The sequence below is a fragment of the Vanellus vanellus genome (genome assembly GCF_965231255.1).
Source record: "Vanellus vanellus genome assembly, chromosome: 1".
Lineage (NCBI taxonomy): Eukaryota > Metazoa > Chordata > Aves > Charadriiformes > Charadriidae > Vanellus > Vanellus vanellus.
Window position 1 is genome coordinate 144,193,192 of NC_138905.1, and position 72,089 is coordinate 144,265,280.

General features: G+C 37.1%; 1 protein-coding gene across 1 annotated transcript; it reads left to right on the top strand.

Moving 5' to 3' along the window:
• Nucleotides 1-1,970: 1,970 nt before the first annotated feature.
• Nucleotides 1,971-57,214, top strand: PRKX (protein kinase cAMP-dependent X-linked catalytic subunit; the record flags this gene model as incomplete). The annotated part of the gene is made up of 8 exons (XM_082495034.1): nucleotides 1,971-2,193; nucleotides 30,895-31,063; nucleotides 36,103-36,366; nucleotides 43,060-43,179; nucleotides 48,958-49,053; nucleotides 53,060-53,117; nucleotides 55,698-55,775; nucleotides 57,089-57,214. The coding sequence occupies exons 1-8, from the start codon at nucleotides 1,989-1,991 to the stop codon at nucleotides 57,212-57,214; spliced, it is 1,116 nt and encodes a 371-aa protein (XP_082351160.1). The 5' UTR covers nucleotides 1,971-1,988.
• Between the last annotated feature and the right edge of the window lie 14,875 nt (nucleotides 57,215-72,089).

Sequence of the window (72,089 nt, forward strand, 5' to 3'; positions counted from 1 at the left end):
AGTTAGCTCGTACCTTTTCCTAAAAATCATCTTCATTTGCAATTATTTGTCTAAAAAAACAAAGCTACATTTTTATAGACACTGAGATTTCATCAATGTATGGATGTTTATTTTTCAAACTGTTATTTTTAACAAAACTCGCTGTCATTGTTGAGAAGTTTGTTGGCTTGCTCATCTTTTGACCAAAGAGAAGCTAAATTTACAGCTTACCAGAACATTTACAATTTGCAATTTAAGGAATCTTTAAAATATTCCATTCAAGGCATGAATCGTGATTAATTTCTGCATACAATGTACAAAACATAATACAAAAGCAAATAAAGTAGAGTAGTAAAGCAAAATAGAAGTGCAAAACTTGCATTCCAAAAAGTACACAAATGAAATCTGAAATTTTGTAGCAAAAGTGACGTCATCCTCCTGGGCTGGTGATTCTTTCCCCAGGCTGACAGGAAGCAGAGATGACCTAGCATTTTTCCGAATTAGTCATAACCCTTCATGTCAACAAGCTAAAAGATAAAAATACACCTTATACCCTCCGAGTATTGCGACTATAGACGAGACTGTAAGGATCTCTTAAAATTCAGGAAATATATTAATAAATTTGTAATTCTTATATATAATTTTTATATATATACACTTTACAATTACTCATTTTTGTACATACAAAAAATTATTTCTCATTATTATTGAACCTACTCCACAGAGAAACCTAGTAGGCAGAAACTACCTATGCCACACAGAAACCAGTATTCCCACGTTTTCCACATTTAATAAAAAAGGAGATGCAAAGTGCCACCTGTGTGACTCGATGTGCCCATCAGCTTTCCAGACGCTGCCCTGCCTACCGGAGCACAGCCAACGGCGTGAAACCGGGCCAGAAGAAGGGGTGGGGGTGGGGGGTGGAATAAATAAATAAATACATAATCCGTGTCTCCTTCCCAATTTTGACACGAGCGTTTCCCGGGGACTCGGCTCACGCGCCAGTTCCCCCCCCCCGTCTTTCGGCGGAACCGCCGACAGCCTCTCGGCGGCCGCCGCAGGAGCTACACAGAGAGCTCCGCCGCCGCAGCCCGGCGCGGCCCCCCGCCCACCCCCCCCCCTCCCCAACCGGCCACCTCGCGGTTTCGCAGGCCCGGGCGGGGAACGCGGAGGGGCCGCGGCGGTACCCAAACACCGGCGTGACAACAGGGAGTAAACCAACGCGGGGGAAACCCGTGAAACGCGCGGATTGGGGAGGGGGGCGGGGGAGGAGCGGACACGGGCGAAGCCTGCAGCAGGCAGAGTTCCTCCAACACGCGTGGGCAACGACGGACTCTTCCCAGAACTGTCGCTGCGAAAGCAGGTGGGCCACGCAGCCGGCCCCATCAATCGTTTTTAACTTTTCGTGGGGGAGCGGACGGGACCTCCCCACCGTCCCCCAGTGGCCGCAGCACCCCCCCCTCTTCCCCCTCATCCAGCAGCAGAGCCGCGCTGCCTCTCAGGCGGGACACGGGGAAGGACGAGCAAAGGGCACCGGCGTTACCAGACACCCCCGGGCTGTGCCCGCGGTGGCGGGGCGGGAAGGGGAAACCACGACGACGGCGAGCTCCGCGCTCCCCCCTCACCCTCTCCCCGCCCCGCCAGTTCTCTGCGGGACCGTGCCGCAGCGGCAGCCAGGCAAACCCCGCCCCTCCGCCCCGCCTGTGGCGCGGCGCGGCACAGCACAGCGCGGCTCGGCTCGGCCCGCCCGGGCTCACCCTCGCCATTGTCTGTCTGCGCGGCGGTCCCTGCTGCGAGTGGCGGGCGGGCGGGCGCGGCGCTTGGCCGCGATGCTGAAGGGCTCCGCGACCCTTCAGAGGCGGCAGCGGGAACGGGCTCCAGCCCCGCGGAGCAGCCACCCCTCCTGCTGAAGACTGAAACTTTGCGTCCCCGCCGATCCCTCTCCTCCTCCTCCTCCTTCCCCTCGCCGGCCCGGCTCGCCCTTCTCCATGCGCTGAGCCGGCGGCTCCATGGACGCCTTCAGCGCCGCCAAGGCCAAAATGGGGGCGAAGAGCGGCGGCGAGGCGGCGGCGGCGGCAGTGGCGGCAGCAGCAGCAGGGCTAGCCGCGCCTCAGCTCGCCGCGCCGGCCCCCAGCCCCGTCGGTCCCGGCTCCCCCGCCGCTCCCGAGCCCGCCGCCTACAAGCTGGAGGACCTGGAGACCCTGGCCACCGTGGGTGAGTGCGGGAAGGGGCGAGGCGGCGGGACCGGGTAGGAACAAAGGAGCTGCCCAGGTGCCTGCCTGCGGCCGTGCCCGGCGGGAGGAGGGCGGGCAGCGCCTAGCGCTGCCCGCCCTCCTCCCGCTGTGCCCGGCCCCCGGAGATACCCCAACGGGCGGCTACCCCCTTCCCTTCCCGGGCGCCCTCCTTTTTTTGCCCCCTCCCCCCCTCCAGTTCCTCCGCTCCTTTCTTTCCTCCGGAGCCGCGGCCGCTGGGCGTTGTGGGCCCGTTCTGAGGCGCGGGGCGGGGGTCGGTTGGACCGTCGGCCGTTGAACGGCCGGCAGGTGCCGTTGGGGGCGATCCCACCCCCCTTTTCCCCGACACAGACACCCGTGTCATCGTCTCTGGCTGCGGGATCGTGGTTTTTATCTGCAGCTTGAACGAGCCCGTAAGCGGGTTTGGCCTGTGTGAGACGGGGACCGCCGCTGCGGAAGCCGACAAGACCCGTTGGTGCCGAACCTGCGTTATCTGGTTTAACTTCATCTGCCTGCACCGTGATACAAAAAAATTCATGATTTAAATGTAGTTGCCGGGCCAGTGGAGAGATCAAACAGGGTAACTGAATATAGCCAAGTATATTTCAAAACCCTAACGCGCTGTTGCCTTTAGTGTTGATGCAAAAGGTGCTTTGCGTGTGTAGCATTTTGGTAGAAGGCAGGGGTGCATCTCCCATCCATACGCTTACTAAAAGCTGCCTGTAATCAGCAGCATTGCAGAGTAAGTGCATTTATTTAGTAAATGGGCGTTTCAGACATCAGTGTTCATATCCACCGTATCTGTCAGTGCCTTGTGTTTGAATGTGTGTACGTGTAGTTACATACATTTTTGCACCTGGTTTGCGGGCTTGTATGTTCAACTATATGGAAGTTTTAATCTTTTCTTCTTTATAGGACTGTGAAATCATTTTGGATAGTTTTATTCCAGTAAATGCTGTAAATCTTAATGTCCCCTAAGCTCTCTTCAGCCAAAAAAGTGTGATGTAAACCCTTTCTTAGTGAGGTTGTTGGTTTTAACAGATCTTTAAAAATGAAGTTGGAAAAGCCTGAGAATATTGTCATCAGTGAGGGCTCTGTTATCATCTCTTGAAGTGCGTTGTTTCTTGAGATGTTTTTTCCCATTTGAAATGTGAACCGGCATTTTATTGAGAAATTAATTGAGATTATTAAGAGACTGCTTGAAAGGTTTGTGATGCTTTTTTTTTTTTTTTTTCCCCAGAAGTTGTTGATCTTGTTTGTTACATCATGACTTGTTTGTTACATCATGACTAGCTGCTGTGGATACAATTGTCATCACAGAGGATTATGACTTCAAGTGAAGTCTGCAAAAAACCAGTAATTTTTAAAGAAGGCATAATAGTTGTGGAGATGTTCCTCAGGCAAATAAAGAAATGTGGAAATAATCTTGTCAATTTTAAACAGCATATCTTTTCAGAACATTCTTTAAGGTGCTCATTGGAGGTTAATGAAGAGGAAAGTTGTCATTCCACAAGGTATAAAGGGAGACTTAAAAAAAGTGAGCCTGCTTGCTATGAAGACACAGAGAAGGGAATAAAATATAAAAGGAGCAGATAGCTGCCTATCAGGGCACTGACAGAATACTTAAAGAACAGTCTCCCTACCTTCTCTGTCTTCCTCAGTTTCTTCTTTTTTTTTTCTTTTCTTCTTTTCTCAAATAGCTCTGTCTGAGAAGATGACCGTTCTTTGCATCTCTTGTGAACCATGACATTGGTGGTTTTGTAGGGAGAAGGAAGACAAAATGCAAAACTTGAAGAGTATAAAAACATGCACCGATAAATGCATAAGGCCGTACTTTATCAAAGAAGCTGAGCTGGCTTACTGTAGGTTGGTTTTTAAATGAATTTATGACATGCCTATGTGCCTCAATAGAAGGCTGTGAGGAGTGAGGGGATCTAGCTCTTGACCAGGAAGCAATACAGCAGCCTCAAAGTGATACTGAAACTGAACACATTTATACCTGCCTCTGAGTGTCAGAGTTTATAAAAGATGCATTGCCCTGCTAATGTCTCTGTAGTGCATCTGAGATCTGAACCAGTAACTTTGCGTGAGGTTGGGCTGCTCTGTACACGACTCCCAACATGCTACGTTGCATTCCTCAGTTAAATGGGCTGCAAGTTAAATCAGTGCAGAATACTAACGAATAATATGTGGATGTGCAGTTTAGTTTGAAAAACTCATTTTTGCTTGGCTTAAACCTTTTTTAATTTAGTTAGTTAAGTACAGTTAAGGTTTATATCCCATGTACTGAGAGAATATATCTACAATTTTCTTTTAACAGTGGTTTAAGTCAATATTGCCCTATCCTCTGTTTTGATCTTCCTGCACAAATAGATGAGACTAACGTATGTCATTAGTTTCAACACGGCAATTTAGAGTCATCTACAGTTTGATTGCTGTGGTAAGAATAGCCATTTTCTTTCTGCTGATGTTCTCAGAAGCTACGTTCTCTATCTGAGATATTTGGAGATGTTTGTGGAGGGGAGGGGGATACCCAGAAGTTACAAGACAGGAAGTTCTGGTGTCTTCTCTACTAGAATCGTTGTTGCTTATAGATATACCCAGACTTAGAAACAGTATGGCCTTGGAAACTATCAATTTGAGAAAGTGGCAAAATAGGGAACTGAGCTCCATGCTCTTACAGATGTTCATGAATAATATTTAAGGTGACAAAATGGCATTGGTGCCTGTGAGATTGTAGTCATCCCTGGCTTTAGACGCCTTCTCTTGGAGGATGGAATAAAGTTCCTGTAAAAACAGTACTAAAAAAAAAAAAGGAAGCAGTACCTGGTTTGAATATAATAGCTACTGTTTTAAATATCCTTCATAGTCTAAGAGGATTAAAATCTCTGTCAACGTGACTACCATGATGCAGGCTGGATTGCACATGTTCTCTGTGATTTCTGTTGGATGCTGTGCCTGGTTTAGCAAAGAACTGACTGTGAGGGAAGAAGGACCAAAAGGGGAGAACAGTTTAGTGTAATGATTGGGTGGGCATTTATCCCCCCCCAAAGATCCCAGGACACGACCTTTGTTTTGTGTTTGTAGGCCCTTTGGTAAAAGGCATTGGGAGCAGAGACTAGAGTACAGGTATGCTTTTGGGAGAAGTATCCTAATATTTAGACGATAAAGTGAAGTTATGGGTTTGGGGAGGGCACAGGAGTGGGTTGCATACTGGTTTCTGGCACTAAGAGAGGTTGAACAGGAAGAATATATCTTTGAGGGTACTTCCTGAGAGTTTGAAGAGGTGGCATTGAACCTTTGAGGTGTATGCGGTTTTTTTAACTAGTCTTCTTATATAAAAGTTGAGCACTCCTGCTCTGGAGTTATTGAAGGTGCCTGGTTGTCTGCTTCTGTTTTTGAATTAGTTTTCCTTTCAAAGGAGGTTGAAATGCAAGTGTTTGCTCAGCATGCTCAGAAACAGCTGCTCAGACCAGGCTGAAATACTCTGTGAATCTCAGTTGAATTTACATACTCAGCTGTGCCAAGACTGAGGTAGTTCTGTGCTGCACAGAAGCAAAAATGTATATGCTATGACCACCATGGTCATTGAACTTTAGCTGCTGAAAGTTCACGGCTCACTCATGCTTATCTGAACCCATTTCAAACTTTCTGTATGTCTGTTCGGTGGAAGAGAGACTGTGAACACTGGTGGCATAGTTTCTGAGCCATCCTTGGCTTTGATGAGCATTTAACAAGAGCAACCTTCCTTTTCCAGTAGCTAGAGTGGCTGCAGTCAGACACCTGACGTATATCCTGAAATGGAGATACTAAATTTTTAATTATGCCATAATGAAGAAGTGATTCAGGTAAACTAGAATAATAAGTACAAGAAAACCAGAAGATATTTCTTCACTTTTGGGTAGGTGAAGTTAGAAGAATAAATGTTATGTTCCTAAATGAAATGTATGGTAATAGGGAAGTGGGAAGGCAGAGAACTCTAGGAGGAGAAAGATGACAAACTTATTCTTGCCCTCTCTCCTGTGAGATCTGTTTCTTGCCCATTTCTCAAAGTGCAATGAATTCCATAGCATGCTTTATAAATGTAAATTGGGTTTTGTAAATCTATTCAATTGATTGAAATATTTTAATAGTAGTATTTTCTTGTGAAAAGTTTCTTTTAAACAACTGTTCCCATGAAGTGCTTTACACTTAACAAATGCAGAATAAAAAATTGGGCAAACCAGTATTTTAATTTTTATGAGCATGGGAAAATTTTAAGAAGTACATGGGAAAACTGAGGCGCAACACATTTTTAAATACTTAATTTCACTGTTTACACACACAAAATATGCTAGCCAAATATATTTCAAATGGCATGATATCAGCAGGACAGTAGGTACAGAGCTGTAGTCTAATGCTGTAGGCAGGAATCTGCTCCTGTGTATAGGACATTACAGTTGTATTTTCCCTGTGTATAGTCTAAGTAAAAAATTCTGCACCAGAATAGCTGAGTTCATCTTTACTAGCAAAGAACGGTAGTGGCTTTTTTTTTTTTTTTTTTTTTTTCTTTTAAGGGGCTCAAATTCGTTCTGTTTCTTACCAAGTGTTATTTTTGGTTTCACTACCAAGGTCCTCACCTATTTAAAATATTATATTCTGAGGGATGTGTGAGCATTTTTTTCCTGTTTTGTCACCTTTTCTTGATACTGAAATGATAAATAATAATCCATGATTTTACTTGGCAATGTCCTTAAATACCACAAGTTTTGAAAGAAAACATGGTCTGAATGTTGTGACTGTAATAGTGACCTGAATTCACCATTACATTTGTACATCTTTGAGACTTTAGTCATAAAGCTAAATGACTTGGATTTTGTTTTCACTCTCTGTCTGTGGAATGTCTCTCTTGCTTCATTTTTCCCTCCCACAAGATCATACTTGTCCCAAAATAAATCCTTAGTATTGTTATAGCTGATGTTCTAGAGAGAAAATGACCAGGTGTGACTCAGCTTTCTTCTCTTGCTTTTCCTGTTATCCACTGCTGAGGTGAATTTCAGTAGCATAATGTTTATTGTGGAGTAGGCAGCAACAGGTCCTTTCCCATAAGGTGGTTCTTGTCATTAGGCTGGAAAAAATACATTGAAATACATACTCTGTTTTGCCTTTCAGAAGGGTCGGAAAAGTGAGAGTATATGGAAGAAGTCTGAACATGTGAAACTGAAAGTTCACATTTCTGCTTTTCTGTCTACAGTGTTTAAAATCAGTGTTGAGGTAAATGGCTAGTATTTGCCTGTCACCTGTTTCTTTTGCCTTAATCTTATTTAGATATTTAACTGGTTGCAGAAAGAAATTCAGTATTCTTTCTCTGATGTTGTGAACTTGAGGGTATGTTATAGAATGGGCTTTGACACTCAAATATACTTCTTGAAGATGAATAATTTAGGTCCTATAAATAGCCCAGAGATGCCCAGAAGTGCTGTTGCAATGCAAATAATCAAATAATCTGAAACCCAACTACTGCTAGTATTTCAGAAATAAGAAGTATGCAAAGCTCCTCTCCCACAAAATCAAAAGCACCTAAGACCACGCCTTCCCCCTGCCAAGTTTCTGCTTAAATAAAACTAATGTTCCAGGTGAAGACACTGTTAAAATTTCTTCCATCGAGTGTTGTGTCAGCCCAAACTGAGAAAGGTAGAAAACTTGAAGAGAAATAGAGATTTGAATAATACTTTTTTTTTTTTTTCTTTTACCTTCTTCAAAGGGAGTGAATAAGAACTTAAATTACTGGTGGTTGACAGCATGTTGGCTCTTAGGGCTTGACTCACCTTTTCTATGTTTAGGTTCCTGAGTTTGCATGTCTGGACTGTTTGTAGTGGACAGGGAGAGAAGCCTTTTGGAGATGGATGTCTTGATATTTTGGCTTTTACGTCATGAAAACGTAGGGGGAAAAAAAAGTGCATTTAATCCTGGTTTGGTCCACTTTAAGGGTGATATGCCATAAACAAATATTCGAAGAAAGAAAAACTTGGTGGCGTTTATGTACTGCTTTTCTGTGTTATGAGAGGCTTAGACATGTATACAGCAACGAATAGTGAATTTTTGTGAAGTAAAAGATGAGAACTTTGTGTTTACCTTGCAAGGGCTTGTCTGGGCATAAACTGTTCTTAACCAAATTAGTTTAGGTTAAACAATACAATTCCCTTAGGTTGATACTTATCAGTGTAGAACATCTTCAGCATTAGCTTGTGCTACTCGGCAGCATCCTCCTATTTCTACACAGTTTTAGAGGAGTGTTAGTAGTTTCAAAGATGTTGGTAAGTAAAATTTTGCTGAGTACTGTGTGTTAGTGTGCACCTGGGATATTCAGGTGACAGGGAAAAGCAATTCTCAAAATTAGACTGTATTTCTCTTTTACCACAGGAAGACTATCTTTCAAATGAATGAACAAATAAATGTGTCCTTTTTTTTTAAAAGGGGGAAGGTATACAATACCAGATTTTTTTAACCACTGTTTACACTTCAGGTTAGAGCAGTGGTTTAGTTTTTATTTGAAATACGTATTGCTTTATTGTTATTATTCTTTTTAAATACTGAAGGTGGATCAGAGATTTTCCCTTAGTACAGCCTCCTCTTTACTACAGAGACAGTAAATTTAGAGTGCTAAGGAAATTCACCTGGGAGACAGGTAACTTGTGAAAGTAGTTAACAAAACACATTATATTTGGAAAGTCTCATTAGTGTATTTCTGTGGATAATGGTAATCTTGCTTTGTTAATTTTGGTAGAAGAAATTTTCAAATTGTTGCCCTTTGTGTTATGTTTACCATTTTATTTTGGGTAAATAATATATTTCAAGGGTATTGAAATAATTTCAATTTTGATGGGTAAGGCTGTAAGTTGTCAAATTAGACTTCTTTCTTGAGGGATTTCAGGGGGTGGTTGAAAAGATGTTACCTCTGAAGCAGTGAGCAATGTTTCTTTTCTTCTAAACGTTTAGGGTGACAGGGTGTAAAAATAGATACAGTGTTTCTGTGAGCAGTTTTGCCGTGAACCCATTGATGATCAAAAAAAACCCAAAACCAAACCTGAGAATAATACAGTTTTATCACTTTGGAAAGCTTCTTTGAACTTGAAAAAAAAAATCTTGTTCTACTCTGAAGAGCATTCTGAGAATATTAAAATAGCAATCTCGTTATGAGGATTAACTTAAGCTTTTTTTTTTTTCCATGGTTTAAGGGACACAGTATTATTGAACTCTAAATTTTGTGTTTTTACAATGCATTTTAAGCAACTTAACTGTTCTATGTAAATACCTAAGCTCTTTCACTGAATGGACAAAGATGTCTGGAGAAGGGAAAATAGTGTTGAAACTGTAAGTCCTAGCATACTAGAAGTACTCAGAATGTGCTCTTTGGGGCATACCTACATTGCAGAATATACAATTACAATTCTCCTTTTTAGACATACCTAAACCAGATTTAAACTATTTTCATTCCATTTCAATACAACTGCTAGTTGTATTGCTAAAGTGCTTGTGCTTTTGGGGTAGTAAAATAAGCTTGGCTGAACTGCTCTGTAATGCTCGTGCTGAAGGATTTTTATTAATATTTCTACCTGTTTTAAAGTAGTTTGAGGATATTTGCATTGCAGAGTTGCTTTTTTAACTGTCTGAATGCTCAGATTTTCTTTTGGTGTATTCTGACAGCAGCCCTATCTGGTCTTAAATTGTGGTGATCTGTGGCATTTGTTCATGAAAACTTTCCACTCGGCTGCCCTCTTCTGTCCTCTTTTTTCACTCCTGTCACAGCTTGGAGCAGTTGATAGCTGGTCTATTAATTGATTGACAGTAACTTTTGTGTAAATGTGTTGTCATTTTTCTCCAGGGAATCAATTGGTTTGCTTTGATACGCTTCACTTCAGACAAATTGCTAGTGTGTGTATTTATTTATTTATTTATAACTGAAACACATTAAAATTAATGAAGAAAGCATTGTTTCCATGTGACTAAACTGCACAGTATCCCATATTCTTGTATAATACTGATGGCGATGGAATGTTAGACTTGTCTGTTAGGTTGATCTGGTCAGTGGAACCATTCTCGAAGTCTTGCTTTGACCTTCAACTTTCTTAGTCTATTGAGAGAGTTTGAATATCACCTACAGCTTTCTCTATTGGATTCTAAATCATATATATGTATATATATTTAAATTTGTATAAACTTATAAAAACGTAAGCTACAATTCTACAGCTTGCTGTAGGAAGAGTGAAAATATGGCAGAACCTTCTGCTCATTTTCTGTCAGCATATATAGGACTTCTTAATTTGCTATCTATTACACTTAGCAGTTCTTTGTTTCTACATACTATTCGTACAGTATCTACAGCATGTAGCATGTTTTTTTTTTTTTTAAACTAGGATATTTTTTTACTTCCTTAAAGAATTGATTCTGAGCTAACTTTTCATGAAAGGTTACTTACATTATATTTGATTATTTGATTCTACCATGCAATTCGCAAGAATTCAGGTGTAATGATTTGTATTTTGTATTTATTGGAGTACTTGGGATAGGCAACTCAAGGCAAAAGAGCTATATAATACAAGTTATTATTAGCAGTTGTAACCTGTAAACCTGTAACCTTAAACACACATTTATTTTTTCTTGTATACACTTGGCATTGTCTTACACATACTTTTAAAAAGCACTAAACCTGTCAACGCAATACAGTATTTTGCCTGGAAAAAGCAACTATGTAATCTCTTACATTGTCTAATACAAGAGGAAAGCATGTGGAGCTGCCCAGGTATGGGTGGGTGTGTTTGTGGGTTTTTTACATGGTCCTTGCATAGGAGGTAATGGTTTGTTACCAAAAATCATATAAAGTGACTGTTTAGGGTGCCCACTATGCAGTATTTGAATGTTGGTATGGTTCTAAATTAAAATATAGCTTTTTACACAGCATTTGTGGCATTTGCTTGAGTGGTGTTCACTTTGTATTGCGGAATGTGAGGACTCTGAGCAACCTGAAATATTTATGGTAATGACACTGGCATTATTGTTGAAGGTGCAGGGGTCTATCTGGATTAAAGCAAAATGTATAGTCAGTACTGCTTTTTATGCCTCTCTGGTAATGCTCTAGTCAGTAAATTAAATGTTCCGGAATTATTTAGGTAGATGTTAAGAGAGCTATTCCTCCATAGACTACAAAAACAGGCTAAACTGGGTGTAAGATTTTTACTTTGCTGATCTACTAATTAGGATGTAATAGTTGTATGGGTGGCAAATATAAAAAATAAGAGGCTGAGAGCTGACTGTGTTTATGTAAAACTTCTGGGTGCTTTAATAGCAGACTCCTCTAGCCGCTTGCCCCAAAACTGATGAAAGACTTCTAGCCTCAGACCTCTTCCCCCCAGCTTCTTATTGGCTTTTTACAGCCCCTCGGGTACAGGAGATGATAGCCTGTACAGTTTTAATTTGCATGGCTGCCAAAAATAACTTCAGAGTATGCATTGTAAAATTTTAGTTTGTTTTCAGGAAGATTAGTGGGTAACTCCTTGTCTGTCCCTGGAGAACGAACAATAAGGACAGCTGCTGGTCAGTCTGTTTCTAAACTGGGATTCCTGTCCCCTCTTTCATCAAGATGTTTCAGGTTGCATGTCAGTCTGCTGAATTTGTGCTCTGAGGCCACTAAAGTCTCCCTGACTTTGGTGACTTTCAAAGGCCTATGAAGACTTCTGCAGCATGTCTTTATTTAACCCACCCAGTCGTCACACTCAGAAGTGGTGGATATAGAAGTTATATTGAATCAACAACATTGTTTTTCTTCCTTTTTTAGTGACTGACATAGTTTAATCCGCTTAAAATAAATTCACGTTAGCAACCATATATGTAGAAATTGCTCATTCATTAATATCTTTGGAAATAATGTAATTTGTGATATAATAAACTTAAAAATATTTCTAAAAGTTTCCCAGTATTGCAACTTTATTCAAGTTATTTTGTATAAAAGCTTTCTGCATCTCTTCTAGTAATTTCACAGTGAGTAGCAGTGATTCCTTGGATCCATTAGTGGAAAATTTTCCTTGATTAAAGTTGGTTTTGTTACGTTTTTTCTGCTAGAAAAGGCAGCTGCGAAGAAGCTGTGAGAAAGACACTGTGTCCTACAAGACAGAATCGTTAGAAGGAAAAGTAACTGGGAAGAGATTTGGAAATCTGAAAAAAAGAGCTAACACCACAGTTAATGAAAAACATTTTAAAACACATGGAAATATATTTCTTCTGGAGAAAAAAAAGGTGTTTTTTTAAGTTAATTTTTTAAATTTCAGTTTTATATGTTTCATCCTTCCTCAGTTGAAAAGTAGAAGCAAATTGGGTCACATCCATTCCTGATGCAGTAAAGCCTACAAAAGCTATCCCTTTTAAGTGTTTAATGAAATAAACTGTATCCTTTGTTCTAAATGTCTTAAGTGAAGAGAGTTTCTAGAATTATCTCAACTCTTTATCTTCAAGACTTGACTTATTGTAAGCCAAAAGATTTATTTTGGTGGCGATGGAGATGATTTTTTGCTGCCTTTGTTGTTAGGTAGGCTTAAATTTTTCAATGCTCCTGCTGCATTGTAGGAATTGTAACCACAGCTGTCAGTTGTGGGTTAGGCAGAGTACAGCCTTGTTGGCTTGATTTGGGATAGTTCTGGGAAAACAATGCTCTGGAAATCTGTGATAGGACAATTTGAGTAGGTCATGTGCATTTTGTGTAATAGCAGTATTTGACGTTGAAATCTAAAGGATATTTTGGAATAATGCCTTTTCCTCCCCACCTCTCACCCTCCCACTCCCCCAACCCCCCCGAAAAAAAAAAACGTAACACAATTTAATTTTTGTGAGCAGAAGATGTGCCTAGGGTGTAATTCCATAAATATTCAACCTGACTGGACATCAGAGGCAGATGAAGAAACAGAATCTCAAAATGCCATTTAGCAAGGATTTTAAATATCTTTTTAACATGAAATATGTATGAATTGTACTATACTACAGGTGATGTTACTCTCAGTGAATTATCTGTTGAGAAGAGCTTGCAATACATGCTAATAGTAAATAGAGAAGCAACATTGTGAAATGGGAAACGTGGAAGACAACTGGCTTTGGGACTAATTAGCCAGTCCCTCAGCAATATTTATTTTTTTTCTGGTAGGTCTGCAGGTAAACCCATCTAACTTAAAACTAAAGCAGGAGTTGGTTGCATAGCTATTGATTTCATAGCTTAGAGTATGCTTGTTTCATGTTGCTTTTAAGAGTTTCATAGGAGTGTACCTTGGTGATAAAAGCCTGTGATATAAATAAGTTTGTCTTTGAATCTTGGTCTGAAATGTTTAATTGCAAGTGAAATGCTTTGACACTATGTATTTGGAGATGACGGTTCACACCTCTGTGTTAATTTTAGATATTCTTTGTGAAGTTTTCTGACTTTTTTGCATGGTTGCTATTTGTATTTTAATAAAGAGGGTTCCTAGTGAAATGGGTACTACCAAACTGGATGAATAGTCAGAGAAAGCTGGCAGGCAGTAAGGCAGGTGAATGCATAGGTGAGGTTGTACCTTTGGTTCAGAATGTTGGAATTCCTACTTAAAAAATTACGTTGGAAAAAGAGTAGAATAAGGGGACTTAATGCTCATTTGAGACACTCTTTGATTTTGTTTAGGTAGGTTTGTGCTTCCCCCATATTGTTTCTTTTCAGAGCAAAACAGGTACAACAGAGTGAAGTCTGGCTAGGAGCACAATTGGGTATTCTAAATGATTGTATGTGAAGAAACAAATGTTACTAGTGCTTGATTTGGTAGGTATATCTGAACTTGTGGTTGTTGCTTGTTAATACTGAGTATGCCATGTCAGCAACTTTATGTGGAAATAAGCCAGCTATGGATTCACTGGTATCCTAAAGTTGGGCGTTCTTTCATGAAATATTGCCAGTTTATCTCTTGTAATAAAATGTGTTGATAAACCTCTCTCTAATCTTCACATGTTTTGGCATTTAAAATATCTGCAGGAGGAAGAAATTCTCCTGCTGGCAGTTGGATGTCACAGCTATGGAGAGATTCAGAATTCCAGATATTCCCAGACTAGTTGTGATTTTTGGCCTAATTTGCTTTCATTTTTGATAGAGATGTTAGGAGCTGCATTGTTTGAGAACAAACACAACTTTGTTGCTTGGCCTCCTTTGGTTCCCTGAAATATGATTCTTGAAATAAAATTGAACAATGATTGTAGTAATGGGGGGGGGGAAAAAACAACAACAACCCAACCTAGAAATGCTAGGACACTTGGGGGAGGGGGAGCGTGGAAAGAAGGAAAAAAATCCATACTGTTTGATCACTTTGCTTTAGAGATCCTTCCATAGCACAGTTGGTTTAGTTTTATAAGCCAGACAAATCCTTTTATTTTGGTGCAAACTATTGAATAATTTACCATAAAGTACAGACATCTCTAAAGAGTTTTGCATGTCATGCACAGACCTCATTTTAAAGACTGAGGAACTCGGTAAACTTGACTTGACTAAAAAGGGCAGTACAGTGGAAACAGGTGCTTAGGGACTCTCTGAACATTGATGGTACTTAACTTGTATGCTGCCAAATCCTATTAACAGTAACATTTAATTTTTATGTCAAGAAGGAAGACATTTATATTGGTCATTGGCACAGCTTTCTTCTGGTACCCCCTGAGGAGGTAGATTTTGGATAGTGCAATGCTAGTTTCCTCTTCCATCAGTGATGTAGGAGGACCTCTTGTATATGAAAGAATAATTTCATCAGTCTCTGTCCTGTCTTCTGAGACTATTACTTGTTCCTAGGAAACGTGCAAGCATCTGAAACAAACTGCAGTGCACTTAATAGAACAGTAAATATCTAATATGCCTAATTTTTTCTTGCTTGGCATATTTCATCTCTCTTCAGGGCAGAAGTATACCATTTATCTCTGCTGCTGAAAACTTAACGTGCTTCAGTTTCTGTTAAAACTGTTAAGGGATGATAAACTAATAACCATCAGATACCAGTAACTTTCAGTTACAACTGATTTGGGTTATATATGAATCAGTGACCCAGCCCAGATAGATTGGTTTTGTGTTCATTTCTGATATTTATATCTGGCCCTGCCTTCTAATTTTAGTATGTTTGTGCTTATGCACTATTTCTTTAAGAGTAAGTCCTGAATTATAAATTATGTTGAAATGCTTATTCTTTAAAATGAATAATTTAAAATATATTTCTGTTGAAAGGAGTGTTATGTCAACTATAGTAGCGAGTGAACCTCTTAGTAAGCAATGAAGCTACGATTTTGGAGAAAGAGTCTGCAAGGGCATGTGAAGTACTCTTGGCATGTGAACTACACCTCATGAATTCAATTAGCTGTAATTTAATCTATTTTATCAAGGTGGAGTTGGATTTGCTATTCATTGCTTTCCTTTCTGCAGACTGTGATCTTGTTTTTAAATATATCAGACTACGTTCAGATAACTAATTCTGAGACTATATGGGATGAGAGAGTGGGAGAGTAGAAGTGAGAAGCAACTACGGCAGTAAACAATGAAATAAATTAACCTGTGGTTGGGTAAACGGGTGCATGTGTATATATATATTACATACCATATATCTACATGTAAGGGTATATGTTGCTAAAAAATTTGATGTATGATGAAGACATATATAGGATAGCAGAGTGAAATAACTGAAAATCTAAAAGAAAATAGAGATTCTTCTGAAAAAAAGAGCTTGGTTTTGTTTTCAAGATTTGAGTGTTAATGACTAAGTGCTTTCAATGACTGGAAAGTGAGAACACCGGTGGTGTAGAAAGGGCTCTGTATGGCTGACTATCTCACAACTGCAACTGTTATATGATGGGCTGAAAATTGTGTTTTATTAGTAACGTCTATCTAGTAGTCTTCACTGTTATTACAACTATATAATATACTTGTTACTCTGACCGTACAGAGCATTATGAGTTCAGATCTGAGAAGTAACTTCTCATGGCCTGCAGAACAGAGCAGTTTATAAATCTTTAATGCTGACAGTTAGTTTCCTAGCAGTATTCTAAATACACCCGATGTTAAAGTTGTCTAGAGTAGAGGTTTGTGAGGAGTGTAACCGGCTAAGCTAGTCATGGACTGATCTGTTTTAGATCTCAAGGTTCTGATCTACTGATGCTTTTGACTGTCACAGATAATGGAGAGGGGTTTTTTTTTGTTTGTTTTTTTATTTTGTTTTCTTTTTAAAGCTTTGTTTTCCATTTAAGGCATTCTTTACATTAGCCAGTCCTGTTAGGATGGAGAGCTGTTCATGTGTATTGACTCAGTGTATTGTCCAAGCAGTTGTCCTGAAATGCAGTTTTTAACATCTCAATTGACTTTTCTTGTGTACAAACAGTAAGTGATTTGCCACTGTACTACTTTCAACTTAGTGGCCATCAGGTTAGTGGGTGAATCCAGTGAATTGTTAGGCTGAGACTGCAATTTGAGGTGTCTTGAACACTGGGTCATTAGTAAGGATGAGATTTTTGTCAGCCCAAATCCATACATGCAAAGAGTTATGTGATCTTTTCTTCCAAATGCGTTTGAAAACTGAACTAAATTTGTTTGACAGTGTTTGAAGTGCTCTCAGATTTTATGGCAAATTTTCAGGTTTTATGGAAAGATTTGTGTAGTATACCTGCTCAGGTATGTGTCTACTGTTTTCCTTCCGGATTTATGAGGATTTTTGTCTGTGGTATTGCTCAAATTCTACAATATGAAGATGAGGAGGATGAGGTGACTTTTTTTTATTTTAATGGAGCTAGTCTTTGGATTGACAGTATTTAAGAAAGGCTTACTCAAACAATTTAGAAATCATAAATTTGAACACAGTTGCTATCAGAATTTATATTTGAGATATGTATTTTGAAAGATTATATTCAATTTAAAGAAGGATATATGGGACTTAGTATTCTGCAATACAGGTTTTGATTTTCTTAGATTTAAGCCTTCTCACAGTACACATACTGTTTTATGTTGGGTAAGTTGGTCATTCTATAAAACTGGCTATCAAGTAGCTGTCTGAAATTACTTAGTTGCATTTTGATATAAATATTGCAAGAAGTAATGAGCTTAGCTCTTCTCCAGTGCTTATATTAGCTTGGAAATAAGGAGTGAATACTCTTGGTAAGCATAGATCAAGGTAAGCGAAGTTGTGCTCAACTGTCCAAAGCAAGCATCCTTTCGAGAATCTTAAAAGCCTTTGCCTATGTGTGATTGAAGCATATGTACTGTAGGATATTTTCCTTCCCTATGTCATTGGTGTTTAATTTTGAACCTTATCCTTCTTTTTGTTCTTCATGTGACTCTATAAAGAGTTCTGTTTCATATTGTGACTCATGAGTAATTTCAAATCTTATAAATGCTTTATTATACACATATATTTAGTCTTTAAATATTTTTGTTCAGGAGCAGCTAATAGTCATTGCAAATGAGATTTTTTTTCCATAACCTTGTATGTCAATCTTGCTTTTGCATGGGGAAAAATTTATTGTTAGGGAATACACGGATATCTTTGCCTGTTTGTGACATACTGCATCTTCCCACCTATGTTTTCAGACATATGAAATTAGCAAACTGTATCTAATGCAAATGGTGTTAAAATAAATATTGTACCTTAGGTGATTTTATGCTTAAAAAAAAAAAAAAAAATTGTACAGAAAGTGTCTTGCACAAAAATGACATCTGGTAAGGATAGACATAAGTCTATCCTTACTGTTGCAAAGTTAATCATATTGTTATGATATATGCCATAGCCTCTGAAACTTACTTTAGTATTGACTGTAGTGACCCATTCACCTCTTGATTTCCGTTTTCTTTTACAATTTGTTTCTTGAGAGTCACTTTAAAAATCAAGGATTTTTATGAAAGGAATTTACTTGTGGGTTGTTTGGGTATACTCTCATAAATTCTCCAGTATTCTCATCCTGGTTCATCTTTGTCCATTTAAATGTAAATGATGTACAACCTTCTATTTAAAGTCTTATTTGTTGGCTTGGATGGATTTCTTGGGTATGATATTTAGAGGTGTAATATTGAAGAGAGACTGGATCCCCGTTTAGAGATGGGAGGGAAAGAAAAGAGTGTGTATGAAACTAACATGGGCAGTTGGCTTCTAACTATGGAAACTTGGTAGAGTGGCTTTTCTTTCCTATTAAGAAGCTGCAAAGTAAAAATAGAAAAAAAACTTAAGTATCTATTCTGTGTTTCAGTTGCATAGTAGGCTGAAGTTCGAAAACATCAGAATTTTAATTGAGTTTAGACTTATTTTTCTGCATTATAGAGGAAAAAAACTGTAGTGGTCCGCACAATCCTGAAGAGCATGAACAATTTAAAGACCACAGTGAAAATTCTAAAGTCCTTTTCTGCTAGAGTATTTAAGTGTTTACATGAGACATAACTGTTAAATTAACATTGGCATATCTTTAGTAACATTATGTATTAATACAAAGAATATTTTTAGTATTTACTTCTATCAGTAATGTAATTCCTGGGCATTATAGAGATTTTCTTCTGAAATGTTTAATTGATATTTGAGAATAAAATTTTGAGACTGGGAATTTGAAACTTAATATTTGTGTTAGTATATTTGTTCCAGTTCCATATCGGATATAACTTTATTTGGATATTCGAGACTTACTTCCTCTTTCTCGCATAGTAGCTCTTTGTGTGGAGGTTATTATTATGTCCCTTCTAGTGCCAAATAACAGTGATTTCATCACCTTACCTTGGACAATGTTACGCTATTTTTTGTATGGTATAGTATGAGAGATTTTGGAAAGGTAATGAACACATGAAGTAATTTCTAGATACATTATGCATCTTACTCTGTAGTCTCTCAGGAATATCAGTTGATACTGCCTTATGAATGTAAACAAAGCCTTCCCTTTAAGGAATACTTTGTTCTACTCATGAATTCTCAGTGTATTTAACCCTTAATCAAAAAGAAATCCATTTGCAGTGCTTGTTCCAGATTGAAACAGTGTTTTAGGAGAAGATTCTTACTGGCTTGTAGCTTGATTTTGTTTTGTAGAACTTAAAGTTGTGGAAGATAGAATGCAGTGCCTCAGTGGTAATAATCTTCTGTTGTTGAAAGAAGAAAGAACTCCAGTTTGTCATTTTTCAAAAATATCAGTCTTAAGGTTTGAAGGTAGAATGTGAAGAACAAACTTTCTGATGTTTCGAGGTCTTTAACTGCTACTCAGTCAAAGGGCTTTGACTTCAATGTGAATGTCCAGAGGTGTGTGGGTTTTTTTTTTTTTTCTTTTGTTATCCCAAGTTAGCTCTACGTCAGTGAAATTTTAAAAATGAAAGTAAAAAGTCAGAGTGAAAAAAGCATAAACTTTATAAAAACTGGAAGAGTAGGTATTGGTTGCCACTGAACTTTAATTTCACTGCTAATTTGACAGAATTTCCTTTCTGAATATTAGCATATCTCAATTTCAACCTGGCCTTTCTAGCTAAATCTCAATTTTGATGTTATACATATGCGTAAATACATATGCAGGTGGGTTTCTAGGCTTGGGCCTTCTGTGCCTAATTCTGTAGTAACACACAAAATAGCAGGGAATAGGTAATCTTGAAGAGTTTTCTATTAGTTACCTATTTAGTTGTTTCCTAGAGAGAGAGAGAGAGCAGCCCTGAGGAGAAGGACCTGGGTGTGCTGATTGACGAGAAGCTCAACATGAGCCAGCAACATGCGATCGCAGCCCAGAAGGCCAACCGTATCCTGGGCTGCATCAGAAGCATGGCCAGCAGGTCAAAGGAGGTGATTCTGCCCCTCTACTCCACTCTCGTGACACCCTACCTGGAGTACTGCATTCAGCTCTGGAGACCCCAACATAAGAAGGACACGGACTTGCTGGAGTGTGTCTGGAGGAGAGCCATGAGGATGATCTGAGGACTGGGGCACCTCTCCTATGAGGAGAAGCTGAAAGAGTTGGGGCTGTTCAGCCTGGAGAAGAGAAGGCTCTGGGGAGATCTTATTGCGGCCTTCCAGTACCTAAAGGGGGCCTACAGGAGAGCTGGGGAAGGACCTTTTACTAGGGCACGTAGCAATAGGACGAGGGGGAATGGCTTTAAACTGGAAGAGGACAGGTTCAGATTGAACATTAGGAAGAAGTTTTTCACTTTGAGGGTGGTAAGGCACTGGAACAGGTTGCCCAGAGAGGCTGTTGAGTTCCCATCCCTGAAGGTGTTTAAGGCGGGCTGGATGTGGCCTTGGGCAACCTGGTCTAGTGGGAGGTGTCCCTGCATATGGCAGGGGGGTTGGAACTTGATGATCTTCAAGGTCCTTTCCAATCTAAACCATTCTATGATTCCTGAAAAATATAAGAGAACTAAAACGTGCTCAGTGCATTTAAATAAAGTCAGTCTTTGATCTGTCTTCATCCAGGAGCTCTTCAACATAATTTACTCTTCACTCTCACACTTTAAAAACATTGTGGAAATACCACATTAAGTAGTGAATAGATAATCTGTTTCAAAAGTATTTAAAAATACAGGTTTTGGGCACTACATGCAATGTCCCCATCAATTTGTTTCTCCTTTGGCACTGCTTTAGGTGAAGATGGAAGTGAAATGTTATTGAAAGGAATGTATTATAAGAGGTACCTGTCCCTCAAAGGCTTCTGTCCAGCACTGGTGAAGGAGGAAATCGGTCAAGTACAAACAATGTGCCTTTTATTACATTCATTCAGCAATAATAAACCTTTGTACTTTAACAAGATTTTTTTGTTTGCTTTTTAAAAGGACACAGTCAAGGATATTAAGCATGATACTTTCTTTGCATTAATATGGGACCGACTTGCATCGAGTAGTACTTTTGGAGAAAACACAGGAAAAAATCTTCCAAAGCTGAGTTTCAGGACAAATAAAGATATGCTGATTGTGTAAAAATCCTAGCAGTGTGTAGAGACACATGTTTCTGGATTGAAAAGAAAAGTGGCTAATTGGGTGTTAGGTACTTACTAAGTACCCCTATTTAGCCTCCCATAGTTCAGAGGGGGCTGCTGTTAAAATTTCAGCTCATGCTGCTGCGTGTATCTCTGACCTTTATCACAGACTCCATGTAACTTTAACTTCTGTGGACCAAAGTGACTCTTTAAATCCTTCACAGATTATTGCATTCGTAAGTATTTGTTTCTTAGTCATCAAAATGTTATTTTTATTTATTTTTCTTGGATGAGAACATGAATTTTGGGCATAGCCGTGTTTTGTAGTAGTTTGGCTAGTCAACTTTCTTTTAAGGTTTTCTATTTTCTTTGGTATCAGCATATAAGATTTGTCCATAGAGTAGTTTCGCAGCAGCATATAGGACTTACTGTGTTCAACAGTAGCAACTGACAGAGCAAAAGCTACTGGAACAATCTATGAAGTACCTGAACTGTTGTGTATCATCTACAGTGGTGCTGTTTAAAACGTCTAAGAATTTAATGACTGTTTCTTTTAGTTCAAGTTACTTGAAAAGGTTTTAATTCTGTCCTTGAATTTGTGATACAGCAAACTGTGGTTTTGGGGGTGGGTTTTGGGGGGTGTTGGTTTTTATTTTGGTTGAAACCCAAACTAAATATCTCCATGCTGAGTTTGAGTAAAGCAACTAGCCAAATCAGTTTTGTAAATGCTTCCTGTAAACTGGGAAACTGAAGGTGAAAATAAAAGTGCTGACAAGTGATGAGAGAGGAAGCTTTACTGCCCTCTTTGGTAAAGATTTTATTGTGGGCATTAAACTTAGCCACAGAGCTGTTTTTTCCCAATTTAGTATATCCCTGCATAGGTTTTACTCAACATCTTTCTTCTACCTTCATTGGGAGGAGAAAAATCACTGGAAGCACTTCCAGCACATCATCAGAATAGAATAAGTGAAAAATGGTGTATTAATGATTTACCTGAATTGATTCTTTATGCACTGCCAGAGATAAACTGCAAGTTACTGGTCTTCATAGAAAATTAGACATCAATCTGACCTCAATCCCTTTTGATTTAGGCTGCTTCTGGGACATGCAGTTCAAAATTTTGAATGTAGTACTAATCCCAACTCAAGAAGTAGGAGCAGACCCTACAGCAGACCCAAAATTAAACAGTATCTGAAGAGAGATCAGGATTCATCATTTTGAATAGTAATATAAAATGTTTATGTTACAGTGGGGTAGTATTTTTGGTTGGTTTTTTACTTTACTTAAACAATCAAAAGGAATCATGTAGCCTAGAATCTGGGATATGATGGTACCAAAACCAATATTAGACTCATTTTTGTTGTTGTTGTTTTCCTTCTTTTTGCCTGAGTCTAGTTACTTTGTGATGCATTCATGTATTATTTTGTTTGTGGTAAGTGAAAGTGTAACACACGTTAATTAAAAATATTAACTTTTAGCCTAAATGTCCATCAATTTGTTTTAGGTTTCATTTTAAGGAAGCTGTTTCACAGTGTTTTTAAACACTTAAAGTAAATAATAATTAAAGCAATTATAAAATATTAACTTTGAGCACAAATTCGTTTAGAAAGAATGGTCAATTACTCTAAATTTTTGAGTGCCAGTTAATGGACAGGAGATGGATAGATGTTGGGTTTTGCATGTCTGGCTTTTGTTGTTTGAGATTTTTTTTTTTAGGGAAAAAAAAAACAACAAAAAAAAAACCTTCTCTTTAATATTTGCATTCCAAGAAGCTCTCACTTAATGTGCTTATTTTAATCTCTTCCTACCTGAAAGAAGCAATTCTGTGAATAGGATTTGAATGATGTTTTACAACTTTTAAAAAATTACAAAGGTGGCCTGTCTTGCTACTATACTTTCTAATTTACAGCTTCTTTTCCAACTATTAAAAAGTGTAACTTTTTGATAATGTTTTACCTGAAATTCTTATCAGATTAAATATATAATTTAATGCTTTCTAGTGTTTTAACTTGGAATGTGTTGCTAGCCAGACAGGTACACAATTCTTAGCTCAACTGCATGTCTTTTACAATGTGATAGACCAAGTTTTTTTGCAAATCAGGTCAATTCAGATTGATATACTTTATTTTTAGCAGGGTTTTGATATAATTTAAAATGTTCTGTTTCTGCAGGCCTCCTAAATTTAGTTCAGCAAAAGCAGTATAGAGCTTAGTTTCTAGGTGAAAAAGGAGTACAACTTTAAAGGTTTTGAGCTGATTTTATAAAATGTTTACATCTTTACAGTTTTGCAGTTGAGGCTTATCAACACTTCATGTGCTATATTTAAGTAGGTAAAAGTACCTATTTTCGATATGGAGGAAAAACTTTTCATACGCTTATCTGTTCATATTCGTTATATCAACGTGTAATGAATCACAGGTAGCAGAAGGCATGGGAAGAGTTACAAAAATACCACTGAAGAATCGAATGGGGAAATACTAGTTTTATGACAATTGTTCTGAAGCTTATGGATATTAAAGTTTTGTGAAGGGACATGGACATGCACTTAAATTCAGTGTTTGAAAATTGAAAGGATTAAGTGTTACGTTATCACCAGCAGGCTGGTGACTTTCTGGTCTCATTTATTTATTGGTCCCTGGTATTTCAAATTAAATAAATAAAGAATAAGGAGATACGAGAAAATGTGTAGAATTCTGCTTATTTTATTGAAAGACACCCTGATATTTACAGTATTTTTATAGAGACCCAGTAAGATGTGAGCCAAAAAAAAAAAAAAAAAATTATCTGGAATTAGAAAGGAACTCCTGTCATGGGTGTTCTGTTGAGTGGTACTTTTTGGAAATCGTGAACCTGTCTCTGAACTATGTGAAAAGCAGGAAGCTTAACTGATAGGTACTAATTAGCCTGGTGATTCCTGTGTTCTTAAGTCTTAAGGATTGTAATTCAGAAAGATTGAAATGGGTGGGTCAACAGCAGGAGTTGTTGACACAATTGCTTGGTATTCTCTGGCATATCAACTCTTGTGCAAAGTTGAAAAGAAACTATACCAAATTCTAGATTGTTAAATGTAGTTTTGGTGGTGTGTTGTTATAGGCTTCTTGTATACCAGGTAAGACAGAACCTGAAAATATGTCCGATGTTTGGAATCTGGAAGCAGCAAAGAGGGGGAAATTTTTTACAGCAACATTTTTTGAGTCAAAAGCTAGGCTGTGCTTTGAATATGCATTGCTTCTTTTTGACTTCAACTGAGCTGGGATAAAGAAGTAATGATACTGAACTTTCAGTTGAAAAATGAGTTGACAAGGGATGAGTCTAGAATCTAAAATAGAAGTAAGAGAGAACCATTGGCATGCCACTGGCAATAAAATTTCTGGGACAGGAAGTCTGAAAAGTGATGATCTTTCCTGGAATGTAGAGGGCATATTTCTTGCTGTGTAGTATTTCACATTATTGCTAAGTGGAAAGACATTTTCTCTATCCTAGTGTAAACTAAATCATAGCACAATGGATGAATGAATGAAGTCATAGAAACAGGCTGCTCTGGCAGAGCTGCACATGGTGAACACTACACGAGGCATCTCTATTTTTTATGCTTTTAAGCTCTTTTAATCAGACTGTCTCCTCAGATATATTATCATTGAAGGGTATACAAAAGCACTGCAAAAAGTATTGTCTGACATTCACTTCTTATATTCAATAGTATGAGATGCGCAGTTCTAAACAGAATAACAGGCAACCTGTAAAAGCTCCTCTAAATTTCTTTATTTCTTTGGCGTGTTTTTCAGGTGTAGATCAGAGGCCTCTAGAATGATACAGAAGTATAGAAGCAGTGGTCTAAGAGTTACAGTGGGCAATCCACAGCTGGTTTGTGGAACAGTGTGAAGACACTGAATTTGAGAAGGTTGAGTGGTAGTCTGTAAGGCATTTTCAGTTGACACTGGTCTATGGGTTGAAAAATTTCAAAAATGTGAACTTGGCTACTATGATGTACACAATCATCATCCTCATTCTGTGTTGCCATGTTCATGTGCCAACCACGTCTTCTATTGTAGAAGCCCACAGTTGCTTGTGTCATATGGTTTCCTCATATCTTTCTCTTAAGTGTTAATCTTCAGATTACCAGTCTATTTGGGCAGGCTGGTTTCCTTTGCTGCGCCACTTCTTCCCCTTCTTTGTCAAGAATTATTGACAACCCCCACTGCCCCCTTTAAGACACGTATTGCTAGTCTGTTCAAGTTCCATCCCAAGATGTCAGAGAGACTAAATGGCAGACAAATTTGACACTCAATAGTGAGTTTGTGATTTGATACAATTCACTTAGTTTATCTCTGATATTCAAAAGAATTAAGTCTGTCGTGCTTGTGGCTACCAATATGTGGCACAGTAGGAAATGTTTCTTCTAACTGTAAATAAAAGCAAATACATCTGATGCTTTTTGTAGGCATCTGTGGAAGTCAAGACCAACCCCTTTGGGACTCAGAAAGCAGCCCTCAGGGTCATGGATCTCACATGACCTAGTTTATTCTTCATTAAACCAGATGGTATCTATCTGAGCAAGGCAAACTTGGTTTCAAGGAAGTGCTGGGGATTAAAAGAATGGGAAGCTGGAACAGCTGGGTCTAATTAATGGGAGCAAATATAGAGGCAAACTGAGCATTAAATTAGTCACCTACATCAATACCAAAATAGTCACTACATGACTACTCACTCAATTGTTTTAGCTGATCAAAAGTTGCAGGATTAGTTTTCCTAGCATCAAAAGTATCTAAAATTGCATCAGAAATATTCCCACATTCTTTATTCTTTTCTGCCAGGCTTCAAAGAGAGTAAAAGCCTGGAAACTGGCTGTTGGTATTTTGGCATGGCATCAGGGAATCCAGGTTGTTTTATAAGACTGAGAATGCCCTTCTTGTGTTTGATACCTAGGCCAAGCCGGTCCTCTGCAGTTTTTGGCCTAGCCTCTTTGTGTGTGTTTAACATGAGAAGGTTACCTAACTGAGAAGATTGTTGGTATTCCTTCATGTTCTACAACCACATTAAATTTGCAAAGGGATCCAAAAATTTTATTGTTTCTGTTGTAAACAGATTAGACTGGATTAGTGGTTAGCATTTTCCATGTTTTATTTTGTTGGCCCGTTTATTCCTGAAAATCTTGAATTGTGTTGCATGTTGCAAATAGCACTTTTGTTACTGGTGGCCAGAAACCTTCGTTTGCTATATGCTTTAGCAGGGAGAAGGGGACTGCGCAAATAAATGACAAATCCTTCTTCAGACCTTCTAATAACAACTGTTTTCATAAGGTATAATTTTCTGATGTAAGCACATTTTAGCTCTAAAACTTTCGCATTATGTGCTGTAATAAGGAGAGAGAGGTAGGGATACACATGCACATGTGTGTGTGTATGTAGCCATTACTCTTCCTTCAGCAGGATAGTACTTGGTAGTTCCCAGGACTCATCCAGAATGGTACACAGTCCCTGAAGTTCTCTTGGTTTGAACTAAATGTTAAATAAATGTCAGTAGAATACTATGCAAATTGTAAACAAATCTGTGTTTCCTTTCATTATTATGTGCAAGATGGGCAAGTACAGAATATTTCTTTTTTAAGGAAATCCTAAGGAATGTTTTCTTATCTGTCACAGGTCAAATTTACCCAGTCCATACAGCTGAGCTCTGAGGTGATCAAGGCAAAAAATTGAACAATTCTTTCATGGAGATTAACAGAAACTGTTCCATGAGCTTAGTGTCTCCTTCCTGGGGGGCAGGAGGCAGTGATACTTTGATAGAAAACTAGTAACGCTCCCTTTTTCTGCTTGCAAAAGCCTTCCTTCTAATTTATTAGGCTGAGCCTCCATCTTACATGCTGCCACTTTGCTGCTTCAATTTTTTACTTTTCTTTCCATGAATGTGAGGGGCAGGATTTCCACCTAGTCACAATAACACCTGTTCTTTATAAACCACCTAGATTATCTTGACAGTGCTAAATAACTGTAGCACCTTGTCGCAGCCTCCCACCTTGACCATCATATCCCATCCTCTTCCTCCTTCCTGCCCCCCATTTGCAAGAAAGACAATTTTAAAAATATTTGCAGAAATGGCTAAAAGCATGAGCAGAAAATCCAGACCAAAAGTTTGAAGTGAGATATTTGAATTGTAGCTTTTTTGTATGCAAACTTTATCTGGTTGTCTGAAGAGTAGCTAAGCATAAAAAACAAACAAACAAACAAACAAAAAAAACCAAAAAACCCCCAAACCAGCTCAACAATTAGTCTTGTATGTGTGCAAAGGCAGAAGTTAAACCACATTTGCATACTTTATACAACTGTTTTTAAGTTTCAGCAAGTTCCCCTGCTCCCCCTTGTTAATGGCCCCATAGGGTTGAGGTCTTTTGTTTCTTGATTGAAAAAATACAGTGCTCATTATGTTTGCTCTAGGCTTTTCTTTGCAATGAGAGGAGTTTGACTGAACAGCTTAAATGGTGTAAGCAAATTCCAGAATCTCACTATTATTTTTCTTTAGGGCTTTAAGAGAGCATATTGTTTGTCAAAAGTACTGGAAGGGTGGTGGTTGTGTATCTGGGTACTGTCACTACCAACTGATGTAGGCCTAATGGATTTTTTGAGAAGGGTTGAATGGCAGAAAATTTATGTTATGAGAAGAGACATCTGAAAAAAATGTTAGATGGCTTCTTGGTTTGTATTGTCTTCTTGATTTCCATAGTTGCTTGAAATTGGGCTAAAGATATTTGAGGAAAAAAAAAAAAAAAAGACTGCCTGCAATCATTTCAACAAAAAAACTGGTTAGGGCGGTTATATGTTCTCGCCTGTCTGTGTGGTCTTCTGTTTTTCCCAGCGGCTCTCTAGAGTAGGTACTTGCCATTATTCCAGAATAGCCTGCCAGGCTTTGCTGTTCCTGGCAGAGACGTTTTTAAAGAGCCCGTGTTTCCAAAGTTAGAACTATTGCTAAATAAGTCCCCAACAGTTCTTTTTGAAAATGGATGGAACTTGTGGTTGCTGTTATTACTACTGTTATGATTTCTGAGCAGCACCATTTGTAAAGTTACACCAATAGCATCAGGAAAAAATAAAGCATTCTAAAATAAAAAATTATAGGACAAGTAGAACAAATCATGAAACTTGAGATCACTAGAGACCTAGGAACAACTAGGTATGTGTTCACTTCTGACTTTCCTGTTGAATATGTCTATAGAAGCACTTTGTTCATTCAAGTATCAAAATGCATATAAAACCAGCATTTACTTATGGGGTTGATACTGTTAATTTCCCTGAGTCCGCATTTGGAAGTCTTAAAAGTTTAAGATAAGTTTTAGTTTCAGTGTGCAATACAACTACAGTGGTTTTACTCAGAACTTAAATTTCAGCTCCTAATTCTGAAATAACCTAAGTTAATTTTTTTGTCTGTGCATTCAATATAGATGTAAATAATCAGTATTTTAAGTAGCTTAAACAGATGTCTCTGCTTGAAAGCTTTTGGACCTTTTTTTGTATGTTTTTTTTTTTTTTTTTTACTGCAGAAGCCCAGCCCCAAGCAAATGAGATTGTTTACAGGTGTGTAATGTGACTGCATTGTTAAAGGATTTAATTGCATGATAAATTTTCCAGAGTAACCTGGTGGCTTACTTCACTACAACAGCAGGCTTTATCTGAGACCTGCTTACGGTTTTCATGGTTAAAGAACTGTAACTCAGGACAGGTGGGAATGTAAAATTGCTTTGATAGAATCTTCGTACTTGGACAACTGTAATCCTTGGTGGGTTTGTGTAGTGAGAAGTTTTATCTCAAAAGCTGGTTTTGAAATCTGTATTGGTAATGAAGCTGCAAGTTCCATAAAACTGGATTGCTGAAGTTGTTAGTTTTTAGTTTGTAATATGGGTATTTTGTTTTGTTTTTTAGTAAATGCCATGCTCTTAAACAGTATTACAAGTGACTGGAAAGAATAACTGTTAAATAAAAGGTAAATGTTTTAAGTGAGAATACACATACAGAAAACAAACATTTATTTAAAAAAATAATCTCAAGTTTCTTGAACCTACTAGAGGCAAAAACTCCTTTGTTTTTTCTCCCCTCCCCAAGTAATGCAGTTATGGACGTTCATTTTTTGGTCTCTCCCTTGCGCCTCTCTCTCAAGTCTATTTCTTCTCACCTACATACTGATCTCCCTGCACCTACTACATGTCTTAGAAAATTGTCTTGTAGTATAGTTTGATCATAACCAGTCACCACAATCTGAAATCAATTGACATACCAGTTAATAATACTGAAACGGGTCTATGGGCTGCCTTCCTAGAGTATGTGCAAAGAAGGGGATAATTATGAACGTAAGATTTTGACTTTTTTGGAAGGCATTTCTTAACAAGATAGTGACCTTTTACAAATTAGGCAGTTGTGGTTTGAGTGCCAAGCATCCTTTATAGTGGCACATATTTCTGTCAGAGAATAAGATTAAAAATATCTGGTGTGCTGTTCTAATGGAACCTACATGGCGTTGTTTAATGACCGAAAAAACAATAAGCAACCACCCAACGAGCTGAAATGTGTGTTTGTCTTCAAATGTATAATACTGTGCTACAGTACAAATAGCAGTGTGGCTAAATGTGCTATCTTTAACTTTCATTTCAAACTAACAAATACTCAGTTCAGTTATGTATAATTGTCTTGAGTGCAATGCACTTAAAAGGAGCTATAATGACTACTGTATTGAACAGAGAAATGCATAATACATTATTTAAAAGACAATGGGTTTTTCTTTTCCTTTTATATTTTTAAGAGTGAATTGAAAAAAGAACACATTAACTATAAAAAAGGGTGCCTGAAGTCTAATGTTTCCATGTAATATAATGATGCAGCGCTCTAAGCAGACTTTTTTAGTTTGTTTTCAGAAGGGTCAACAACTTTTAAGTATTTTTTTCCCATCGCTCCCTTATCCTACTGAATCACCTCACCTCTCTGTGCACATTTAAGGGAATCGTCTCCTCACCTGAATAATTGCAGACAGCTGTTCTCAGTCACTGAACATTGGTAGATGAATATTTTGTTGTTGTTATAATTTTTGTATATTCTGTACTCTTTGTGTTACAAGTTCCTACACTTTAAACCCTGATTGATTTTTAGCTACCTTGTTTTAATAAATAATATATGGAAACTTAAGTACTTTCTTGTATTGAGGAATTATTAAATCCATTACAACTGAACGTTACAATCTTGGTTGGTGGTGATTTTTTTTTTTTTTTTTTTTTTTTTGCCACATACTGTGGATATAATAAACTGAATGCTACTTTTGAGTTTATCCTGCAGCTCCCCACCTGATCTAAATTAAAACTGATCTCTGAAATTTAAGTGCTTTGCAGACTTTCTTCAGCACTTGAGAAGGGTTTTGCTTGTTTCATTTATATTGGTTACATTTGACTCTTAAACTTCGCATACTTATTTTTTTAATACATCTCCCTTACCCTTTCTCAGGACCACTTCTCTTCTTTGCAAGAAATGCTTTCAGTATCTATCCAAAGAGTGGCAATATCACAATACCATTATTTTTATTAAATCAGTATCACTAAAAATTGAGAAATCCCAAGAAAAAGATTGTGTGAAAACAGGTAAAAAATAATACTGATGTATTGATGAGAAAGAAAACCCAAACAAACCAGGAATTGAGTTCCTGTATGTTTTAATTTAGTACATTATCTTTGCTTTTTTCTTTTTTACAATAAGTTGACATTTATTCTTCAACTTTTCAGGCACAGGTACCTTTGGGCGCGTTCATCTGGTGAAGGAAAAAATGGCCAAACGTTACTTTGCACTGAAAGTAATGAGCATTCCTGATGTCATTCGACTGAAGCAAGAGCAACATGTGCACAATGAAAAATCAGTCTTGAAAGAGGTTAACCACCCCTTTTTGATCAGATTGTAAGTTGTTGTATTTTTTAATTAATTTAGCTCATATATAGAGTGCAGTTAAAGTGTTCCAGACTCTAATTGCAAGTTCTTATGTACTTAACCAACACCAAACACTTAATTTCTATTATGTAATCTAGACTGAAATAGACTTCAGACTAAAATATTTATTATAGAAAAATCAAGGATTTAAAATCAAGAGGCGCAAATTAAACATTTAAGCAATAATTTATTATAAGCTTAACTTTTATACTGTAGCGCTACTCTGTCTCTTATTTTCATACTGCAGAAGAGAAGTTTTCTTAAGTGAGGGGAAAATACTAATGAAGAAATGTTAGGATTGGCCTATCAAAATGATTTCTAGAATGGTTATTGATGTTAAAAAGGCCAAAAAAGCAGTATTTTTATGTATATATTTCCTGTGGATATCTAGATAAAGGTATAATTAGATTTAAGTATCTGCTTTTTGAAAACTTTTGTGAACTTTGTTTTTGCAAACTTTATTTTTAACGAGTTTAAATGACTGCAGCAATTCTTGGACTTCGTTATTCCCATATTTGAGGCTAAGAGACCTGGGAGGTAGAGGAAAGGGACCTGGGGGTCCTGGTGGACAGCAGGATGACCATGAGCCAGCACTGTGCCCTTGTGGCCAAGAAGGCCAATGGCATCCTGGGCTGTATTAGAAGGGGGGTGGTTAGCAGATCGAGAGAGGTCCTCCTTCCCCTCTACTCTGCCCTGGTGAGACCGCATCTGGAATATTGTGTCCAGTTCTGGGCCCCTCAGTTCAAGAAGGACAGAGAGCTGCTGGAGAGAGTCCAGCGTAGGGCAACTAAGATGATTAAGGGAGTGGAGCATCTCCCTTATGAGGAAAGACTGAGGGAGCTGGGTCTCTTTAGTTTGGAGAAGAGGAGACTGAGGGGTGATCTTATTAGCGTTTATAAATATATAAAGGGGGAATGTCATGAGGATGGAGCCAGGCTCCTCTCAGTAGCAACCAATGATAGGACAAGGGGTAATGGATTCAAGCTGGAACACAAGAGGTTCCACTCAAATTTGAGAAGAAACTTCTTCTCAGTGAGGGTGACAGAGCACTGGAACAGGCTGCCCAGGGAGGTTGTGGAGTCTCCTTCTCTGGAGACATTCAAAACTCACCTGGACGCCTTCCTGTGCAACCTCATCTAGGTGTTCCTGCTCCAACAGGGGGATTGGACTAGATGATCTTTTGAGGTCCCTTCCAATCCCTAGCATACTGTGATACATGGCGGAATCTATTGTGAAACATGATTTGAACACAGTTTGTGAAGAATACATTTTTTAGTGGAATTGTGATGATTCTAGTGATCCCTTTATTAAGAAGAGAAGACGTCATACTTTTCTGTGTGCAGCACCACACCACCTTTTGTGTATCTTAGTCAATATTTACGAATGGGATAACTCTGCTATTACCCAGAGGTTTAGTTAATTTCCATTTATATTTTCTCATGCATGGATAAAGGGCCATTGACCAAAATTTATTTCACATTTACCTGCCCTGGTCAGTTTTACATAAAATTAGACAAAATTAGTCTTAGTTAATTCTAGCTGCAGGGAGTGCAGCCTTCTCCTAGGGCTAAGAAAGTATCAGAGGGAAGAGGCAAAAACATGGTAATCGTCTGAAAGATGCAAGAGGCTTGTAGGAGGAGAGTTTTTCCCTGGTGTGCTGTTGCTTTTTCCAGCATCACGATGCTATTAGTTTCCAGCCAATGTTCAGAAGTCCTGTGTATGGCATAGTATCAGTAAGATGAGTTCTAGGGTATATGGATTTTGAGATGTGTGCAGGAAAGCAAGATGGAGCGGCTGAGTACATCTGGTTAGACTGGTTAAAATTTGGGTGGAACGTGGGGAACAGGGTTTTCTATGTATATCTAGGTACATGCATACATTCTTTTTTTTTTTTTTTTTTTTTAAAAAAAAAAGAACAACACAAAAACAACCTACCAAAACCAACCAACCAACTGGAAAAAAAAAACAACCCAACCTAATACATCTCTGTATGTGAAACAGTGCAGGAAGTGTGAGAATAGAGACTTGGGTGAGAAGTCAGAGACAGGGATGTGAGGGTTTGTGTCCGTACAGAAGTGATCAAAAATCCAAATTGATAAGTTTTCTTGGATTTCAATCATGCGTTATTTCCAAAATATCATATTTTTTAAAATTGCCAAAGGAAGGACACAGTTCAAATGGAAGCTCACTTCTGTGCAAGGCAAATATTCTTCATGTATTGTAACGCTCTGCCTTTTCTGTTGACGTGTTCAATGAGGTGCTGCATCAGCTATGGTCATATAATTGTCCATGCGCTGCCTTTGTCCCTTGGCAAAGGAGACTCAAAGCAACCTAGCTGAAATGAGGTAGTTACATTTTAAGTCGTGTTAACATTTGTGTGCTTTAGGTTAAACAAGCATTCATGGACGATTATCACTAACTGTATGACAAATAAAACTTGCTTCAGCTTTTTGTGTGGCTAACCGCTTTTTTCAGCCACGTCTTCCCCTGCTCACTACGTGTTTTTTTTCCATGAATTCTTTGAGTATAATTGATCAGCAAAAAGGGGGGAAAAAACTTCTATATAGTTCTGCTTCAATGCCTTTGAACTGTATTATCTACATGGTCTGGTTTTTATATTTTCAATTAGTGTCACCACATTGACCAGGGATAGTATCTTCTTCTGTTTGCAAAACAAGGAACAAGTGTCAGTGCAACATAATACTGTAATTTTTTTAGCACTTTGTGATGGAGAATTTTAAAGTAACGCTGCATGTAATTTATTTATGGTGTTCATCCTTTCTATATCTTTATAATCTCTATATATCTATATAACGACTTTTATATAAGGTGGTTTTTCATCCTTTTCCTGTTACTTTTATGAAATGCCTCTCGTGCATGCAGATAGCTCCTGAATAATTTTTTTTTTTTTGTAGATACTGAAGTTATTGATCTATTTATCTTTTAAACTGTTTTTTGGAAATGTTTGTTGGGTGCTCCTGAAACAACTGGTCACTGGAGACTCCAGGCAGTCTTTACTGACAAGTTTGAGTCATGTATCATAACTCTGTGGTGCAGCAGTTCATATTGTGCTGTAATTTTGATTATTTTTTTCAAGAGAACAGGAATTAATAAAAATCAACCATGTCTTATAGTCCTGTAAACTAAAAAAAAAAAAAGGTTATTTGTCTGTAAGTGTTCACAATGGCATCGAAAGTTCATGTTGTGAAGCTGAACTGTAAAATTATGACACCATACATATTATTCTAATCACAGCTAATGTGATCTTTTCCTTTTGTGTATTAAAATACCTCTTAAAGCAATCTATATTGCAAATATTCCAGTTCTTTATTTTGCTATTTTTCATATATTTCAAATAATATATCAGTTTTTCTGTGGATAGACAAGTGGATAGTCAGTTCTTGAAGAAATTCATTCCAGTAAAAATACTGTGTTTTAATGGTCTGGGTCTTCCATTTTTTCTTCTGTGTTCTTAGTCAGATTTTGCCCTTCCTCTCCCTTGTAGATGGTTTTTTAAATACGCAGTTTGCTTCGTTTTGCCCATTCCTGTTCCTCTTTCTTTGTTTATTGTGGGTGCAACTTTGCCTAACTCCTTTAAAATACATCTCAAGAGTGGTTTTACATAGTCAATAAAGATATTATGCACATCATCAATAGACAATTAATGATGTTGATTACTGTGATAGGGAAGTAGTGCCGCAAAAGCAAGAGGCAAGTCTGGGCTCTGCTTTCTTCATCGCTTTGAAGGAATGGCGGAGCTGTTGCTGATTTCTGATACTCCGTCTCATTTTCTTGGTTGCCCTCAGTGCCCGTATCAAGGGGGCACTTACTGACCAAATCTTACTGACCAAAAGTCACTCATGGGTTTGGGAGCTCAGTTTGCTCTGCTTATCTTTCTTTAGACTCTGAGATGCCTTGATTAGGAACCAGCTAATGAAGGAAAAGAGAAAAAAAAAAAAAAAAAAAAGATATTTGATCTTTCAATTCTTGTGATACTACAGAAGCAGTTACTAGAAGATAAAGTAACTTCTATTCTTGCATCAATAAAGTAGGTAGGGATACAGTGTTCTTTATTTACTATCGCAGTAATAGGGATAGCTGTTTGTTTTAAAATGGTAGAATATTCTTCACGATGTTACCAGATACTTATTTGCTTCTTTACTGTTGAGTTACATTTGAGAGTGTGGTGTATGAGTTGTTTAATATGGGTAGAAAGAAAAATAGCTTAGTTTTGGGGAATGTAGGAGAGAAGATTCCTGTATTCTGTAACGAAGCATTTGAAAGCTGCGTGGAATGATTTTATTTCTTCCTTAGCTGCTGTTTACTGCACTCTAGTAATGAATATACCACAGTAATAATTCTTAAATTAAAGGCAACAGTTTGAGGAATGAAAGGTACTTACCATTAGTTTAATTCTGAGGTACAGAAATGAATCTTGTTTTGCTCTCATTTTTGCCTTTCTATTGATTTTGTTGAAAACACCATAGAAGAGTGAGCATTGTGATCTCATTCTTTAGTGGGGTTGTATATTTCTGGGAAGGATGGGATAGGAGGGGGGAAGAAGTCTCTGGTGTCCTGTTTTTGAACGTATTGTCATAAACATCTTTACAAAAGCAGATTCCGATCGCCCCCCATCACTTTGGCAATACTTGATTAAGTAAAAGGTAAGGCATATAAGAATTGTCTGGTCTTAGCAGACTGGCAGTATACCAAGTCAGTTATTAGGTGCTTGGCAGAGACCTGTTTTGTACAATGCAACAGAGTCTACCAGTTTGATTTTCTTTTGTAGCCTGTGCAGTGCGCATCCTGAACTATCTGTTTAGGTTAAGTTAGAGACTTGAGTGTCTGATACATAATCCTACTGGTTTCTTGAGGTTTTAATATTTGCAGAATCATAAATTAATTATGTACACGGTTGGGGCAATAAGGTCATTTTACAAAAATTTACTTCTAAAGCAACTCAGAAGGTTACTTTGTTTATTCAATAAAATAATATTTTTTAATTACAGATTTTGGACCAACCATGATGAACGTTTTTTATATATGTTGATGGAATACGTGCCAGGAGGAGAACTTTTTAGCTACCTGCGCAACATGGGGCGTTTCAACAACAGCACAGGACTGTTCTACTCTACGGAAATTATTTGTGCAATAGAATACCTGCACTCCAAAGAAATAGTTTACAGAGACTTAAAACCTGAAAATATATTGCTAGACAAAGAAGGACATATCAAGCTTACTGATTTTGGATTTGCTAAAAAACTGGTGGATAGGTAAGTAGGTTTTTGTTACGGTAATTACATTTTGCATGTTAAACAGTTGGAAGAAAAAAAGTTTGATTTCAGAGCTTAGCATTTCACCTAATACTCTTATGTGGTTCACAGGTGTTAAATCCCTTAATATGAAGGAAATGATCATCTTAAAATGGAAACCAATATTACACCTTAGGTGTAACTAGGAGCAATATCACAGATAAGCTACCGTAGAAGAGTATTTTTATATGAGTAGTTTTGTGTATTTAAGTTTTCAGCAGCAATCTTGTGAAAAGGGAGTTCAGTGAAGTAATACAAGCAAATATCTCAATATGTACATCAGTGTGTTAAATGGGACATTAATCCTCCATACTCATTGAATTGCTAAATGTCTTGTAACTGCTGTTTCCTTCTGCTTTCCTTTTAGAGAGATTTTTGAAATAATGAATAACATTTTAAAATTGGATGCTGTTTTTCACTAGCCTGTTGCTGAAATGAAACTGCAAAATCTAGATAGCAACAATAAGGCCAGCTTCAGCAGAAGTGATTTATTTAATTGTAACTTCTACAATACTGTCACCCTTATGTCCATTTTAGTAGCATATTTAAACTTTTTGATAATGCAGAGGTTTTTTTCCCAGCGATTTCTCTGTTCTCTCCGTTTGAACTACTCTTCCAAGATTATAATATGTTCTTAAAAGGAAGCAAGAGTTCTCATTGGGATTCAAAAAAGGGAGGAAAAAAACCTAGCCCGTCATATTAGAAAAGCAGCGTGACAAGGTTTGGTGTTATGCCTGTGGGCCATCTCTTGAGGGAGACAATATCTGATTGTTCTAGTTGAGGCAGCCTAGTAAGCAAGTTGGTCATTCTCTTCACTCTTCTGTTTACATGGTTGATGCTGCTTTTGCAACAGTTCGGTGTGGAAGGGTAATTCTACAAGATCAATTTGAAATGAAGGTGGATCTGAGGGAGCTACTCTTAATGGATCCCTTATGAAGTAAAAGTCAGATCAGACAAATCAAACAGTGTTATGGAGGTTATAAAGGTTGCTTCCCTATAGGTTACGTGCTCACAGTGCTGGGTTACTTTAGCACAGGGGAACACTAGGCAACTGATAAGTACGCTGGATAAGTACGCTGGTTCTATTCACCCCTAAGGTCTAAAAGTCTGTTCTAAAACCATAGTGTTTCAGGTTCAACATGTTTGATGAATTCAAGTTTCCACTGGGCAGGCAGATAAGTCTACAACTATTGGCTTTTTTTGTTAATATCTTGGTTTTAAATCAAACTGACGTTTTTGCAGGAAGAGGTAAGGCTGCTTCCCTGTCAGAAAGTAGGACGATCCCTTTGAGACGTTTTCATACAAATTCTTACTGCTTCCTTTTTACATGTAGATACTGCCACTTAGTGGTTATTCTTAATTTGGATTTCTGTGGGTTTAAGGCACAACAGAAGTAACCCTTCATTAAATAAGGTGATAGTTCACATCATAGTATATCTTTCAATCTGGAAGATAAATCTATAAGAGTGAATTTGTTCAGATACGTTTTCGGACATCAAAACAAGCTATAACTACTGTTTTTAAATGTTCTTTTGCATCCCATGGTGTTGGGAGGTGATGTGAAGTTGATGGATTTGTGTTGAATTGAGTCACAGAATGCTATAGTACTTTTATATTCATAGTTGATTTACATATAAATGTACCTGTATATATTGAACATAAAGATGGAAGGATCACAGACTACATCAGTTAGAGCACGGGTAGTTACCTCGTGCAAGTCACGTTTAGTTTTTTGGAACTACATAGTATTCTCCCCACTAGCTGTAGTCATTTTCACAATGCTGTTTGTGTCACTGTAAAAATACGCAGTTGTCAGTAATTTATCCACTAATGCACTCCAGTAGGTTATTTTGTTTCATAGACTATTTGATCAAAAGTATAGGAAATGTTTTGTCATTTTTATGCATGGCAAACATCTATACACATGAACATTATGCATATGTGTGTGAATATGTGTATATATGTATACATATATATAGCAATATGAACTGTGAAAATAAAACACAATGTATATATGTTTTTCAAACAGCTGTGAGGAAACCTGCCACTTAGGACCAACAAATGCATTCTTAGAGAAGACATGATATGTAAAATAAAACATGGGCTGCAGGACACCTTCAATACAATTACACATTCTTGATACATAATACTTCCCATGAATTATTATGTAGTTGCTTACTTGAGATTTTTCTGTACACATTTTCCTTTCTTCCCATTACCATGTGTGAAAGGGTGAAATGTTCACCATGTCCATCTACAATTAAGTTGCTCTTAGAGAGAGTGGCTGGCTTGAAGCTCATGTTCCCACTGTGGGAAACAGCTTGCACATTTACCTTCTTATTAGTACGTTTTCTGAATATTTTTTTTTTTTTCCTAGTGAGAGAGGAAAGAGAGGAGGTTTTCTTGTCTCCTTCTGTTCCTTGTTGATATGTCCTTCTGTTTATCCTTGTTCCTCCCTTTTTGGTAACAGTGTGCTTTTAAAAATTCTAAATTTTTCTGCAAAACATTGTGTCTTTGTCTCAGCTGCTGTTTATTTCTTCTCTATATTTCTTCTCTATTCCACCTTGGTGTTGCTTAACTGATGATTTAATAACCTTTTCAGTTTCTTGTAGGTACTTTCACATAAAATAGATGTCCCACTACTTTAAAAAAAGAAGGGGAGGGCATGTTTATAAAATACTGTTACCTGAAGGATGTAGAAGGGATTTGCTGTGAACTTTGTAGCCTTTACATTTTTAGGCCTTTCTTTTTCTGGAAAGTGTATACCATTTTTGGGTATAGCATATCCATTAAATGTGCTTCTGATCTTTCTCCCTCGTTTTGGGTGTTTTTTGTTTTTTATTTTGGGGGTGGGTATTGTTTTGGTTTGTTTTTTTTAACTCCTGTGTTCCTTCAGAGAAGCACAAAACTAAAGTTCATAGAATTCTATATTTTTTCTGCACAGATTTTGCTCAATGTTGTGAAAGTTTTAGGTAAAATTAGGACTTTCATGATTTTTTTTTTTTTTTAAGGAATGTTATTCACTGTTAATTTTAGTTTGTTCAGTTTAGATTGCTAAAAATGAAATAAATGGTTTTAAACTATAAAAAACTTCCTAGAAACTTGAGAAGTAATTACCTTAAAGATATTGGGGTTACTTCTGCACTGTTGATTAAGCTGGATGTGCCTCATGACTGTTGTGCAGAGTGGACTGAAAGAGAAAAAACAAAAAGACACAGCATGTCTTGTTTGCAAAGTGTGTTGTTTGTCACATTCTGCAAGAACGTTTTGCAGAACAAACTTTTGTGGGCTGGAAACAAAGCAATCTCCATTGAATATAATTATGGAGAAACTTCCAGAAGAGAATACCAAAAAGGACATTGTTGGTAATCTCTGGCTTGTATGTGAGAACTATGTCTTGAACTACAGAGGTGGATGCTGAATGGTGCAGAACGCTAAAATACATTAACCATCAAGACTTGAATTCTTCGAATAATACTGTTAACAAGTCCCGCAAATAATATTTTATAGCTTATCTTTGTGAGTAGATTCTTTGTTTTATTTTCATGTTTTAAAGTTACATGTTCAACACTATCAATATTGCTTACCTGTATTTCAGCTTTTATCTTGAAAACCCAGAGCAGTGGACTTTTTGTAGCAGTTTGAAGGAAACAGTCTGTTCTTATTTTTCTGCTGTTTAATTTTTTTCAAAAGAATGATCTGGATTTTCAGATGAATATGCAACAGTCATGAAATAGTAATGATAAAAAAATACTTAAGACGATTTGATCTTTCTATAGAATTTATTTGATGCGTTTTCCAAAATATTAAAGAGTTTGTTTCATGACCAACAAAGGAGGAAATAAAAGTCATGATTTTATGGCACAGATACAGTTTGACAAAGCATTTGAGCTTCTTTCAAGTTTTTGTGTATTGAGTAAACATAAATTTCTTGATTAAGAGAAGTAGATGACCTGCTGGTGGTAAAAAAATTTATTTCCTAGTGCACCCAGGGAACTTCAGGTTATCACAATATCACAGTATCACAGTATGCTAGGGATTGGAAGGGACCTCAAAAGATCATCTAGTCCAATCCCCCTGTCAGAGCAGGAACACCTAGATGAGGTTGCACAGGAAGGCGTCCAGGCGAGTTTTGAATGTCTCCAGAGAAGGAGACTCCACAACCTCCCTGGGCAGCCTGTATGTTATGTTGGCCTTTCCTTAATTTGTGTTTTTTCTTTTGCTTGAATAAAAAAGGTTGTCTTATTAACCTGTATGTTAATTGAAGATCATTTTAGTTACATTGTCACCAGCAAATTATATGGGTCCTGGAAGTCATGGTCAGATTAGACTTTTTTTTTTTTTTCATGTGTGTGTATGTAAATTACCTTGATAATGGATGAAAACCACCAAAGACTGCATCCTTGCTGAATTTGTGCATTCATAGTTGAAATGTTGGGGTAGGAAAGGATGACTGTTGTGGGGCATTGTCCTGTAAGCGGTCTAGCTTGTTTATTAAAATGAACGTGCCTGCCCTCTCTGTTTTATTTGTACAGCCTGTCTTCCCAAATACAGTAAAACTGGCAGCTGCTTCATTTGCAGAGCTGGCTAAATTAGTGTGAGTAAAAATTCATACGATGGATTGTAATGCAGATTTTTAAATTTGGGGAGGGGGGACTATTTTATTTTATTTTTTTTTTAAAGATGACAAAGCTTTGCTGGTTTTCTTAATTACCTAGTCCCGGTCTAGGCAACCGCTAGATGGCAGTAGTGTGTAAAGCAGGGCTGTTGCTGTCCGAAAGAATTTTCTTGAGTATGCTTGATTTGGAAAATGAGAGTTTATATTTTCTAGCAATAAAAATTATGCCATCCTTTTATGATAAAAATTAAAGATGTATTATTTAGACTAATGAATGTGTTTTCAATAACCATGGAGCACATCGGTGCATAGGGCATCTAATGCATTTTGACAGTTTAGCTGGAGTAATTTAGCTTTTGCCATCTTAAAACCAAGCTTGTAGAAATTCAACTCTGCATCATAAATTTTCATTTAAAGTCTTGACTGACTGTACAACTCCTCTTCCTTGATCTTCAGTTATTTTATGAATGAAGGCTAAGGCTTAAGAAAATAACCAAACAAAAGGAAAACTAGAAAAAAACCACCCAAAAGCTCTGTTTAAAATAATTTTGCAATCTCATAAAAAGGTATTATTTAATATTTTAAAAAAAATAAAAAGCATTGACAGTCTGTGATTTCATAAGGTGCATCTTGAATATCCGTTTATGGTTAGGAAAAAGGTTTGTCACATTTAACAGACTAGCGGTAGGAAAAGCTAGAAGTTGAAGGGAGTATGTATTACTTCTAAAGGAGATTGCTATTCATCTTAATGCATTTGTTCAGGACCATGTTACTAGTTTGGAGGAGGTTCTTTCTGCACTCACAAATGAAAGTTTCTTTTCCTGCAAGTTAGAAATCATGTGCAGTGACCATTAATTTTGTGACTATATTCTTTGCCATATCTTATTAGAAGTCTTCTTAAAATGCAGTGTGCTTTTTTTCTTTCTTATTCTGTGCTGTTATTTCATCCTCTCTTGAATTGGTGTGCACTTTTTCAAAGTTTCGTCTTCTGACTTGCTATCAGGGAAGCAGGGAAGTGTAATTTATTCGGAATGAAAGCACTTTTTTTTTTTTTTTTCTTCTCTAGCACATATTTAAACATAAGTCAAGGTAGTGAAGCCAGGCAAATTCTACATGGGTATTTTTACAAAGAAGAGTTCACATTTCTGAAAGAAATGGTTTCAGAATAATCTTTGTTTCAAATTGTAATTTGGTCTTTGTAAGCATTGACTGCTTAGCCTCAATTTATTTCATTAATTTATAAAACTTGAAATACACATTTCAATTTGGTAGCAATATAACAGTTTTATATCCTGAGCTTATTTTAAACAAGCTAGGACTAAAAATGACATCAAAATATATCGAAAATAGTATTACTTACATACCTCACACTGGCTTAACTTCACCTTGTAAATATTTTAAATAATTAATACAGAATGTTTTCGTTTTAATGGATATTGTTGAAGTGATGACAGGTTACATTTCAATACTATTTGAAAAACATTACTTAGATTGTAAAAGGAATCTCGCTTAGGTCTGCAGCTGTTTACTGGTTTAAACTACTACTTTTTTACCTGCTCCTCTTCCCTTTGTTTTTTCTAAACAAATTTTTTTCCTTTTGCTGGAAAAGGCAAATAAGCTTGCCTTTTTCGGGGCCTACCAGAAGTAGCCCATGAACTCCCAGGGTCTGCAGCCTACAGGGTGAAAACCACTGTTAATAATTTCAAAGCAATGTATATAGCCGAATGGATAGAGAACCATACCAGCAGTTGGGAAATTCAGTGCACGGATATTTCCTGTGGCTAATTTTCTTAATTTCTATATATCTCTGTTAGAGCAGAATTGGAGAGCATCGTCAAAGCAATCTTTTTAGATTCTGTAGAGGTCGGTCTTTTTTCTCTTGTTCCTACATACAATCAATACATAGGTATATAAGTATACTTCCTGTGCGCATGTGTGGTTTTGGTTTTTTTCCTGTTATTTCGGTTTCACTTCAGTCTGGTTTTGTCTGTTTTGTGGGTGTTTTTTTTTTTTTTTTTCTTTTCTTTTCCTCCCAGGACGTGGACGCTCTGTGGCACTCCTGAGTACCTCGCACCAGAAGTTATACAAAGCAAAGGCCATGGAAGAGCGGTGGATTGGTGGGCCCTAGGAATTCTTATATTTGAGATGTTGTCAGGGTAAGTGATAATGATTACTGTATCACAGCAATATTGTGTAATACAGTAATACAGGATTCTTTACTAGTTCTGCTTACACTACTTGGAATAGCAAATTTGGGCTAAATTTGTTATTGATATACAGTTTCATTTCTGCCTCTGAAGAAAGGAAATGGGAGCTATAAAAAAGAATACATATCACTGTTGTTACAGAGATTTTTTTAGTCTTTTGAGTTTGTTGGTTGGTTGTTTTGGTTTGCTTTTTTTTATGTAAAACTTTTTAACAGCTACTGTTTTCTTTATCTGTTTTAGAAATTCAGGTTTTGTTGAAATCTAGATTTTTATACATAAAATACTTCATATTTAAAGGGTGAAGAAGAGGACTACCAGTTTTCTTTGAACTTGTAATTAATTTCTAACAGAGAAATAAGATTTGCAGTGGGAACTTTAGGCTGTAAAAATGCATAGTGGCAAGTAGGAAGACTTATTAGTACAGCTTGTATTACTACTGAGCACTGTTTTTCTTTAAACCAAAGCAAAAAGAACAGGGAAAAGCTTAAAAGGTCTATTTGGAAATCAGTTTGCTCAAATGCTATTTTTGATGTTCTGGAATTTGCTTGATAAGCAAAGTTTCCAAAAGATACAAATTCAAACTGAAGAGAGACTTTCTGGCATTAATATAACTGAAAACTAAAAAAAAAAAAAGCACGGGGAGGGAAGAGTGGGAATTTTGAAAGAAATCGGTTTTGCCATAGTTGTTGCAGTAGAACAAATGCAGGTGAAAGCAAGGCTTTCATAGCTTCAGAATAAACAATTTATTTCATCGGTTTTGGTTTCATAGTCGTTAGAACTTTTTGGTACCAGGCCCAGTGTGCTGTGCGCCTTCTCGCTCCCTGAGTGCGCATCAGTTGCCTCTATGGCCTTCCATTCTGGATCTGCAGTCCCACAGAGTGAAGTTGGAACAAAAACATCCTTGCGTGGATTTATTTATCCTTTTCTATATAAAGTACTGTCAGCTCAGGGTAACTTTGACTCCTCTGGTGTTTGGATGTGTCAGATTCCCTGAGCAGGCAGTTCTTCTGATGGACAATCGCTTAAGAGCTTCAATCCATCACCTGTGTTTGCTGTGAAGAAGTTTGCCCAGTAGCATCAAAGTTTTATCCCAAGCCAGCATTGCTGCCCACTGCTTGCTTTCTTAATTTCCTGAAGTTTTGCATATGCATTTACTTTGAATCTCAAGGCAATTTCTGGACAGAAAAAGCATGAAAATGTACTACTACTAGTTCTGTACTGACTCGGGCAAGTTTGGCTGACTGGTCTAATAAAAAGTTGTTATTTATGTAGACTAATCTGTGCAGAGGCCAGGCTTCACCTTCCTTCCACCACTCCCGGTTGGTCGCAGTGGGAGGAGCAGCCTAAGTTGGTCAAGGGTATCCTTCTCAGAGGGATGAAAGGAGCAAGAGATTCCCAGAAGCCTTGTTGCCACTCATCTTAGTCCTAGACACCATGAAGACTGTAGATAAGTGTTTGGTGCTGTAACATGAGCGCAGGTGCTGCAGTCTCCCAGCTGTAGTCTGAGTGATTTACCTTCCTGCCACAGGTTTCAGTGGGATCGCTCTGTTTGGTCTGTGTGGTCTCAGTGTAAGTGGATATTGGGCTTTTCCTTTCTGTGCTTTACACAGGTGTTGGTAGGATTCTCTCTACTAAAGCAGTAATAGAAACATGGTTTCAAAGTTAACATACTGACAAGAGCTGATAGTCAAGCAAGTTCACATCTCTGTAGCCAATGAGACCTGGAGACTGCAGGGCACTAAAGTATGACTGCTATATATTCAACTGAAGTATTACCTGGTATATATTCTTCATAAAAAAAAAAAAAAAAAAAAAAAAAAAAAAAAAAAAGCAGCTGCAATAATTTCTATGTAGGATCTTCTGTGTCCTGACGCTATCTGGCTCAAGTGATGAGACCTGGATTCCCCCAAGCTTACTATAAACACTGTGGCTATACAATATCTTAACCAATAGAGATAAATTACACATTTCTAAAAGGCAACTGAGATCTTATATAGGCTGATTGACAGAGCAGCTGTCTGCTGCAAGTGATTTTGTAAGGTTTTTTACTACACTATTTGTGTAGATATGCTCTTCATAATGGTTGGATGCTTCTTTTTATTTTTCGGGTGGGTTCCCTATCCAAAGCTGGGATAAGGACTCCATCCAAGTTTATTTGGTTGATTTTTTTGTTTGTTTTTGTTTGGAAGTTTTGGGGTGTTGTTTGGGTTTGGGGTTTTTTTGGGGGGGGCGGGGGGGGGGCAGGGGTAGATTGATACCACTTGCTTAGAATTTTTAACCTTCTGGGGTTTGGAGGGGTGGGGGGACAGGGATTGTGGTGTGTGTGTTTTCTCTAGGCGGTCAGGTTGTCACATAGGGATATGCTTTTAACATTTTATCAGCTTTCCACTGTTGTTGGCAGTAGTGTTTTAAAACACTTCTCCTCACCAACTCAAGGTGTAGATTGGTATTTGCTATCGAGGCTATTAATGCAAAAACAGTCCTGTGTAACTTCATGCTTTGAAATTCAAAGAAGATTTAAGAAATACAGAAATTATTTGAAGGTGAACAAAACCTGGCTTCAAGACTAAGTTATGGTCTGCAAGTAAATTACTTAAGACATTTGGTAGTTATTTCCTGAAGTTACTCTCTCTGAACCCGAAAAGCAATTGAAAAGAATTGGTAGATGTGTGGGTAAGGAAATGGTCTCTCTTAAAAACAAACAAACAAAACCACACTTTCCTGTTCTGCAGTGTCTTATTTCTCTAACTTAATCTCTAGAGGCCCATGGAATTCTAGTTCTGCACATACTAGATTTAAGGCAAGGTCCCGTTTAGGTTTAAGATGGTAAAGTAAAAAGAAGGGGAAAGAGCAGGGAGAACCAGAAGTGCGAAGAAATCTTTACAGAACCGATTAGGAATACTGAGTTTATATTAATCTAAACAAGCTAAACAAATTGTCAATAGGGAAAGTTGGAAGATCTATTTATTTTGAGTAAATGTGTTCTGTTACAATAACCATAGAGGAAAATATACTTGTTGTTTAATGTTAGATATGTTAGGTCATAATGGTACTGTCATCAGATGTGTAGATAACTGAATTTTCTCATTTAATGAGGGCTTTGTGTTTTTTTTTTTGTTTTTGCTTTGGTGGTCATATGTGATGTGCTGGTCTGTCATTTTAGGTAGCTAATGGATGCTGTCTGCAGTTTCATGTTCTCAGACCTGTCTGTTTTCCCTTGAGGTTTTACAACTTTTCTTCTTCAGTGTTAAAACTATCTGTTATCTTTGAGACCAATGTCAGTCCCATTGTTATGCATCAGTTAGCAAAAGGAATGGTTTGCAGCTGTTGTCCCATATACAGAAATACATATATATTTTTTTTAGCTTCAGTTGGTGGAAAAAAGGCAGCTGTTTGTATTTGTGTTATGGTGTGAAGACAGTCTGAAACTCAAGGGGTTTTTTGTTGATTTATTAGGTAGCTTCCAGCACAATTCTTGCATTGTTTTGTCTAAAATCTGTGCTGTGTTGCAGATTGACTTTTGCAAGCAGTATCAGTTAATGTATGTAAGAAAACGATGTAATCTTTCAAAGCTATTCTCATTTTGCATATAGTTCAAATGCACTTTAAGCAGTATTGCTATAAAATTACTATATAGCCAAGCGTGATTTAAATTTCTCTCAAGAGTTCTAGACAGTAATTTTGGATTTTCAGAGTGTGAAAGCAAAGAGCAATTTATACACAAGTAAAAATGTACAAACATGTATGTACTTATTCCTCTTGATTTCACACCTCAGTAGTGTACCGAATGTTTGGAGATGAAGGAAAAACCCCTTACATTTAACATCAGTCTGCTTACTACAGCTGGCACCTTTGTAATACATAGTTACAAAGTCTCATTCTAATTGCTTTATGCATTTATAGATGCTAATGTGTAACAAAAAAAAAAAAAAAAACAAATTGGAAATTGAATGTACTGTTTGTCAACTTGCTTGGAGAATATGAAGGGCATAATGTTGCCTGACTAAAAAAGAAACTTTATGTGATAGTCCCTCTGGTGGGAAATTTTTGTGCATGTTAAATGTCTATCACCGTTTCCTTGTTCTTCATTGCCAAAGCAGGAATTTATAAACACACAAATAGTTAAATAGTTTTTCCTGAGATTTTTATATTTTCCAATTTCTTTCTAGCTGAGACTACTCAGTTTTTCATAGTGAAACATGGCTCTCTGAACAACAGCAAATTTCCTTCAGTCTTTCTTTAAACATATAGTCTTGTCATGCTTTTCTGTGTTTTGAAGTATTACTTTTTTACCTTCTGCACACAGATAGCTTTACTGACTTATTCTGATTGAATTTGGTTTTGTCTGTGGCTAATTTTTACAATATTTCAAAAGAAATGCTTATCTACTTGACCATCAGCTGAATAATGAAGAAATTAGTACTCCTGAAAACACTTATGTAATGGAAATCATGTATAGTACTTGTTGAGGAATAAGCTAGTTTGGGTAGCACAAAATTAAGGAAGAATGTGAAATGAAGAGACATTGTTTTCACCCTTGTTTGTGCTACCAGTGATTTCCAGCGCTGTATTTGTGTGTTTACACAAGCAGTTAAGTTCTCTTAGAAAGTATTTATGGAATATTAGGGAGATGTGAAAATATTTTAAATGTTGGACTGTAATAGTGATTGGACGTTACTAATATGGTTGACACTCAAAGTCCCTTTTTTTTTTTTTTTTTTTTTTTTTTTATTCTGTAGGGGGTTTTAGACAGAAGCACAGTAAGAGGGATGTTTTGGTCATGTTATGGAAGTCAAAGTGGGCCTGAGACTAGTGAACAAGTAGTTAGTTATTCTATTCCCCTAAAAGGTTTTCTGTGGTAACTTCTAGAAAGGTGACTGCCACTCTGAAAACCTGTTGGCACTTGAGCTAAGCTGCTTATACTGCCTGTACTGATGCACCCGTTCTCTGAGCCTCTTGCAGTAATCAGGTTATGTATTATACTAGTAAAGGAAGCGCAACAGAAAACTTTCTCAAATCTTACTGTAGCTATAAGACAAGAAGTAGTCTTTCTGTTAGCTCATAACTCCATGAAGAGCTTACTATATTCTAGAAAGTGTAGAATTTCAATTGCATCTTGATTAACTGATCATCTTGGGAAGATTATGAAATAAGTACTTTACCTGTCCAACACAGAAAAACAGATTCATTTCAAGAGAGTTTCAGGTTCTGAACAGTCTGTCTCTTTCAAACCTTCTGTAACAAAACATATACTTGAATTCAAGAAGTACAATAAATAACTGAACTGGACAGTCTATTCGTATGAGGGTCCTTTGAGACTTTAGGTAGAAACTGGTGAATAAGGATATGCCTGCAGTTACAGGACAAGATCAAAAATGGTAATGCTGTTTTGGGAAGTATACCCATGGGTTTTGTAAAGGCAAAGCATTTTTTGCTTTAACACTGAAAATGTGTTTCATAATTCATATTTTTTATTGTATTAATGTAACAGAACTCTCTTGTAATTTTAATTCTGTATTCAGTGTGTTGCATACAAAAATGTTATTTGTTTTACAGTAGCAGCCTTAAATTAAGTTATTCTTCAAGTTAGTATTTGATTGATGATTTCCTACCAAAAAGAACTATATAATCAATGATTTCTGAAGGGAATTACTATAACATAATACTGTTGATCAGATTTTTAGAAATTCTTTTTCTAACCTCTAAAAATTTGCTGTATTAAAACAGGTTTCCTCCATTTTTTGACGACAATCCATTTGGTATATATCAGAAGATTCTTGCTGGCAAAATAGATTTCCCAAGGCATTTGGATTTATATGTAAAGTAAGTTCATGACTCCCAACACTGTCTTATATATTCTAAACACCTCCTGAGCACTGTTTCTAGAGAACCTTCATAGAAGACCAGATACCAGATTCTGATTTTCTAAAACACCACATTGGAAAATATTTTAGGTTACCTTTACTCTTAAAGTCCAAGTACAATTAATATGTTTGGTAGACTTCAAGCTGGAGATACAGTTGTATCATAGTATCTCCCTCTCTTACTTTTCTCCATATTTTGGAATATGAAATGCTTTTCCACCTTGTACAAAGCTCATTGGTACCAGGTGGGTGCCTGGAAGAAAATTAAAAAGAAGAAATATGAAGACATAATTTAATGTGAGTAAAAATTAGGAGAGCAGGAAGCGAACACTAAACTTTTCCTTTGTATGCATACATACCAGTTAGATCACTCTCAACGTAACTACGTGAATGAACTCTGATACTTCACAAGTTCCAGTGTAAAATCAACTTCCACTGATATGGCCCCAGTTCAATATGCAGTCTTATATATGTATGTGTGGGTTTTATTCATAGCATTTTGCAATCATTACAGGAATATTGCAGATGAAATGTTTTTTTTCCCCTGTTTAAAAATTCCATAATTGAAATAATTGTTAGTAAACATTAGGACAGAAGAGGTGCAATTTTAAACATGAAGTTTCTCCTTAGAAGCTGGCATGAGTGAGTGAGGACAGGAAGTTATTCTTACATTCCCAGGATAATTATTCAAGGTGTTTTGAAGAAGTGACCTTAGAGATGGCACTTGCTTACTGTCACCACTAGGTAAATAGATAAAATTTTTCACAGCAAATCTAATGATATCTGTCCAACTTTCTCTCAACTTTTATGAATTCTCTTGCAAAAATAATCATTTGGGGAGGATTTTCTAAGCCTCCATTGAACCATCAGGTGCACTGAATCAAGCGTGTCTACATCACCTTAGGCTGTTCAGTGTCTCGTATTTGTGTCTGTTCTTAAGTTTTCCCTTCCTATCTCGATGCTGTTTCTAGTATAGTGTCGTCCTATTGTCTGATCACCCTAACCCAGTCTGTCTTAAGAAGAAAACTGAGGATTTCATATAGTATTGTGTTCACTAAAGTATAAGAGTGTGACCAGAAGATGAACAGCTCAAATTAGGTTATTGTCACTAGCAACTAGTCTAACATGGTGGAAGCATTTAAAAGTAGAGATACTGTTAGCTTCTGTTTGTGCTCAACATTCACAGACCAACACTGATTTCTACTATCCAGAAGACACCTGAAGATTCCTAGTTATGGTAGTAAGCACGTGTATGCAGGTTTTGCACTTCAGTCTAGACATGACTGCCAATTAATTGTAGGATACATTAATCAAAATAGTAGTTGATATACCTCTTTCCCAGCTCTTCTCATCCAGATGCTCCTCAGTGTGTGCTTGTCAGCTCATTCCTATTACACTCCTGCCGTTGTGGGGTCTCATGGGATTCTAGCTTGGGCTTTCCTCCTTTCACAACTTGGTTTTGGGTGATCTCATTGATTTGCATGGCTTCACCTACTTTCTGCAGTCAGTTGTTAGCATAATGTATCTCTCTTGTCCAGTCAACTCCTCTTCCTTTTTTTTTTTAAACCACAGTATGCGGTACTGGGTAGTCTTTAATATCTCTGCACCACTGGCTTAAAGCAAGTGCCAAGATTATTTTGTCCTATGAAGACAGTCTGCTTCTTACCTTACTTGTATCCCATTTGCTTTCTCTCCCTTCTTCCTATCAGTTGGTATCTCAGCAAGGATGAAGTCTATCTTGGGTCCTGTCATATCCAGGCTATGTCTGAAGTATTTAGTGCTATACAGTGGTTATAACAATTGAACTTTAACTCTCTGCTCTTAGGCAACAAAACTATTTTCCTTTCTGAACTCTGAGAACACTCTCGTACCTAGAAGTACTACGTAAACATAGTAGTTGACATTTTTCTATGTGCCTGCCTCCTGTTGCCTTCCTGCACTTCTTAACTTTTGAATTTGTACTTCTGCTTTCCCTCCTGCTTCTGGATGTTCACTGTCTCTTACTGTGCTGTATAACTGCTGTGTGTCTTGTGTAAGTGCTGTTCCTTCTGGCCTGAGCTAGCATCTGTTCACATTGCTCTCTACTGTGTCTCTTTTGTTAGCTGCCTTGCAGTTTGATCAGATGTTTTCTCCGAGTCCTTTGTCCTATATACATGCCACATTTGACCATTTGCTCAGATTTCTGAAGAGCAGCTTCTGCTATAATGATGATAATAAATTAAGCAACTAGAAATTCAAAAATAAGACTGTTATCAGAGTTTTGTGTTAACTTCATTTCTGATAAACATAATTATGCTGTACCTATTTCTTTGGACACTAATGAGTTCATAAGTTAGATTTTTGTGTGTGTGTAAACTTTTGTTTGCAAAGACAGTTTTGGAAAATACCAAACAAAACATGGATCCTACAGCAGTTTAATGATTATTGGTCTGGAAAGACCTTGATATAGAATTTAATTCCCCAAATACATACAGCAACATATCTATTGGATTGACTTGAACATGATCACTTCTAAATTATTCTTTAGAAAGTGTGTAATAAAGAACCAGTAAACTATTTATTACTTTTTTCAATTTAATGCAATTTTGTTCTAATGAATGCAGCAAATGTCTTCCATCTTCAGTGACAACACTGTATCACTGAGCAAGCTTATCCCTTGAGTGTTTTCTAAGATGAATTTTTGAAGCAAGGATAGAATGATCCATTAAAGATTTTCTGGTGATATAGGAGTATGAAACTCCATGATTTATCTTTGGCCATATAGCCTGTGAATCTAGTTCTGGGCTTCTGGATTTCTTTTCAGTCCTACTTCTGTTTTAAAGTCTGATTATATCCATTCTTGTAGCCTTCTCCATAAGGAATAGTCTTCTCCATAGAACTAGAAGGAGGTATTTCTGCAAAGGTGACTGTAAAAGGAGTCAGCCATATTATTTATTCTAATCCAAATATTGATTGGCTGAAATGATCATAAGAGTTTTAAAAAATTGCTTTGTACCTTGACTTTTTTATTCTTCTTTTATCTGGCAATTTGATATTTTTTTCCAGTTAAATTTTAGAACTATATTCCTGCCAAATACAACATATTTGAGGCTGTAGAAAGAGGAAGGATTACTAAACTTTTTTCTTTCCTGTCATTGGTACTTTATGCAATGAGACCAGAATGCTGCTATTCTAAAAATAAAGAGCAAAATAATCGTTGAAAGTAACTGCTTATAGAAATGTGAAGCCGTATTTTTCTCTTAACTCATAAGTAATCAAGCTAACTCAATAAATTGTGATACGCACTCTGATTTATGTTGGAGGTTTCTGTTGCTTAATATTTAAAATACTTTGCTATTAAAATGGAAGTCCTTTTTGTCTCTAAACTTACATTCATCTTTTAAAATGTTGATTTAGCTTTATGTAGAACTGTTCAATGAACTAGAATCTCAGGGGAAGCTTTTCATTTTCAATTAAATTAAAGCTTATAGATGTTACTAGTTTTAAGCAGATGACTAGCTCTTCCATGGTTTCTCCTAATATTTAGCTGCCACAAAATTTAAATGTCAATTTATATAATTTGTATAAAGTTGAGGGTGCAGCTTTATCTGTATTTTTTATATATATTAGAGTTGTCTTCTCCCAAACAGATTTGAGATCCATTTTGATATTCGGAATGCCCAGCAAAATACAAAAATACAAAGAAAGATATGGTACTACTTTGGGGAGGCAGGGGAGGAGAGAGAGAAAGTTTTTCTTCTTTGTTTCTTGAAAGAGTCTAAAAGAATTCTGCAAGTTCCTTTTAGAACCGGTTATTCCTTTTTATCATTCACTCTTAAGTGTCCTAAAATACGAAGGAAATGAATGGGTAAATTATACACAGTATTAGCTAGGCAATGGAACTATGGTCATATTCTATAACGTTTGTATGACAGTCAAATATAAATTACTTTTGTTTAACAAAGGACATGTTTTCTTTACTGCAGAGACCTTATTAAGAAGCTGCTTGTGGTTGACAGGACAAGACGATTAGGAAATATGAAGGTCAGTATAAAATAACAGGTGTAACGCAGAATATAACACAAGGTTGAAAGAATTCTGTAGGAAAGATGTAGAACATCTCTTCTAAAAAGCCATAGGCTTTTGTTTTTATAAGCATGAAATTGAAATATATTTTCTCATACATTACTTCAGTTGTGCAATCCTAAATGCAACATTTAAATGTGTCTTTCTGGAAATCATACTCCTATTTGTCTGGATTAATGCTTTCCTTCATGATAGTTTCCCTCCCTCCTAATCCCCCTGCAAAAAGAAAAAAAAAAAAAACACAAAACAACAAACTACTCCCAAAACAACAAACAAACAAAACCCTACCTGTTTACTGATTAATTTGGAGACTTATATTAGACCAGAAACATGGTGCTACCTGTAGGACAGAGCACCAGCTGATTTGGTTCTTCCTTTAGAGTCATTTAATCCCAGAAGGAGCACTAATCAAATTTGAGTTTAAAAATTATTTTAAAGAATATAAGGGTTGTTGTAGTATCATGATGTTTGGTCACTGTCCCAGTAGTTTGGTGGTGGGGCTGATTAAACACAGTCGAATAGTCTTCCACCAAGAAGAGTTATTCATCCTATTCTGAACGGACTTCTGAAAGCAGTAGCTTACTACTAGTAAAAACCATGCTCACGTGTCTCAGATAACATTCCAGCCTACCTCAGAAATACATCTGTAATCTGTGATACCTCAAGGAGGAACACAAAGCAATCCTGTGAATTCTGTGAGATGTCCTGATGTACTGCTTGTCATGCCAAGAGGATGACAGCTGAATTACAAGCTTATTTTATTGTGCAGCCATGCAATAGCTATGGTAGGTAGTGCAGTGAGAAGTTAGCTGCATGTGAGCTCAAGCACTTTTAACAGGCTAGCCAAAGCACCACACAAAACTCAGTGTAGGTTAATTTACCCTTCTGGCAGAGTAAATTAATACTATATTTATTGACTTGTTATTGTCGTTATAGTGTTGCAGATACCTAAGTTAGCTTTTGCAATCTTTTAGTTCTTTAGCAAGAGCTAAAATTTCTATTTCTCTGAGCAGGGGAGGTTAAAGGCTTGCTTTTTTGCACAAAGCACAATTACCTTCTGCACCTATGAGCACCATAAAAAGATGCACAGTCATCCAGGTTCCTTGAACGTATTGATCTAAGTATAGATGCTAGAACCCTCTGTCCAAAGTTCTGTTTCAGAGCCTTTTATGGTACAAATTTAGACTGGTAAGACAAGCTAGGAAGTAAATATTTTTCTTATCCTTCAGGTGTCTTAGCAGTGTTTTTTGTGGGGGCAGCAGGAAAATGAAAACCAAATTTTCATAATCTGAAAATCTAGAAAGTTATTAACCAGTGAAAACTCTTATATCTTTTGACAGTTTTGAAGGAAAAGAAAAACAAAAGCAAAACTTTGGTTTATTCAAACATGGGGTTTGGGAAGTGTGTTTGACTGGCTTTCAAGGTTTTTTTAGTCTGTGATTGTTTTGGTTTATTTTGAGTTTTTTCCCTACAATTGGCCAAAATGTCAAAATCAAAAATAGTTCTAATTCAAAGCAGGATTTGGAGAGGTGGCAGTAGGTCAGTCATAAACCTGATCCTTCTCAACAATCATCATTGGTTTTAAAAGATTTAAATCCCATTGGACATTTTCTGGTGAAGCATTCAATCAGATCTGCTTTTGAGGGAACTAAGTGATAAATTACTGTTCCTGTTGCCTCTTTGGATAGGAGCATGGATAGTCCCACACCATATAAATCTGAAAAAAAATGATGTATGGTATGCTTCCTTCCATGGAGCTGCATGTGGTATGAGCTTGAGTGCTGTGCATTGAAACTGTGCTGTGATCAGGCCTGAGACAGAGAACCAGCTGGTTTTCCCCAGTGCTTAATGCCTTGAGAATAAGTCTGTGCTTGAACCAAGCTTCATTCGGGGAAGGGGAGGGGGAAGACATTTTTGTTCTTTATATACATAATCAAAGCAGTCAGCCCATAGAGAATAATCATTACAAGACAAATATGTCATTAACTGTATATCTAAAATAAAAAATAGGTTTATATATATATACTTTTGTAACAGTACTGAGAAACTCTTGTTGTCGGCACTAAACATCTGTAATATTTGATAGAACTACTTGCTTCCCAGACATGATTTTTATTTAAGACACCATCACACCATCAACCCTCAGTTATGTTTTTTTTTTTATTAGTGTAAGAATTAAAAAGTATATCTAAATAAGAGGCATTCTCTAAAATGTTGGAGAAAATAGAAGTGAGTAGAACAGCAGTGAATGGTTTTGTGGGTATTTTAAAGCCTATTTTTGATCTCCCTTGGGTCAGGAGAATGCTGCTAAAAAGAAAAAAAAAATATTGGGGTCTTCTTGCTGGAGCTCGGGATCTGCTAGGGAAATAACACAATGAATTTATCCCGTAGAATCTTTTAATGATTATCACCTGAGAAAAGAAAAAAGGTTAGACGAACCATTAGTCTGCTTTGATACCATTTCTTATGATGAAATAGATGATTTGGCATACATATAACTTACTAAATATTTTGTTTGATTTTTTTTTTTCTTTAAAGAATGGAGCAGATGATGTGAAGAGACATCGATGGTTCAGGTCTATAGATTGGGACGCTGTACCTCAAAGGAGACTAAAGGTATATTCTGCAAAATACTCTATAGGACATCACAACAAGAAATTGTTCGTTTAAGCTGATTTGTTGAGGTTTTGTTGCCTGTTGCATCTGTGTGTTCATATGTGTGTATGAGCACATGTGTATGTGCACACACCAATAGTTACATGCTTTTTTTCCTTTCACACTGCAGAATTAATTATATGAATGTCTACTTGTATTTTTGTCTATATTCAAAATGTCTAAAAAATAAATCCCTGCTTTATTTTTCTGAAGTTGATCAGTTAATAAAACATTTAATTTTCTGTTTTAGGGTTTTGTAAGTAATTACTGGTTGTAGGGTTGTTTTTTTTTTTTGTTGGGGGGGAAGGAGGGATTGGTGGTTTGTTGGTTTTATTATCTTTTTTTATTTTTTTCCTTGCCCTTGTATCTGTGGAAGTGTTTTACTCTGAGCTTTAAATTTTGGTGCCAAGTTCAATTCAGGTAAATGCTTTAATAAAATGTAAAGCATATGGGAGTAGGAGGAATAGGGAGGGTGAGAGAGCAGGATTTATGAATGTAGTTCTAACATGCTTTTTAACAGCACTAAATTCTACTATTATATGAGGGCAGATGTTTGCAAAAGCTATCAACACTGCAAAACGCTTTTTAAAGTCCTTTGGAAATAAAACCGCCTTCTTTCTTTTCTTCCTCAAAGTTTTAACTAGTCCGATTTCTTACAGCAGTGTTTTTTTCAGTAACATAGGTTGCCATATGCAGTCAATCAAGTACCGATTAAATGTTTAGTTTTCCTTTTCTTTGCATTAGTTTCTTACAATGCATTTCTGGCTAGGTATCTTAAATTGAGTTCTTGCAAAATAGATGAAAATAATGATAACAGTTACCTACACTACTATTAAGACTCTTAGTTGACAGGAACCTAATGTGATTACACTCCTTTTTGCTCATAGGCCACAGAACAGGGGAGGAGTGAGGAAGGAGAGTAACAGATTATACTGTAACAGCACATGCCTGGGAGCTTAGTTGTAGTAATCGTTTTCAGTAGTTACCTTCAGTCTACAAAGCAGCTAGAACTTGAGTGCTACATAAAATAGGTATATGTATTATATGTTTTTAACCACAATGTTTAACTGCAATACAGACAAAGTGTTGGAACATGTCTGTGTCAGTGCAAGCTTCTTTCTCTCATGCCATTCATTATTAGTGAAAAAGGTGAACTTTTATAAATATGTTCCCCTTTTGTTTAATCAGTCTTTTACAGAATTTCTGCTTTAATACAATGGAGAGGAGCTCATTGAGGAAACTACTAACATTTTTGTTGTGCTTGTTCTGACTAGCCTCCCATAGTACCGAAAGTATCCAATGATGGGGATACTTCCAATTTTGAAGCTTATCCTGAAGATGACTGGAACAAGATGCCTCCAGTACCCCCTAAAGACCTAGAAATTTTCAAGAACTTCTGAATGCAACATGTACACTGGGCAAGGTATGTCCAAATGTCAGGAATCCTCTTCAAAACATTGCAGGTCTGTCAGTGAGAGCCGTATGCAGAAATTACATCTTCTGATTGATGGTTGGACTTGATGAACTTAAAGGTCGCTTCCAACCTAGACTATTCTGTGATTCTATTATATGATTCATAACAGTGATTAATACTTCCTTACAGCTTGTAAAACCAACATGAATCATGGTAATAGGTAGTATAAAGTAAACTGTTGAAATAAAACATTGTAAAGCAGGCTTACGGAGTGACGAAGGTAATTTGTCTCACAGGCTTTGGTGTTCTACAGTGATGAAGTTATTTGTGTACAGATATTTAAATCCTTCTGTCCTTAAAACTTTTAAAACAGTGTGTTATAAGTAGATACCTAGATTGATTTGACAGATCGGGAAATGTGACTGCAAGATTTTTATATTAAGAATGACGACTTCAATTAGAGGAATAAGATTGTCAGATTAATTCTGTACCCTGCATTCTGTCTTAAAACTGTGATAGTTTGATACTTGTCATTCAATTCACATGCTCAACATTGTATTTTGTGTTCTTTTTTCATTATTTTTTGTCTTAGAAACTGGAAAGATATTGAAGTGCTAAGAGTAAGTCTGAAGAAAAATGGAGTTCTTACATAAACGAAGACTTTGTGGATAAGAATGTCACTGCATTCAGATATGTGTATTAGTATATAGTAAATATCTAAAGAAGGCAGGCAAGAATAATTTTTTGCTGTAAACATTTGACATTAGGAAATTGTAGTATTGATAGTCTACACTGAAGTAGACTCACTAAAATGGTATATTTTAGGATTTTTTTTTTTTTTAACTTATGGTTTAGTTAAGTTTTCTGCTATTCCCAGATCCTTTTTGCATAGTTAGCTCATAGACTTAATTTTATAAGTTTAGTATAAACTTGTGTAATTAAAAGCACAAATTAGTATATATGTATATAATGAATACAATACAACTAAAGCACAGGAACTGTGCAAAGATGTAAATTTTTGTACTTTGCAGAGTCTATGATTTTTATTTTTCAAATAATGTTTTTCAAGAAGTTCTCTAGGAATAAAAATCTTAAAAGGATAAATGAGTTTTTCATCATCTTATATACATTTTATAATTCTTTGTAAAAAATAAAAATAATTAAGTTTTAAAAAAGATTTGTAGCTAAAATTTCCAATGCCTCACACTTGCAACCATAGTACTTGAAAGCAGAAAGACAAGGGCATGTTTTATTGTTGATTAAGATACATCTTATGGCTAATTTATGAAGTTCTGTTTCAGTCATGTCTCTACAAACCAGGATATCGAGTGATTGTACACTGTCTGAAATGAAATTCCTCACACAAAGACTCTCTGTAAACATGCAATTCAGTGCATACTGATAAAAGGGCTCTAACTGCCTCTTACAAGAGTTGCTCTCTCTCAAGCTGTTGTCTTTTCCAAATGTAAAGCATGAGCCATAACAGACTGTTTTCATTATTGAAATAGTTGTTGTTGAATGCTTGGCACTTCAGAATATCAGAGGGAAGACTGAATATATACTAGAGCCTGATTTTTCTGCTTCTGCTTTTGGAAAAGTCCTAGACTCCACTGCCAGGAATTCCATATGTACAGAGTTCAAACCTTAAATGTAAGGAGTCTCTTCTTTCATCCTGTACTAACATCTTTCTAGCAGCTTGAGTACACTGTATTTAGGAAGTATTTGCAATACTGCTTCGTTTTAAGTAGCACCACATATCAGTATGTGCATAAGTATGTATCTGTATATGAATACACATAAACATGAAGGTACGTTGTATACAAGTCAGATTCTTTTTATAGGGTTGTTTCATGTTACATATTGTGATACTTGTGTTAATATAGGGGAATTGATTTTGAAGTGCTTCAATTTCAAAAAGTAATTACATTCTTTCAGATGTGGTGGTTTTAGATAACATTTAGTGAAATTATGATATTTAAACCAAAAATATTTTTTTTTAAAAGCACATCAGCTCACTGGAGTTCCACTACTATGACTGATGGCTCTACATAAAACTGTTTAAGTAGATCATAGACAATTCCTCCCACAAACTGCTTTCCACATTTTGATCCGAAATGCCATAAGAGCATAAGAAATGTAGGCCAAAGATTCATTTTTCTCAACGAAATCCTGAATGCTTATGAAGTAGACATTCTAGTAATCGCTAATGAAATTACCGCGTTTATAGTTTTACGACAGATCTGCAGCTGAATTCTCCTTGTGGAAAAGTCACGTCCATTTTCTTTTGTTTAGCTCTAAACAGTACAGAAGTGCTGTTGAGAACTTGCAATCTATTTCTTCGTAAAGCAAGTCTAACTTTAAGCGATTGCATAACTCTCTGCAAAAATGCACAATGTGTCACAAAATCAGGATACCTCAAAGTAGCAATTCTGGAATATCACAAAGTTTTCTTGATGTTATGCAAGCACCACAAGTTGATGGCCCCAGCTGCCACTCAAGTAAATACTGTGTAGGAATGCATAATGAAAAACAGGAAAATCCATAGAAAATTATCCTTTTAACTTGGTAAAAACACTATCTTTATATACTATCTTTAAAAAATGAATCTGGTTCACTGTATTTGTATATGTGGAATTAGTTATTCCAAATCAATCAGAAAAACTGAAGCACATAAAACACACATTACTTTCTTTATTTTTAACATGTAAGATTACAGTATTTTATGGAATCTGTGTACTACAAACCCAATTTCTTATTTAAAAATGTACATACTGAAACAAGCAGGTGTGCTAAACATAATTTTTTTTTTTTTTTTTTCAAATTAAAAACTGCACTGTTTAAGTCTTCAAAACTGAGGAAATGAAGTTGAATTTGACTAATGTGCCACACTGGTGGTTAGAAGTTTTGAATGCTTGAACAACAGGAGATAGTGGATTTTCTTTTTATGAATCTTATCCATTGCTGGCAGTGGATGCACTGACACTCATTATGATAGAGACTAAAGAAATGAATACAATCTTATTAATAATGCTAATTCATTGACTTTACATTGTTTCCAGAGCCATGTGTACATATGCCTAACTACTGACCTCGTCAACATGCTTTCTAGTACAAAACTGCTTTCAATTTTTTTAATTTAAAGTTCTTCACTAAAAAAAAAAAAAAAAAACAAACACATTTTTGAAGCGTTATTTTAAGTGATCAGTTATTTTCTCTACAGTCTTGAACTTAGTGAGCTGTTATTACCTGCCCATTTTATTTATTTGCACAAGTGAGTCTGTTTTAAGTCTTTGCTGGGACTTCACAGCCCACTAATGTAGTTCTGACTGAGTGCTCACACAGAAGTCCCCAGATACACACTGCACTAAGAACTATGAATTTATGTTTTTCTTAAGCAAACTAGAACACTTTCTTATTTTCTATTGAAGTATGGTATTCTCTGAAGTCCATCTTATTATGGTCACTTCTGTTAACACGTTTTTTTTGCATATAGACTGTTGCATAAGGACTGTTTTCTTGCAAGAGCCCATAGGCCTTTGGTATTCTGCTTCGGTGAACAAGAATGTTAAACATTAAAAAACGCCTTTATTTTTGAGTTTTATATATATATATTTTTAATTGCCCAATTTGAGGTTTTAAGTGATAAACGTGCATTGTAAACTCAATTGCCTTGTAACCAAATGATATAAATGCTTCATGATTTCAATGGAGAACATGCTGTAGATTTTCCTGTAAATTAGCTTGATCAATGAATATGTGTGCTACTGAGCTTTAACTAATGTGATCTTCCACTGTAGAAAGTCATTGTTAATGGATCAGATATAGGTACTAAACTATGTTTAAATGGATGAACAGGGATTTTGCAGTTTTGAAAGCAATTAAGATATGGCTGTTCCTCAGCCCATCTGCTTGCCATTCAGAAGAGTTGTGATGCAGTGCTTCCTATGCTATAGAATTATTTTTCAGCTTTCAATGACTGTAGCATGATTCCTTTTTGTACTGTACTGTGTACAGACTTTCCATGTTTTGCACTTTTCTATGGCAAACCTTGACTGCTTTATAAATACTCTGTTGTATAGTAAGTAGTGGTAGTGGTAGCAGGCATTTGTGTACTGCATAATCAGTTTGAACTGCTAGACTTGCGAGATTAACTTGGACTAACGTTGTATGTTGCTGGTTGCTTGTTGTAGCTCACATGTATAAGTACTGTTCAAAGTTACAAAGTCAGCCCTCATTGCACAACGAAAATCACTGTGATCTGTACATAAACCCTAGTAAAATTTTATTGCTGTTTAATTTATGTAATATCTGTCAAATCTGGATTCATTTAATAAACCTTTATATCTTTTTAAATGTTTAAACCTAGTTTGCTTCCATTTATGTAGGGAGGAGGTAGAGGTTCTTCATCCAAAAAAAATGATGAAGGGGAGAGTAGCAGAAAAACAACTGTTCCTTCTTTTCAGGAGTTGGGTCTTTCCAGAGCAAGACAAAGTGGTGGAACATATTTCATTTGGCACAGAAGAAGCACCAAAAAGTATATTTTTAAATTAATTTCAGGTAGTGCACCGATAATGAAAAGTGTTAACTCAGACTTCTCGTTAAACTTTGATTATATGACCCTAATTGCTTTGACATTTACAAAATTTAATGTCCTGAACACTGTCCAGAACACTCATTGCAATGTTTCTTTAAGCGTCAAAAAATATTCTTATTATGTCAGGCACACCTAACTAAATCTTTATTTCATCTTCCATTAGGAACTTCGAAAGTCTGTTTTTAACAAAATTCTTTTAGCTGTTCATGTTCAATTACTTCTCCCAGGTCAATTGTATTTTATTTCTTATCCATTAGATAGCTTAATCTTGCAGAGATAATTATGTAGGCATAGAACCAACTGGACAGAGTTTGGACTAGTTAAGGGTTGGTTTTTTTTTTTTTTAAACAACTTTGTGCTTTCTTTCTGCCTGGCTTAATTCTAAATTTTCTGCATTGATGTTTTTTTTTTTTCCTTGTAAACCACTATGTCATGTGCTTCAAGAAACTGCTAATGGAAAGTGAAGGAAAACTGCAATGGGCCCTGGCAAGCTTTTAGTCATGTCTTTGACATGAATCAAAAGAACTGCTCAGTTGAAACATACCAAAATTTTTAATGTTAGCAAGTGTCCAGGGTGTTTGTAAAGAATTTGGCATCTTGTTCTTACTCCAGCCTTTTGCCATGTGGTAGAGTGTTTGTACATTTGTTCTAACCTGAGTACTATATCTTTTTTGACTGTGATTGCACGAGTAACTCTGGATCTTACCCAACAACTGCCATTTTAAATAGGTGTTTTCACTCATGCAGGGCAGGTAAGTTTTGCTGGTGTATAACTTTGTCTGGACCATACTCACTACTCCCAAATCTGTCTCACTAGCCCTTTTTAGTGCAAAATGCTGTTAAAGCAGCATTTGACAAGAACCCACCCTTCTGTGACCTACTGTTAACTGGTAATGGTATGACATTATAAGAAATGGTTGAAAGCAACTGGTGCTGTTGCAACTCTGGATCTGGCCCAATACTTTGTGAATTGGTATATAATTCACATACTGAGATCTTCCTTGTGTGAACTCCTGCTAGCTGCTACAATCTCAGCTTCAGAATTTAAGCAGCTCTTCACAGGGGTGGTAAAGGCTCTTCTGCTGTCCTAGTGGAACAGTCTAGCTTTCCTTTCTTTCTTCCACTCCTCTTTTGCATCTACCCTTCAAAAAATGCCACACATGAATGTATGTCAAGCTTCATATTTATCCTTGAAACCAGGAATATTCTAAAATTTTTACCAAGCTGAATTGTAAGAATTTCTTTCAATATGTCCAAATATTTTTCTAGTCTTGTGCAGGAATGTTCCAAAGCATGAGAACAGAAAATTTTAGCAGTAAGTAGGGCTGTGTTATACCAGCTTTGACTTATGGTACGGTTTTATCTGAATTGCTGCGTTTGTTTCAGTGCCAATAAGAATGAGTTGTTGGGTCAGTTAAGAGCCAAGCATCTCTTACCGCATCTGTAATTCAGAACAGGCCACTGAAGTCTCTGAGGGAAATCCCAAAACTGACCTGTAACCCAAAGCGCAAAAATGCAGGCCTCTCTTCTGGTATGGGAAACTCTAAGGCGCTGTGCAGGTGCTGTCTCTACTGCTCTGATTTACTTAGTTTCTCAAAAGTATATCACAGATACCTTGAGAAATTTGGTCTGTTTCAGCTTAAACAACTAACTGACTTGAGATTTATTTTTTTTTTATTTATTCCTTCTTGTCTCCAGCATATCGTCCATATGCTGGACTGTGGTAATAAAGAAGGAAAATGGAAGAGGGAAAACTATTTTGGGAAACCAAATAAGCTTGAATTGGACTTTAATCCAAGAAATAACTTAGTATACGTGAACAGTATGTACTTGAACATGTACTTGCACTATCACTAAAGGCTATAGAGAAAACTGTGCCTATTCTAGCTTTATGCTGTCTGTTCAGCTATTAACTTGCTGCTCTCCTTGGTATTGTATAAAAACAGATAATTGTAGGAGTCAGAGTTTATTTCATCTTTAGTCAGAAATTGCTGCTGTTGTAAACCACATGAAGAAGGCAGCAGCTTGCTCAAGCATGCAGTGTGTCAGGCTTCCTTCAGAGCCTACACTGAAGTCTTCTTACCTTGAACAACCAAGCCTTTTTTCTTTCAGCAACTTGTGAGTGTAACTGAGCATCTTAGCAAAGACTAAGACTGAGCCTTAGAAAAACTCCAAGCTTTTCAATGGCAGTTTTCTTTAAGTCCACATTTCTTCACAATTTAAGTGGTGTTATACAGCTCAATTTTTGTTTTAGGATACAAAAATAAAAGATTCTCAGCTGTTTGGTGCTTCTGAAGTTCAATGAACAAATGTCATACATAAAGTGTGTTTGAAATTGTGCGTGTAATATCTAGTACTTTCTCTGACCTGATTTTAATTTCTCAATTAAAAAGAAATTTTAAGTTAATTTAGGACCCTCTTCTAATCAAGGTGCTTGTAAAAATATTTAACTGAAGCAGGGATGCTAAACTGTGTTAGTGTAGTAAAATCTTCGCAAGTGGCTTGTCTTTGATTCCTACTAACGAGCAATTTCCTTTGAGGCATGCTTACTAAATTACTCAACATTCTGTTCTTAATTTTTGGTCAAGCTTTTACCCATTCTAGCAACACATTTTCCAACAAATAAGCACAGGTAAGTAAACAGAAGTAGGTAAATTATTTCATCTTTGTGTTAATAGAAGTGAGCTGGGAGTAAATATGTAAATGCATTATCGAGAAACAGCAAAGTTTGTTTCAGATTAATACATTCTTGGTTTGAACATATTCAGATTTAGGATTTTTCTTACTGGCCTCTGTCTTAAAGCAGCACTGCAGTCCTGTGCCCTGACATTTGCTTCCTCCTGCCAGTCAGCCATCATCAACATAGCAGCAATAAGTCAGCCTGTTAACTCAACTGATCTATGAGAAATATTTCCCTGCTGTGAACTTGAACTTTGGATCAAAAGCACTACGTCTGCTTAGTTGATCTGAACAGCAATTTGCAATATCTGAGTGTAGCTGAAGTCCTCCTATTCTCGCTGCAAGTATTTGCCACTGGGGAGCAAGATTATTGCAATATGCTGTAAAGCAACACAAAATGGAAACAGCACGTTTTGAACCCATTTTAAAATCGTTATGTAAAGCTCCTGTGGCTGATGTAATCGCCAGCAAAATCTTAGTGATGCAAGAAGAAAAATGTGGTGGTGGATTATTAAGTAAGCGTTGTTACGGACTGTGGCTGTTCTTTCATTTCACTATCTGCCCATTGAGATAAGGGAGGATTTTATGGGGGGTTGGGTTTTTTTTTATTTTTTCCCCCTCGGCAGGCCATCAGTACATGAGTGACCATTACTCTTCGGTCAGGTTTTTTTGTTGACCCTTGGTTTTGAGATAATAAATTTTTGGGTTGTGAAAATGTCTGCGAAGTCTGTTTTGAGACTCTGTAGATTGTGCCAGTAATTAACTATTTTAAATTTTATTTATACAGCTGATGATTATTTACATGCAAAGTATGAGAGATTTGAAATTCGGACATTAATTTGTTAAAAATCGTAATACTTCAATACATTGACTTGGCAATGAAATAAAGAAAACCTGTAAATTTGATTTAAGAACAAGATATTTTAAAATATCAATGCTTTTGATGTAAAATATTATAAGATTGGAAATACAGTGATACTGTCTGAATAAACAGGTATCAGGAAGGTGGACTGATTTCAGTTCTTCAGCTGGGGATTAAAACTGGAAGCTGTTGAGTGAGGAATGAAAAGGGGAGGTTAGCACCCATTCCTCTTCCGCCCACGTGTCAAAACTTATCTAGTAGAAAAAATGTAGCTATGGCACCAGCTAATGTCTAAGAGTGAAGCCAAGATATCTATAGGGCATTTCTCAAAACTGCAGTCCAGGTCATGGTGAATGCTCCACAGCTTGTCCTCTGTTTTGTATTAGACAGATTTTACTAGGGTGCTTTCATTAAAAAATTGATGAGATGTATTCGAGGTCACTTATGACCTGAAAACAAATTGTTGGTTGTTGCTATTCATTAATAGTCTAAATGCCTTTTGTATGACTTTAAAGTGTAAGTCTATGATAGAAGTGTAAAACCCAGCTTATTACCCCAAAAAGCAGTGTTTACCTGGATGGAAAAGGAGCAGCTGAGTTAATAGTGTTAATGGTTCGGGTTTTGTTGTGGTTATTTTTTTTTCTTAAATTCAAAATTAGTAAGTATCTGCATGAAACATATTAAATGGTTTGAAGTTCAACATGTGACGTGTTGCATTTTTAAAGCAAAGGATGCATTACAGCTTTAAAGCATGGAGCTTTTTCACCACTTGTGTTCCTGTATGTGTGTTAAGCAAGGAAGATGTCAAAGGAAGAGTGAAGTTGCCAATACAAGCAAGTTTTCAGCTTTGAGTTTGCTGCAGAGCAGATATCTTTTTATAGCCATCGTGTTTACCAGCAAATGGGATTCATGGAGTAAAATAGCCACAGTAGTGATACCCTAACAGCCTAGGAAACAAACTCGCGGTAGGCTGGTGAGTTGCAAAACATTTTTTCAACTTTCCAAGTATAAAATAAAGCTATAATAAAAATGAAGCTTCAGTGATCAAACATTGGAGCGATGATTTTTGTCATTGTCATTCAAAAATAAAAACAGACTTTCTTATCGTGCCAGTGCCAAAATCACAAACAGTACAGAAACATATTGTCCTTTTTTAACTTTAAGTCTCTGTGTTTTGGGTTTTTCTCTGATTTCAAACTGTCAACAATAATAGTAATTAGTAAAATAAAAATGTAAATAGGAAATTTACCTTCTTATATCTTTAAGCTTCTAGTGTATTCTGTACACTGAATGGAGGAGATTTCACCCTACTTAAAATAATTCAGTCCATAACTTTTCTCTCTAAATCTCTTTGGTTGATCTTAGATTGGCATAGCTTCAAGCAGCTAAAAAGAGAAAAGCTGCAAGAAGACTATAGAAACAGTCAATGACTTTTAGAACATATGTTGTCCAAAAGTGTGGGTGGGGGGGTTTCTCTGCATAGGGCCATAGCATATGATGTATTGGAAGGAAAAATACAAGCCACCTTGAAAATCAGGTTTGAGTTACAATATGGTTTCATATATTGCCAAAAAGTTTTTGCGTTTACTGGCTTCTTCCAGCTAGATCCCTTTAAAGAAATCCATAGCTGTATTTTCCTGAATTGTTTTGGAAGTGCTAGCTTCATGTTCAAACTTGTTTCTCTGTTGCCCTGAGGGTGATGTTCAGTGGAGGTCATTTCTGTTTATTCTATCGAAAAACCTGTTTCTTCTGAAGTTGTTATGGGAGATAGCAGCAATAAATTACAGATTGAAACAATGCACTATTGTGTGTCACATGAAAGACTATGTCTCTCTTTTGTTAGTCTACTTCTTATTCAAAAAGCCCTGTCATGCTTTAAAAGGTTTTCCAGTAACACGATTAAGTTAAAACTCTTTAAAACAAGCAATTTCTCCTATTAATGTTGCTTGTTGCATCTACCCAATCTGTCTCATTTTGCACGTTTTGGATAGGGGGAAGTCAGTAAGTAGGGGTGTAAGTACTTGGCTGGAAAAAGAGGGTCTCTGGGTAAGGGAATAAGTGAAAAAAATTATGTATCTGTGGCAAGAAAGGGGGAAAAAAAATGTATCTGCATTTCATTTGTTTCCTCATATTACCATAGCACATTTAGGCAGCGTTCCTTTCTTTGGTTGGGGTTTTAATTTTTTTCAAATTGGGAAAGGGACTATGTGAAATAACAATCTTCAACGCCTATTTCTTTTGATACTGAATCCTCTTACTTCTAAAAGAATAAAACCAAAACCAACTAAAAAAAATTCCACCACCCATGAAGTAGTTGATTTAAGGCAGATGCAGCTTCTAGGGGTGGAGAGAGTACTTGACACTAAAGAATAGCAACGTCTCAGGAATGGGAGAGGAAGTGTCATTTTCTTGATTTTGAAAGTTCTCTCTAGATCTCATACTTGGTGCCTTATGTTACACCAGAGGGACTCAGAACTTCAAAGATCAATTTAGGCAAATTAATTTGGAGGGGGGGAAGGAAATACTTAGGAAAAGTTTTGATTTTTCATTTGACCATTTCACAGAATGACAGGATGGTGGAGGTTGGAAAGGACCTCCAGAGGTCATCTCGTCCAACCCCCTTGCTCACACAGGGCCACTTAGAGCCAAAACAATAGAACAATATTTTGCATTAATCCCAAATGACATTTTTGGAACTGTCCTCAGAAGTTAAGAAAATCCAATATACAATGCTCACTTTTTTTTTTTTATTGTTTCACTAAAAAATGAAGCATTTTTCTTAGATTAGGTTTTTTGTTTTTTTGTTTCCATTTTAAAGTTTTCCAAACAACTAATAAATTCCTTGTTCTCACAATTTTAACTTCAGCAGCATTGGAATAATGAGCTAAGGAATTTGTTCAGTTCCTGTCTTTTCAAATGCTGTGGAAGGACTGTTTAACCTCTCTGGACTTAATGAATTAAGTCTGAAGTCATGAAATGGACTATGCATTGATGTAAACTGCTGCACGCTGGTTCCTCATGGCAAGCAAGTTCTTCTGTTTGAAGGTGATGCTGATTTGCTGTCTCTGTAGACAGCTTTGGATCTTCGTTTGGGAGAAAACTGATTTTGTATGTCAACCAGCTTATGGTACAATGTTACCTACTTCACATACACATGTAGAACAAAGTTTCCAGCAGTTTATAAACTTTTTTACCTCTGAGAGGTGAATACCATGCCATCCAACCTCTTTTCTCTCAAGTCTAGACAGTTCGGCCTTTCTCTGGCTTGTGGAGGGTGGTTGAAATCAGCATAGAACCCAGCTTTCTGCAAGCTGAGGGACAGAAGACTGATGTTCTCACATGTTGCTGGGTGCACACTGAATCCAAGGAGTTCTGGATGCTGATCAAAATATGCCTCTGTCAGATAAAGAAATTTCACCAGAAACCTATTTCCAGCCAGTTCTTTCTATGGTGATGAGACAAGCTGGCAAAGATTGAAGTCTTGTAACATTGTGCTTGCATTTCCACCAGACGTGGTCATCTGAATGATTCATAAATGCTGAAGAGCTCCTGTACAGCTAGCTGGAGTGTGGAAAGAGAATGCGTCACCATAAAAAAGCCCTTCCAGGAACCATGAGCCCAAGTATGATCGCATTCGACTTGCCAGCCAACTCTTTCATCGCAGGCAGGAATGGAGCACAGCGAGACCTCTCAGAAAAGAAGACATTACCTCGTGCAGGACAGGCAGTCAAGGCAAAGGCTGGAGCAGTTTCACATCTGTTCCTTGGTAACAGTCGTGTGGTCGGTCTGAAGACATAGACCTGTCCGCACCCAACTTTGTTCAGGCACCCCAAATGTATAACTACCACATTGCTCATGCAGGGCTCCTCGTGTCAACAAGATAATTCCGTCTAATCATAGAATCGTAGAATACCTCAAGTTGGAAGGGACCCATAAGGATCATATTTTGGCTTTCACTGATATGGAGAGTACATCTTCTTCCTCCTCCACTGAAAACCGTGCCATGGGAATTGGCCTGGAATATGTTTAATTGAAAACAGAGGAAGACTAATGGCATTTCCAAGTAATGCCTTTCTTGTGATGTACTCCTCGTTTACTTAGCAATCAGTTTATTTACATACAGTAATAACACTATCTTTTTTTTTTTAATTCCCCTCTTTTGAAATACCATAAAATGAAAAATAAAAATATTCCAGACAAAGTCAAGAAGCATTTGACCACTGTTAATTAATAGAACGTGAATTGTTCTTCTCCTTCTGGTGACAGGAGATTAGAGGAAGAATTGTTCTCCCTCTTAAAAAAAAAATATTTAAGGAATAAAATAACCACAGAAGTACTTTTATAGTATACTCCAGAGTAGTAGTATGTATTTTTAAACAATAGTAAATCATTCAATTGTTTCAACCAGGCTTAGTTCCAAACTTCTAAATTTGGAATTAAAGAATTGATCTTGAGAAGACATACAGAAAAACAAAACTCTATTCCTCTCTCGTTTCCTGTTTGAATTAATGAGAATTCGGGCTCCTCTTTAGTTAACTTGGCAAGCGTTACTCCCCCATGAACTGTCTTTTTAGTCAAGGATCACAGAACGTCCTCTTCTCGTATGAAAAGCATGAATTTATAATCCAGTATGTGTTGTAAAAAAGGGTTCTTTTTTTTTTTTTTCCTTTAAAAATGAGCCACGACACTATTAAAAGCATTTTAATGGCTTTATACTACTGGGTACAGAAGTGATTCCACTTTGAGCTTGCTGTGTTTTGAGTACATTATGTATTGCCTTCTAATACTGCTGATCACAACCTTACAAGTCTAATACTTAGCAGTAAAAGCCCAGCAAGGTACAGTGAGATAACAAGAACATCAACTGTCATGCACCAAGTGCTCTGATTCCTCCTGATGGAGGAGTGATACAAATGAATCAGGAGATGGAGACTCTTCACTGAGAATTTAAATAAATGGCCAAGGAGCTTCAAAATGTCCTTAGACGAAAAGAGATTGCATGGACCTCTGGAGGAGCTACACTTAATGAATCAAAATTTTTGCTTTTCACTTTAAACAGTCTCCCAGAAAAGTAGCTGGGAGATAAATTAAGGACAAAGTGATTTATAAGAACACTTCAACACATGTTTTCACAGGCAAGAAAAACCTTTATTAATACAGCAAAATGTTTTCATACGGAGGTCCCATACGCGATTGTTAAAAAAGTGTGATTCAACAGGTTGGAAATGTCATCCTCTTGTATAATGACAGTGCCGCGTTCCAACGAAGAGCTCCTGTAGACCTTTTTTCAGCCTGAGTTTTCTACAATATCCAAGTAGTGGGTAAAAATTCTCTTGAAGGTCTGCAGTACGCTGGATTTTTGCATGCCGTCGGACACTCTGCTGAAGGGAGCCTGGCACCCTGCATCACCTATTTCCACTTGAGTCGAGGCTTAGTACCTTCCAGGCGCTTATCCAGCATCTGCCATGAGCAGTCACTGTAAATACCCTTCTGGACTGAAGTTACTACTTAAAATTCTTTCATAGTTTTACCTCTGCAAAAGTCTGCCAGCGTTGATGAAGTGGAAGGAGGTGGATGAGCTAATGCTGGGGAGGGTAAAACCCTGCCGGTGGTGGTGCGGTGCAGGGAGAGGTGACAGCACGGAGGAGCAGAGGGACAAAGACCTGCCAGCTGCTGCGGAGCGGTGGCCTCCACCTGTCGGTGCCCGCTAAATTGCAAGCGCACAGCCCAAAAGGGCGTCTTGAGTAGGTGCATTTGTGGCGGAGGTGATGAAGCATCCCACTATGCAACGCGCAAACCCCAACACCCGCACGTCTTGTCTTTCTGTCTTTTAGCAGACCCTATCAATAACAGTAGCACAGCTACGGGTGCCAAAATAAGGAGTGGTCTTTTTCCATTGTATTTTAGTAAGATGAGAATCTGCAAGCACGGACTAAGGGAAAAAAGGAAAAAAGGAAAAAAAAAAAAAAAAAGGACTTGTGGGGTAGAGCCTGTGGTCTGGGGTTTGCACAGAGATGTTAAATAGCAGCCGGAGAGAGAAAGCAGAGCTCTGACAGCTCGCTGGGGGAAGAGGCGACAGAGCAACGGGGTAGGAAAGGGAAGCTGTCACACAGCCAAAATGAATTAAAAAGGAACAAGGCTGAAAGGACCCAAGTGGAGAGAATTCATGTGCCTCTTCTTGGATGAAGAAACAGCCTCCTTAGAAAGGGAGACTATTTCTAACGTGTTCTTAGCACGTGGCTCCCTGGGAGCAGGCCTGTTCTTATGGCGTAAGGTCAGTCTGCAGAGAAAGCCCCTTCTCCCCAGGGGGGCAGGGGAGCAAGGACAGACCCATCCCACCCCACCGCGCTTTGCAGCGGTGTGATCCTGTTGCCTTCAGCAGGCAGGGCTCCTGCTTCTGGTGACTGCGGCTACCGGATCAGCAATGCTAATTGCCCTGCTGGGAACCCCGGGTTTCTTTGGCTCTGGAGGCTGTAAATGCACAGTTTGTCCCCTTGCAATTCTCTCTCTTTTGGTCACTTTGAAGAGTACTATTTTATTATATTCTGGATAACTTAAATAAACATATGTATTACTGTAGTTACATATGTTATAACAGCCTCCTCTCCTTCACTCTCACAGATTTTCCTGTAAAAACTGAGCATACTTATTAGGTATCAATTATCCATTGTGCAGCACCAGAGCTGTAAGTTTTGAGTTTGTTTTCTAGTATAAATAGACAGCTTA